This window comes from Lactuca virosa, chromosome 6, assembly GCF_052849685.1.
Source record: "Lactuca virosa cultivar CGN04683 chromosome 6, Lactuca_virosa_CGN04683_v6, whole genome shotgun sequence".
NCBI lineage: Eukaryota > Viridiplantae > Streptophyta > Magnoliopsida > Asterales > Asteraceae > Lactuca > Lactuca virosa.
Window position 1 is genome coordinate 277424194 of NC_136431.1, and position 72089 is coordinate 277496282.

General features: G+C 38.6%; 2 protein-coding genes across 2 annotated transcripts; both read left to right on the forward strand.

The window, feature by feature from the left end:
- Positions 1-6465: 6465 nt before the first annotated feature.
- On the forward strand, positions 6466-9541 carry BSH (transcription regulatory protein SNF5, putative (BSH)). The gene is made up of 11 exons (XM_079058330.1): positions 6466-6601; positions 6840-6950; positions 7041-7129; positions 7234-7328; positions 7884-7955; positions 8094-8141; positions 8253-8336; positions 8810-8848; positions 8944-9026; positions 9097-9159; positions 9240-9541. The coding sequence occupies exons 2-11, from the start codon at positions 6898-6900 to the stop codon at positions 9325-9327; spliced, it is 714 nt and encodes a 237-aa protein (XP_078914456.1). The 5' UTR covers positions 6466-6601; positions 6840-6897; the 3' UTR covers positions 9328-9541.
- A 3933-nt stretch (positions 9542-13474) lies between these two features.
- On the forward strand, positions 13475-23501 carry CHR18 (chromatin remodeling factor18). The gene is made up of 24 exons (XM_079056065.1): positions 13475-13872; positions 15331-15391; positions 15473-15555; positions 15628-15683; positions 15759-15834; positions 15970-16036; positions 17164-17230; positions 17312-17378; positions 17743-17826; positions 17915-17956; positions 18066-18221; positions 18586-18663; positions 18750-18818; positions 18916-18981; positions 19061-19189; positions 19441-19497; positions 19620-19709; positions 21387-21452; positions 21713-21781; positions 21870-21974; positions 22067-22192; positions 22828-22886; positions 22979-23015; positions 23158-23501. Exons 1-24 carry the CDS (start codon positions 13645-13647, stop codon positions 23341-23343), a joined length of 2124 nt encoding a protein of 707 aa, XP_078912191.1. The 5' UTR covers positions 13475-13644; the 3' UTR covers positions 23344-23501.
- The last annotated feature ends 48588 nt before the right edge of the window (positions 23502-72089 follow it).

The window sequence follows — 72089 nt, forward strand, 5'->3', positions numbered from 1 at the left end:
TTCGACTGGAAAGATGATTTTCTCGGGAACTTCGAGGCGTCGAGACTTGCTTCGGGTTTTAGGGATGATATCGGGACTCTAGGGGGGGTTAAAAGTAGCTTGGAAGAGAGTAAAAAGTGAGAGAGAGTGAGAAATTGTAACCTAAAACCGGAGGCATTCGATTCCTATTTATAGGCTGAATTTCGAGATTCACGACGTGAACCATGCTTGTTCACGTCGTGAGGTTTGATCCCGGTCATCCCCTAGGCTTGCCGTGTGTCTTCTAGGCTCGAAACGCGTCGTTCACTGAGTTCACGTCGTGAACACTGTGTTCACGTCGTGAATGCAGTCAAATTCTCGAAGTTTGTGCTCCGAACTTCTTCCGAAGGCTATAACTTACTCGATACAACTCCGATTCCAACCATTCATATATCCATAGAAAGGTATCGAGACGCTCCATACTATTACAAATTCTTGCCTGCCATAAAATATCCCGAACTAAAATCCTGTAACGCTTGTTTCCTGGTATGTACTTAAGTCATTTATTTATTTATTTTGGAAGGGCTACTCGACGAGTTGGTGGCCCTAACTCGTCGAGTAGAAGGCAATATATGCGCGGGTTTTAAGTGAGCTACTCGACGAGTCGAAGACCTAACTCGACGAGTAGGACATGCTGGATGAAACCCTAATCTTTAGGGCTTGCACCCTATTTAAGCATCATATCTGGCCTCCATCCCAGCCTCCATCACCTCCAAACCCTAATCAACCTTGAGTGATCTTGAGCTATTTCTTGCCATTTTTGTGATTTAAAGCTAGAAGAAGGAAGCAAGGACTTGGAGTTGCAAAAGGAAGGCTGGAGATCCAGAGCTAGGGACTCATTTCTGTCTTCATAGAGGTATAAAGCTTATATATTGGATGCTATTCACTTAGATCTCCTTCTTATCTTGTATGTTGTCATTTTTGGGCCATTTCCAAGGTCGTTCCGAGATTTGAACTCTTGGGGATGAAAGGACTTTAGATTTGGGCACTCTTGAGCTTTAGAAGCTCAAAGTTGCCACCTTTATTCAGCCATGGCCCTATTCTATGACTTAGACCTTCATGTTAGCTTGTAATGTGTGTTTTAGCTTCATAACACCATGCATGCACGTAAAGTTAGCAACTTTACGTGTAATGCTAGTCTAAGGAGTCCAAATCTATGGGTTAGAAGCATTGGAATGGATTAGAATCGACTGAATGGATATGTCACATAGAGGACTCAACGAGTTGTTCTTGGGATCGACGAGTCGGGTCGTGAACCCTAACCCCTTTTCTGGTTGTGAGTGAAACCATTGAATTTAGGAGATGACTCAGTGAGTTGGACAAGATTATGACTCGGAAACTGAAGAACTCGACGAGTCCAAGGAGGGACTCGACGAGTTAAAGTCGTTTTGTCCCGATGTTATGACAGGAAGAACTCGACGAGTCTGGGAAGGGACTCGACGAGTTGACTTAGTTGACCACGGGTCTGAGTAGCACATGAACTCGCCGAGTTGGGAGATGACTCGACGAGTTGGGGTTGACTGGGAGTTGACCTTGACTTTGACTTTGACCAGGATGTTGACTTTGACCAGGGGTAAAATGGTCATTTTACCCTGAGAAGGATTATCAGATTTTGACTAAGTATTATTGTGATATTGATAGTCGGGGAGTCGTTGGAGCAGCTATCAGATATTCCTCACCGCGAGTTTTGCAGAAAGCTTTGCGAGGTGAGCTTTCTCCAGTAGGAACAGGTCTAAGGCACCAAGGCCGGCCCGTTTAGATAGCAGTAGTTCCGGACCACGGTCCGATGCGGGGCGGGGCCCGAAGTAGGTTTATATGTTTTCCGGATTCTGATATGATGCCAGGGCGGTCCCGAGGAATGCCTGTATGATTGATGTCTTTGTGATTCTTGCATGTGTTTGTTATGTGTTATGTGTTCCGGGCGTAGGTCCGATGCTGAGGCAAGCCCGATGAATGTCTAGTTAATATGTTATGATAGTATGTTCAGTACTCGGTCCGATGCCTGGGCGGTTCCCGAGGAATGTTAGTATGTTTCCGGATCTAGGTCCGATGTCGGGCGGGGCCCGAGGAATGTTTACATGTTAGGGTTATGTGCTTATGTTATATGATGTTGTTATGTATATGTATGCCGATATCTGCTCGATGCCGGGCTGGGCCCGATGCCGAGTAGGGTTCGATGCTGGGCGGGGCCCGATGCCGGGAAAGCCGATGCCGAGCTTGACTCGATGTAGCAGGGGCGGGGCCCAAGACATGTTATGTGATATGTGTATGGTATGTGGTAGTTGGGGAGACTCACTAAGCTTCGTGCTTACAATTTTCAGTTTTGGTTTCAGGTACTTCCACTAGCAAGGGGAAGGGCTCGGGATGATCACATGGCACACACCACAGTTTCAGCCTGCGATTGTTTAGACTCTGATATTTTTCTCATATGATTTGATACAGTATTTGACATGATGTTTTGAGATACATGATTTATGATTTTCTTTATGATATGGTTTTATTATAAATGATTTTAAAAAGAAATTTTTGGTCTGTATTTTTGGGATGTTTCAAATCCACTTTCCACAAAGGTCCGAGCTGATAAATTACCGAATTACCCTTTGGTCCAAAAACTCCAACTGAATACCCGAGCAACCAATATGCATTATATAACTCCTATTGGGTCACAAACCCAACCCCTCGGTATTCGTAGCTTGATAGCACTTAATCCTCTGATCACCAATTCAAAATGGGAACAATTCGAATCAGGATGCTACAAGACATGCTTTGGAGGTTTCTGATAGATGTATTTTATTAGTTTAGAAGATGGAATTCAAAACAAACCATCAACTATAACCCCCAGCCAGAGTAGAAGTAGGCAAACAGATGTTTCTGGGGGAACTACCATACATCAAAAAGCTATTTGCACAAGTATTGCAGTTTCATCAAAGTTTATTTTTTGGTCAATTTAGCATGCCATGTGTTTGATGAAATGTTTAAGAGAATTACTTCTTGATTAAACTCAGTTGATTATGAGGGATTGACATTAGGTTGTTTTAATGTGATCAGACCAAGATGGGCATGAGTACATGAGTGACGGAACCGAAAGTTACTGCTATGGACACATTCCATATTGTGATGGTAATTGTTTTAGGCATAGCTAGAAGTATATGTGGGTCAACATGATGAATGAGAAAGAAAGGAGAGTAAGAATCGTCGCCTTTAAAATTGTGACAATAATGAGGTCTCGAAAGGTATGTGCTTTTTCCTTATTAGTTTCAACTGATTACTATGTTTCTTATATGACTTACGTTATATATTTATTCATTATTGTGAGTTTTTTCTTCAAATTTTTGACTACAAGTTTTGTGTAGTTCAAGTGTTTGTTATAATGCCCAAAAAAATTTGAATGAGTTTTTTTTAGGTTCTACTTCGCAAAATTAAGCTAATTACTAGTTTCTATATCTTGTGATGTTAGTAACACTTATCAGATTACATGAACAAATAGTTATTAGGATCTATCTTTTAGCTATTTTATCCTCAAAATGTTTCAAGTGTTTTTCGTTTTCATAATATTTTGTAGAAACTAAACTTTTTATAAAAATTGTTTTTTCAGGTTCAACATGAGACAGGACTTACTAAAACAGTCACCAACATTTCTCCCATACAACCACTACGTCATCACGGATGAGCTCATCAAAGACATGGATAAAGAAACAACTATGATGATGGACTCCTTCGAAGCCATGCAAGACAAATTCAACGCAACTATGGAAGCCTATGCCAAAATCGTCAAAGATCTTCCCCACATATAGCCGGCAATGAGCTTATGCTATTATCTAAGAAGATCAGCATCATATCCACTATGTAATCCAATATGTCTTTTCTATGTATTAACATAAAAACTACTATGTTCATGTCAACTATGTAGTACTTCCTATCTTTTCTATATATCATCATAAAACTACTATGTTACAACCTGCATAATTACTCCAATATACTCACATACATGAAAAACAAATGGTACATGTTAAGATACAAATAACAAATGCACCATACAGAAGAGCACTCGATATATGAGGAATAAGTGGTCCATCGTAGGATACAAAGTATGGAAGCCTATGCCAAAATCGAATCCCTACGTTCACTCCGGATTTCCCGAAACAGTTTATTAACAATCGACCAAAAAAAGTTAACATTTCTGGCCCCGCAATGCGGGGTCACTCATCTAGTTATATTTATTATTGTTATATAAACGTCTAAAAATATATATAAACATTTTATACGTATTTATACATATAAAAATGGATGGAGATATACATTTTTTTTTATATTTTCAAATATGTTTTTTATATGTATAAATATGTATAAATATATTTTTTAATATATAAATACTTTATACGTATAACATTTTTATTTGAAAAAAATACATATTCAAATGATAAAATACATATATAATATGGTTTTATACATTATATATATATATATATATATATATATATATATATATATATATATATATATATATATATATAACGCTTTCATAAGTTTTTTATACATTTTTTATAGGTATAAAAACATTTTTATACTTAATGTTACAAATAAATATGCTAAACATGTTTAAACAATTATATATATATATATATATATTATATATATATATATATATATATATATATGCTTAAATATGTTAAAAATGTATTTATATGTATTTATATGTTTAAAATATATTTATGCATTTAAAAGAATATTTTTTACATTTAAAAACGTAGTTTATATATTGAAAAACATATTTATAATTATATGTATAATAATAATAATAATAATAATAATAATAATAATAATAATTGTATTATATATTCTTTCAGTGTTATATGTCATATGGTAAATATCAGGAGCGAAAACATTCAAGACGCTCCAGCCTAGTGGGAAGTTGTTGTTCTATGATTGTTAGGTTGGGTGTTCGGATCTGTACACCTCCGTTTTATCCGCTATGCCTCTGTTTTTTAATTAAGTGAAACAATGTTTCGCCATGTCAGACGTATATGCCCAATTAGCAGCCTACATGGCGCCTCACTTAGACATGTGACTGGCCAAACCTGTTATAAGTCAAAAATGAACAAATTAGACAAAACCTAAAGCATTATTGAACTTAAAACTCATCAAAGGGTAAATCCAAATATTTCTTGAAAACTTAAAGACTTTTATGTCATTTGTCCGGTTTTCAATAACAATAGCCCAAGATAGTTTACAAATACATGTTAGTTCTTTGGTTTATACATGAAAAATACGATTACAAAATACAAAGACGAGGACCAGTTTACCTACATTGCGCCTCACTTAGGTGTTTTTGTTTTTTGTCTGCAGATCTTCTTGGCCTCTTCTGTCTGTGCTGCTCAGACCACGCGCAGACATTAGCCTTCACATACTGTTTGTTTTCTCGAAGACTGCATACCTAAAAATGTCTGCACGTCTTCTTCTTGGCGCATATGTGGACCATAGTCTTCTAACATCTTCAGACATCTTCTAGCCTAAACACACACACACACACACACACAGATACACACACATACACACACACGCACATATATATATATATATATATATATATATATATATATATATATATATATATATATATATATATATATAGTTTTTTTAATTAATATTTATTCCAACTTTATTAATGATAAACAATTTGAGAAAAAAAGGGTTCAACGACACTAACATGATATTTTTGATAAATTTATAAATAAATATTTATTACAATAATGGTCGTTGAAGTTGTTTATATAAACGTGAAAAAAATCATAATATATTCTTATATTTTTTGTGCCAAATTTTATAAAACATTATTTAATACAATATTTTCAATTTCATGAGGAAATATTTATGGTACGTTTTTAATTGATTTAATTGAAAAAATCAAAGTTTATTTCCATCTATTTATGTATCAATATCTCTGATTCATAATTACAATGTTTAGGCATAACTTTGCGACCAAAATTGTTGGTTTTATTATATATATATATATATATATATATATATATATATATATATATATATATATATATTAATCTGTACCATTTTTATTTTCACTTTTTTATACAATAATACATAAAAGTTGATCTAGATTCATTAATTATTTATAACAGGGTCATAAAAATATTAAAATATCATTTTGAAGTTTAAAAATATCAGTTTATTTAGATTTTAGTTTATTTTAGTAGTTTGCAGTTGTTAAAAAAACAAACAATTTTTTTTCATACAGCAGACGTTTGATCCACCTCTTCTACTGCAAAAGTCTACAGATGTGATCCGCAAAAACAAACAACACATGACCCGCAAACCAGTTATAGGTCAAAAATGAAGAAATTAGACAAAACCTAGATTTTATATTATTTGCCCGGTTTTCAATGACAATAACCCCATATTTACAAATACATGTTGGTTCTTTGGTTTATACATGAAAAATACGATTACAAAATACAAAGACGAGGACCAATTTACCAACTTCCGAGTTTCGTTCTGAAGCTGCTACCGAAATCCGTTCGGATACTTGGAACTCGCGCATTATCATCACAACCCGGCGCTTCTACCGTCGGTGAGCTTTCAATTATTCGTTTTCCGTTTTCCAATTCACAATGAAGCCCTGTGTTAGGGTTTTCAATGAGAGTATCAAGACTAGTTGATTTGAATTTGTCGGTGGTATATCGGGAATCAAAATATGATTGAGGAACTACGGTGTTCATTGCTTTCTTATCTTAATCAACTGTGTTTAATGCAATAAAACTTATGTAGTCGTGATTGATACGAACCATGATTTGCACTTTATATCGCAGCTAAAACTCACACTCACTCAATCTCAATCTCAATCGTAATCTTGGGGGACATCAGAATATGAAGCCGCATCCAGCTTGGAGTTCGTCGAAAAACCCAGTTAAGTTCAGAATGTAAGTTCAATCCTGTTGCCTATCAGTCACTTTCTTTTGTGAAATCATATTTTTGATATTTTGTTAACCAGTTGAACATTTGAATTGCAGTCCAACTGCTGAAAATCTTATCCCCATTCGGCTTGATGTTGATATAGATGGTCAGAGGTTCAGGGATACATTTACTTGGAACCCTTCTGGTAATACTAATACAATACTTTTCCCCTGATTTTTACATAGAGTTTGATCAATATCCCCCAAGGCTGAACCTTACATTCATTTATTGTATATTTTTTCCTTACAGATCCAGATTCTGATGTAATTTTGTTTGCAAAACGGACAGTGAAAGACCTCAAGCTTCCTCCAGCATTTGTGACCCAAATTGCTCAATCCATTCAAGTAAACTTTCTTCCTGTGGTGTTAGTGTAGCTAGCTACACATCTTTTTATTTCATTTCTTGTCCTGCCCAATATAATAGATAAAATAATCACCAAGATATATCTGTCTTTGGGCTAAATTGTGATCATTAAGAAACTATGATGAAAACATTGAGTTTTTCAAAAAAATTTAAAGGCTTTATTACTTGATAGTTTCATTTCATATATGTTGCTACATGTTTATTTTTTTGGCACGGTATACCTTAAACGGAAGTTAAAAAAAAGCAAGTGCCAAGTGGGATTAATATATTTTCTGAACTTATATTTACAGTTAACTTTTGAAAGAAATTTGACCAAACTTTGAAGGGTAATTGTGTCACTGGAACTAGTAATTGCATCAGTAATCAAACTTTTACATGATTCATAGTTAATGGGATTTGGGTGTTGTTACTTACATTATTCAAAAATAATTCTAAATTCAACCTACCTTTACATGGTAATCATATCAAAATTTTCTTTCGACACTGGTTCTGAATTTGTGGTAATATATTCTGAATTTCTCTTATTTTATATGCAGTCACAGCTTACTGAATTTCGATCATTTGAAGGGCAAGATATGTACACAGGCGAGAAAATTGTCCCTATTAAGGTATTTATTTTTTCATTTCGATCATTTGAAGGGCTATAATAATAAGAATACTAATACTACTACTACTACTACTACTACTAATAACAATAATAATAATAATAATAATAATAATAATGTGTTTCCTTTGATCTCCGTCAGCTTGATCTTCGAGTGAATCATACATTGATAAAGGACCAATTTTTATGGGTAAGTTTAGTCATAATCTTGCTTTTTCTTTTCTTCATATTTGGTGACAATTTTTGAATTTAGAATAACTACTTTTGGTCGTGATCAACATTTAAGTTGAACCAATTTCAGGACTTGAATAACTTTGATAGTGACCCTGAAGAATTTGCAAGAATTTTCTGTGAAGATTTGGGTATCCAAGACCCTGAAGTTGGAGTAAGTTATTGACTGTTTAAAAACAGTCCATACAATACAGTCAATGGCTAAATGCCATAAATAGCAATGTTCTTTCATTTTTTTGTGTACATCATACTTTCATCTTTCTTTATTACAACATTGTACCTTCAGTTCTTTGCTTCTTAAAGAATGGTACTTTGAATTACATCATTGTACCTTTTTTCTGTTACTCATTTGGACATTTATACTTAAAAAAAAATTATCCGATTATAATAGTGAAAATTGGTTTGTATTCTGATGATATGTTAGATTTTCAAAGTGCAATGCCATAACAGGAAGAAATGAAATTATATTATAATATTATAATAAACTAATAAATGAAAGTATGTGGCTACTCTTTTTTTTTTTTTTTTTTTTTTTCCATTAGCACTACCATCTATGTGCTATAGCCTACAGGCTGAAAATGCAAGACTAATTTAAGTTCTATAATTGACAAAATCTTGTGTTTACAGCCTGCAATTGCGTTTGCAATTAGGGAACAACTTTGTGAGGTTAGTATTTGGTTACTTGTTTAAAGTATATATAAAATATTGAGTTGGTAATGTAATGCTGAGAAAAATTCATGATTTTATTATTTATGTTATAGATTGCAATCCAGAGTGTAGCTTCAGCAAGGGAAACAAGAATAAACAAAAAAGGACGAAGGGGCACTGAACATCTGCCTCTCAGGTTTTTTTTTTTTTTTTTTTTTTTCCAGATAAAATAATTATTTCTCACTATTCTTTTTATTTGACATCAGTAAGCCAGGTGGAACTGCGTTGGACACGATGAAGTTATTTGGTAACAAATCAAGTGTGATCAGGTAGGTAACACTAATTATTTTGCAAGCTTAAGATGTTGTGGAGGAGGTGTTAATTGATTTTTTTTTTTTTTTAAATGTAGGAAAAGAAGGGAGTGGGACTTATATGAACCCATAGTTGATCTTTTGTCCAATGAGGAAGTTGATGCCCTAGAGGCTAGAGAATCATGATTTATTTATATTTTTTGAAATCTTGAAAGAAACATTTTGCTTACTTACACTTAGATAATCTCTTATTCCATGTAGATACTCCTGTATCTTCATTGACTTATTTGGGTGTTTAGGTTGACATTTCTTTAGATCTTCTATCTTTTAGGTTGTGTCGTGTGCTGTTGTTACTGTCCGGACATGATTACACAGTTTTTAAGGCTACTTTCGATGACAAGGATGCGAGGGCATTAATTTCTTTTACTTAGGCGAGACCATGTTGTTCCCCCTTTTTGCAATTTTTTGTCCCATTGACATGAGCTCTAATGTACGTCAAACGCAATACAAGACTTTCTTGTTTTGTTTTGTTCTGGGTTTGGGAAACCCTAAATTCGAGATTTTGCACCCTATTTAAAAAACTTAACTCTAGGGTTTTGGCCTCATTTCCAGCCTCTAAGCCCCAAACCCTAAATCTCGAAACCCTAATGCATTGTGAGAGTGTGTGAGCCATTTTTGAGTGAATTTGTGTGCATTGAAGCTTGTGGAATAAGGAGAAGCTTGGGGATTCAAGAAGAGGCTTTTAGATCCAGAAACGTCTTCACATTCTCAGCATTTTCGGGTAAGCAAGTCTCAAACTTGCTCAATGATTTCTTAGATCTCTTCATTTTACTTTTATGAGATTGTTGGTCCAAGAATGTTAGCGTTTGAGACTTGGACGTCCCAAGTGATTACTCTTTCAGATCTGGGGTCTAGAAGAGGTTTCATGGCATAAAGGTGCAAACTCGATTTTCAAAGGAAAGGAGCCGACATGACTGCAACGCATCACACACTCGATTTTCTGCACATGAGATCTTTGGGATTACACTCTGATATTGTTTTATGATAACATGTTTTGATTATTGACACTTTGGTTTTGACATGGTATGTTATTTTGGATGCTTTCTTATTATGTAGGTATTATAATAACTTAATTAAAAATGAAATTTTTGGTCTTAAATTTTGGGATGTTACACTATCAAGCATATTGGCCGCCTCAACATCAGCAAACATACGCCATGCAACCTACCCCAGAAGGACAATCAATGCATCAACAACAAATTACACAACTCGTTCATAATAGACACAAAAGTGCAGACGGAGACGCAACCGCTAGACGAGTCATACGATCAGATAATTCACCTTTAGTAAGAAGTATAATGGAATACCAACAGAAGTCGGAGCAAATATACCAGAAATCACAAAATATAACGGAACAAGAGATCCAGATGACCACATAGAAAGTTATAGATGGACGATGGACGCCTACTACCTGGATGAAAAGTATTGGTGCATTTTCTTCCCAACTACCTTATCTGGACCAACCCGGTTATCGTATAGAAGTTTACCGACAGAAAGCATACATAATTTCAATAAACTACGAGAGGAATTCGTGGGACATTTCGTACAACATAGGAGATACACAAGTACACAACGGACGCACAAGCCATCCTAGGATATAGGAAACGGGAGGACGAATCTAGAAGTGCTTTCGTACGATGATTCAATAAAACCACGCTTAACACACTTATCTGTGGTTTGGACTTCTGGTCTTAAGCATTAAGTGCTTAAAGTGGGTTTTGGCTTAACGGGTGAGTGTGCTAGGCGTACAAGTTTGTACGTATGACGTACAAGCCATTTATCGTGTACGCTTAGCGTACAGCTGAGTACGACCCGCGTACTCAGTCTGTTGGGTTTTGTGTTTCGGGCTTCGAGGTTGGTCCTTTCTTTTGGGCTTGAGTGCTTGGGTTCTTGTTGGGCCAACTGAGTGCAAGTGTTTTGGACTAAGAGAATGGGTGAGCTTTAGGGTAAGGCCCATGTAAAGGTTTGGGCTCAATTTGGAAAATTATGCCAAGTATGGGCCTTGAACGGTTAGTTGGATTTTGGGCCTTTTGGATTATAGGTTTGGGCCTAAGTCTTGGTCAAAACTAGGTCAGGGGTAAAATGATATTTTTACCCTAATTATGGACTGATAGCTATGGTTTGGAATCCAATTATTAATTGGATGTTATTTGGTATTGATAGCTCGGGGATTCATCGGTTCGCAGCAACAGCGAGTGTAGGATCTTTTATCTGTCGATTGAGGTGAGTTTCCTCACTGGATTTAGCACGTCTAAGGCACCAATGCCGACCCTTATTGTTTATGTTAGGATGCTAGGAGTCTGTGTGACCCTTGCATGTGTTATGTGCTGCTACGTATACCGGACGGGGCTTGATGCCGGGAGGAGTGTTAATCATTTCTTGAGAAACTTTATATAGAGATGAGAAGCCCCAGATTGACTTTCTTATATGAAATGTGAGAATGATGAATGTTTTATCTCAAAGGCGATCATGGATACTCTAATAAGACTGACAAAATTAAAGTTCAAATGATATATTGGAGATGAACTGATACCACCACCTCTTGGTTTGAAATCAAAGAACATAACCACTCATCCAACATCTTCTAATGTTTGAATATAATACGAATTAAATATAATATTTATGAAGACGATAATATCAATTAATGTATTAATAAAAATGATACTATCATCACTAGTATGCTTCATATTTAAATGTTAAAAAATATAATAAACATTATTTGTTCTTGTAAATATCACTATACATATGCTTAAAAATATACAATCATCTTCTGATAAAATAGTCATTTATATTTATAGATTTTTAATTGTCATGAGTTCTTAGTTCTTACAAATATCAATAATATATATATATATATATATATATATATATATATATATATATATATATATATATATATATATATATATAGGGAATGGTTATTTGGAAAACAAAAAACCCTAAAAATACATAAAAAAAATACCAAGACATCACAAAACTTTTTTTTGAATTTTTTTATCAAAAAATCGCAGCATTTTTTATAATTTCGCTAAAAATCAATTTTTTTTTTCAAAAATTTTTTTCAGTGATTTTGACCTAAAAGTTGCGATTTTTTGATAAAAAAATTCAATTTTTTTTTGTGATCTCTAAGTATTTTTTTATGCATTTTAATGATTTTTAGGGTTTTTTGTTTTCCATAAAACCTAAACCTATATATATATATATATATATATATATATATATATATATTCAGTGCGGTTCGGTTTTTTGCGGTTTTTGCAAGACTAGAAACCGCACCGCACCGAACATTTTCGGTTTTTGCAAAACTAAAACCGCACCGTCGGTTTTCATTTCGGTTTCGGTTTTTCGGTTTCGGTTTATGCGGTTTTATCGGTTTTTTCGGCTTGCGGTTCGGTTTTTGCTCACCCCTAAATGCATTGCACACACCACATAGTTATGTTTTTGTGATTTACTCTGATTTGAGATGATGTTTGACACACTTATTTTATTTAGATTGTATTGATGATATTTTTGGAATACTGTTTTTATTAAATTAAAAATGAAATTTTTGGGTCATATTTTTGGGACGTTACACATAAAATAAGTCGATTATAAAAATCTGCAAGTAAGGGGATGAAAGAAGATAATGCTCCACCCAATCGATCAAAGACAACCAATAAATTGAAGCTGGATTAAAGTAAAAAGGGGTAAGAAATTAAAACTATAACCGATTAGTTTACGTCCAAGAAAAGGAGGCAAGGAGAGAAGGAAACAACATCGTTTATGGTGGGGTTCGTTGCTGGACAGAGGACAAAAGGGACACAACCAATGGTGGTGACATCTACGGGTTTAGATTGGGAAAATAGGAAGATAAGGAGTCATCAAAATAAAAATGTATATGCGTTATATCTATTTACAAGCCGAGTATACTGTTGAATGATTCCTGATTTTCAGGAACGAAATTGGAGTGTAAGGACGAAGGAACATGCAAATTTAATTGCACCGAGAGTTTAAAGGAATAGAAGAAGGGGCAACAACGACAATCCACATACATGATTTAGGTTGGAAAATAAGTTGGGATGAGACCGATCAAATGCCACATGACATAAAGTTATTCTAATAATCTTTTTATTAGAGTAGGATTTCATTTTCAGTGTTTCAATTCTATACACTATTTTTTACGGATGATCCGTTTGTACCTAAAATTTAGGGGTGTTTGGGATTGCTTTCTAGTTTGAAAAGTATTTTCAATAAAAGGACTTTTTGAACTAAAAAGTCAAAAGTCTTGGATGGAAGAAAATGAAGATTGGATTTGGTTCAGGATCAAGAAAGATTAGATGGTAAATGAGCATTTGCAAGTCTTTTTGAGTGCTATAACTTTTAAAGTCTAAACCCTCGTTTCAAGTTTCAAAACCCTCCCTGCTCCGAGATATATTGAGAGAGTGAAAAAAGGGGGGAAAAGTGATGGAAACGGACGACTGGGGTTTTAGCTCGGAGGAGCTTGATTCCCTTGAAAAGGATGCTCTCAATCGGATCGCTCAACGGAATGCCACCACCGCAACCGCAACCGCCACCACCGCCGCCAGTACGAGTACCAGGGCTCATGCCCCTTCAACGTTTTATCATGGCTCTCATGCACGCCCGATACCTTCGCCTGTCAAACCAGTCTTTGAGTCTCATCACGCCCACAAGGTCAGTATTCCATTGGAACTCTCTGTATCTCTCTCGTTTGTGTGCTGAGTTTCATATTCCCCTCATGTGTAGAATGTTGTTGCTGATTATTTCAACTTCATATTGTATACATCTGCGAGCGAGTAGTTCGATTTTTCATTATAATGTGTACCCTTTAAGGGCTTAAAATATTTACTTACTAAGATTGGGAACACAGAACACATGTAAGAGCGTAAGTCTTGAACATTCTGAGGATTTCTGAAACTCGTTATTTGCTAAATGCTAGCAAATAGATCAATGACCAGTTATGAATATCCATTGATCCAATTGCAGATGCAGTTTCTACTACATTTATCTGATTAACTGGCACCTAGCTTATCTAGGAGGATGTGGTTTTTACACAAGTGGATGATGCTCTAATTTTTTGTCATTAGGCACATAGTAAGTTGATAAGGGAAGACAGCACATGTAAATGGATGAGAGTTGGTGAAAGATTAAACCTTTCTTTGTTAACTTTGCTGGAATAGAAATCTGATGCGCCATGGATGCAAAACAACCCATATGTCATTCACAACATTATTGATAAAGTCTCTCATCTTTTTTATAGTGATTAAACTCATAAACTTTATTTGTCTTATTCAAAATCATGTAATGTTGCCAGTAGGACAAAATTACCTATTTTTGAAAGACAAAAAATTGTTAGTCTGTCTTACAAAGACTCTGTGAACATGTCAAATTAGATGCATAGCCATCACTCTACAAGCCTAACAACCTGCTAAATAAAACCTTACAACTCACCAAGTGAACTCGTTCATCATCATTTGGTTAAAGATTCTTGATGGTGGATTGGTGGTGCAGAGTTTAACATCTTCCCTTAACTCCTTTTAGTTGTTTAGTCATACCCATGATGCCCTTCAATCTGATAAATATTCATTCGTCAATGACTTGATGAGGATGCTAGAGCTACATGGTTTTTGAACATGCAATTCGCTAACTATGTATCTCTCTTTTCCCAGACTTGTATGTTAGAAATTAAAAGCATGTGTGATGTGGTTGTTTTTTTTGTTTGTTTGTTTGTTTGTTTTTTTTTTTTTTTCATGTCTGATTTCTTTGAGGCAACGTTGATTGCGGAAATGTTGTCTACAAGATCATAATATAACCTTCAGTTAGAATGTCTATTTCCAAACTTTGGTATCATAACCGCATATGCTGCTGTGAAGTTTGAGAGTGTAACAGAATAACAGTGAACGGTTTCTTTGATGACCACATATAGTTGTTCTTAATTTGAAGCAGATCTTCAAAAGTTGTTCATGGTCATTGAGATTTTGCTCTAAATCTAATCACAGCTAGTAATTTGTAATATTAGAAAGAATTTCTGTTTTTAGTCACTGCATTTCTGGCTGGAAGTGGAAGTAGTAGTATGCATTGTTGAAATAGTGTCCATCAGATCACTTAAGTGTGTTTGTATTTGGAAAATAGGTAAATTCTTTGCCAACTGCTTCAGCAAATCCATCAGCAGGCACTACACGAAAGGTATCAGGTGAGCGTGACGTGAGCTATCTCCCACAATTTATTTCTTAATAGACCACCGTGTTCATGTGTCTTTTGTTTGCTTTTCTAGGAGATGATACTTCAAAGACTCGGTCCATTAAGTTTTTCCTACATGCGAGTGGAAACGTTGCTGCAAAATTTGCATATGACCAGGTACTTATGTTGTTTTGTTTCTTGTTAATTTTGTCTTATTCTGGGCTTCTAGAGTTGTCTCATTCTTCTCAGGTACTCGTGGGAGCATTACGTAAGGTCCCAAAAGCAACATGGAACGCAAAAGAAAGGTTCTCTCTTTTGCATTTCACATCATTTTGTAGATTTTTTGTTTAGAGTATAACTAGTGCGTCCTGTCAGTGCAGATTGTGGATCTTTCCTTTATTATCTTTACCATCAGCAGAAAAATTTATTGGTGAATTATCTGGTTCCAACATTGAGGTGCTTTTTATAGTTACACTATTTTGCAAATGATGCTTTCTATAGAATCTTGTATATTTTTGAACTTGTCTAATCAATCAGATCTCTACACATGGTTTTTGTATTGTTTTCTGCTAATTAGTTGTGATTTTACAGGTGGAAACTCTAGATCCATTGTTGCACCGTGCTATTGCTGCTGCCTCTGCTGTTCCAGATCTTCAAGGTAGAAATGTTTGTTTTAATGTTTTATATATCAGATGATATGATTGTTAGTCAAGTAGGGCTTATTGAGGAAAAGGGCAGGAGTTGGAACATATGAAGGTGTTATCATCATTATTATTGTTATCCTTTCAAAAGCAATAGTTTTGAAATCCGCTTTCTTTTTATTATATACATTTTATCTACCTTTTACAAAAAAGATATAACATACCAACCAACAGGTTACCATGATTTAACAACCTCATATCTTGATTTTGATTTGACCCGGTTTCGGTTCCATTTCAACAAAATGTTCCTTATATCTCATTGTTATATTGAATTGAATATATATATATATATATATATATATATATATATATATATTGAACTCTTAGTAGTATACATCTATGCATTGATACGAACCCATCCCATACAAGGCCCATATCAAGCCATAAACCCAAGTGTAGATTGTAGAACTCACCCTTAAAAGGCAGCTTGTAGGAGAGATTTATAAACAAGCTACCAACTTAATTTACTTTCAACCGGCCGATGTGGGATCGTAACATACACCAAGTGGCAAGTGCTATTGCCATTCCTTACCCTGATTAGCTGCTTTTTTTGAAACATTAAATCCACCATAAAGGAAGGTAGGGGATGCCTACAACCTAACCTTAGTCATTAGATATTGCTTAATGCTTCTTGCTTGATATATTGTGTAATTAACATCCTTCATTATGAATGCATTAAATGGTGTTAACATCTAATGGTTTTTGAGTTTCATTTCCGGTTGTTTACTTGATTGCTAGAAGGGTACAACAATACAATGCTATTTTTTACTTGATTAGCTTACTAGCTTAGTTGAGTTTTGCAATTATCCATGATTTTGAGTTTGATGATTCAATTTCAAGCCCAATGCTACTGATTACTTGACTTAGAATGTATGTTTATATAAACCGATATCCTACCACGATAACCGGTATATCAAATCTCGGCCCTTCACCGATATTTCATTTTTGACTGTGATAACTGCTTAGTGCCTGATAGAATTGAATCAAATCTATTGCCATTTTCTTGTTCTTTAACCAGTGTGTTCTATTTTATGTTTTTCATGCTTTTCGTGTTATTAATGTTTTGTTTTATGCTATTCGTCAGATCGCTATGACTCGATGCCTGATAGCATAAAATCAAAGCTATTGCCATTTCAGCGAGACGGTGTCAGGTATGTAATATTATTGACTAATTTGTGTGTTATTTGGTCAGATACTTATCATCTAAAGAATTCATGATCTTTTTATTGCAGGTTTATATTGCAGCATGGAGGGCGTGTTCTCCTGGCTGATGAAATGGGCCTTGGAAAAACTCTTCAGGTAATATGGATAAAAAAAACTCAGAATGGTCTCTGCAAGATCTTTAAGAAATCATGTAGGATAAGGTGCTTACATCTTAAGGCCGTGTTTGGTGCGCATAAGCTAACTTATTTTTTGAGCTTATTGCGATGTAGTTGTAGTGTTTGGTGAGACCACTAAAGTAGCTTATAATATAAGCTAGCTTTTTAAAAAGCTATTGATAAGTTCATGGGGCTTTTTCTACAACTTTTCGAAACGTATATGCTAATTTTAATTATATATCTAAATGTCCTTTTCTGACATTTTACTTTGCCATCTAGCTTATCGGCTAATCTGCCAAAGCCAAACACAGCCAGCCTAATAAGTGGTTCTTAATTTTTGGCAGGCGATTGCTGTAGCCTCTTGTGTTCGTGACTCATGGCCTGTTCTTGTTCTTACTCCATCTTCATTACGGCTTCAATGGGCTTCTGTTAGTTTTCTCTTTTACCCTTTGCTTCCAATCCTATCCTATCCTATAAATGTAAACAACTTACACTTTTTTTTCATGCTTTACACAGATGATTCAACAATGGCTAGACATCGCCTCCTCTGATATACACGTATGATTTTTTTTTTCAAATCTATGTTTATGAGAAATGTGAACATGACATCATGTTTTTTCATTATATAACGATTGTTGTGATTTTTTTTTTTTTTTTTTTTTTGCAGGTGGTTTTGTCTAGTTACAGTGGGTCAAACAAGGGTGGGTTCACAATAACGCGATCAAACACCAAAGGAGATATAAGTCTTGATGGAATGTTCAACATTGTGTCATATGATGTCGTGCCCAAGATTCAAGAGAGTCTCATGAGTTCAGATTTTAAGGTAACCATTTGTACTTCAAAATTCCAATTGCAATCTTTTTCTGTCATGAATTGATATTATTAAATAGTTACTGTTTGACTATCGCATTTATGTATACAAAAGGGATTGTGTACCTCATGACAGTGGTGCCTACTTTGTACATGATAAAACATACAGATAGCAATATGTAGAATGAGACCAGTATTAGGATTATGTTTCTAAGGCTATTCAAACTGACATCTGAAATCTGACTTTGTGATCTTTTTAACAATATAAATACATATTTAAGAAAAAACAAGTAACATGTGCATGCCAATTAGCTTTGCATCCCTTGGGATTTTGTTCATATACAAGTTTTTGTTAATAATGAATTCTTTATATATAGTTTGTGATTGCGGATGAGTCGCACTTCTTGAAGAATGCCCAAGCAAAGCGAACTACGGCATCTCTTCCTTTATTACAGGTCTCTCTCTCTCTCTCTCTCTCTCTCTCTGTTATACACATACACACACACACTTGCTGATGTGTTTATTGTTTTCATATATGCAGAAAGCTCGATACTTAATGTTGCTTAGTGGGACTCCTGCTTTATCTCGACCGATTGAGCTGTTCAAACAGGTCATAAATTCTTTCCAGACTCCATATTTTGATTTTTTTGTAATCAAATTTAATATTATGTCTGTTCTCTGAATTGAACCCTTGCATGTTTTGACAGCTTGAAGCACTGTATCCTACGGTATATAAGAACGTTCATGAATATGGCAACAGATATTGCCTGGGTGTAAGATGGACTTATTTTGCTACCAGTTTCTGTTTTCATCACATCTTTGTGAGAAAATTTAATGTAATATTTTTTCCAGGGTCATTTTGGAATGTATCAAGGTGCAAGTAATCATGAAGAACTGCACAACTTGATGAAAGCAACTGTGATGATTCGAAGACTCAAAAAAGACGTTCTCTCTGAGCTACCTGTCAAGCGCAGGCAACAGGTATCCCATTAAGTTTTGATTCTTATTAATATTATTGATAAGTCAGGAAACATATGTATATGTATATATATACAACTAGGCTACAAAAATAACTTCTCATAATCAAGAACCAACTAATTAAACTAATGTTATATACTCTCTTATATGTGATGTATATAAATATAACTAGTTTTTCTTTTCGTAATCATATGTGTTTATGATTTAGTGGAGTAATGCTCATCCTTTTTTTTTATTGTTTTTCTTGTTCCTAGGTTTTTCTGGACTTGGCAGACAAGGACATGAGGCAAATTAATGCTTTATTCTGTGAGGTATTCTAAACTTTTAGGCGTGTCTTCTATATATTTTTTTTGTTCTTTCTATTCAAATTAGGAAACTGTCATGTTTTCTTGAAATTGTTGTGATTATTATCACTTCTTTTCATTATATACAGTTGGACGTTATAAAAAACAAAATTAAGGCCTGCAAGTCCAAAGAGGAAGGCGAGTCGCTTAAGCTTAATGAGAAGCAAATCATAAATAAGGTGCACATGCAATGCAACAATCTTTAAGCTATTTTCTAGCATCTCTCTTTCTCTGTATATCGTTATCATTTATCCGTGAAGACACCACTCCAGTAAATTCATTTTGAACAGGAATAACAAGTACTTGACTATTTTACCCCTTATAGCAAGGTTGTAGAAATCGCTCGACGTAGGCTAATCGGTGGACTGGGGTCAAGAGATTAATCGGCTAGGCGGGGATTAATCAGGGGATTAATCGGGTACCATTAATTATTAAAAAATTATTAAAAAATTAATAAATATAACATTAATCCTAAGAAACATTAAATATAACATTAATAGATATAACATTATAAATTAAAAAACTTATTAAAATTTTAATAAATATAACATTATAACATAAAATTTCTCTTAAGCATTTACACAAACACTTGGCATGCTTGTTATTATCAACCATATCATTGAAATTTCTCTTAAGCATTGTATGACAAAAATCACTGAAATTGTGATTCCCAGTGATTGAACAACCATTTACACAAACATTGTATCAAGTATCAACTTAAATTTGCCTTCGGTCAAGTTTAATTATGGGCTAGACTAAAATCTGTTTTAATAGCGAATTGAGTTTATGGGTTCGCCTTCAATGCAGTGATCACACAACCATTAAGCAGATTTTACCAATCTGAGTTGAGAGAGAATCGATTTTACCAAGAACAAGAACACTAATCAGATTAATCAAACGATTCAGATTAATCAAACACATCAACAATTTGAGTCGACACCGATTCCATCCATAAACAAGAAAACGAATCAGATCAATCAAATGAATAAGCGATTCGATCCCACCAGAACAATTACAGATCTTGCAACTGCCAAATAGAATCTCGATTTCAAAAAAACAAAGCAAGAATAAACGAGTGATGGTGATAGGGTACACGAAGATGGTTGATGGGGGTGATAATCTGTGATGAGAACGAACGAGTGCTCTACCTCCGATGCTGATCGAAAAGCCTCTTCAGAACGAGTATTTGTTTTCACCTCGAGTATCTGTTTTCAATCCATGGTTCTTGATTGTTTCCACTTGATTATGTCTTCGAGTATTACCTGATCGATTTGTCTTCGAGTATCACCTGATCGGAGTCGAGATTGAAGAAAAGGAAACAAATAAATTAATCTTTGTGTGTTCCTGTGTTTATTTAATTGAGTATCCCACATCGTTGGTGGGATAAAATATCAAAGGGCAAACAATTCTATAAAAAGGGTAGAAGGCTTATTGAAATCCATATCCAACTCTCTTTTAGGCCAACTGTCTCCTTTGAGACGATGGGTCATTTGAGCCCCATTTTGGGTCCGATTTAGTCCGATTAGGACCGAATTGGACCGGTTTTGACCGATTTTGACCAAGGCCGATTATTTTACCCTCTAACCCTTATTCGTAAGCAGTTGGAGGCCGCCAAGCGCCTAGGCGCCGATTAATCGGCCGCCTAGGCCGATTTTTACAACCATGCCTTATAGACTAACTTACAGTTGCATACAATAAAGGTAACTTAACAATATATTCTCAAACAAAGTTGAGTACCCAGTACTTCCCGGATGACCCTTGTAATATATGCATACATGTTTTTCATCCGTATACAATATGTCAAGTGTTTGTAATATTTAATCTGTATGTTAATTTTTTTTTTGCTTGATGGTCAGATCTATACAGAATCCGCGGAAGCCAAAATCCCTGCTGTTCTGGATTACCTGGGAACTGTCATTGAGGTACGTTGCCATTACTGGATGGAATGAAATGACAGAAGGAATGGAATAGGCATTAGGCAAGGGGATAGAATGAGTCATTATCATGCTTGTTGGCCTGTAGAAACACTCCAATCCATTCTATAATAATGGTCCACTCCATTCCATTCCATTCCATTCCTTTCTTGATTCCATCATACAGAACTGAACACAACACTAGCTTATTTTCTACTGTTTATTTTCACTTTGCAAATTATACAATGCTTCATGATTTTACGGTGCAGGTGGGGTGCAAGTTTATAGTGTTTGCTCATCATCAGTCAATGATTGATTCAATACATCAACTTCTTCTTGTAAGACCAGACCAGAGCGCGTTTGGTATTTGTGAATAGGTTTCTAAAAAATTAGATTAGATTCTTATTTGCTTTGCCTAATTTCCAGAAAAAGAAGGTTGGTTGTATTCGGATAGATGGTGGTACTCCAGCAGGATCAAGACAATCCTTGGTCACAGATTTCCAGGAAAAAGATGCCATAAAAGCAGCAGTGGTATATATATAATTAATAATTAATAATTTATATTTATATTATAAAAAATGTGTTTGATTATTTATTTATACTTGCTTTGTTGTGTTGTGTAGCTATCTATCAAAGCTGGTGGTGTTGGGTTAACTTTAACAGCAGCAAGCACAGTAATATTCGCAGAGCTTTCTTGGACACCAGGGGACATGATTCAAGCTGAAGACCGTGCTCACAGAATTGGACAGGTTTGTTTTTCTAAATCTGTCAACTGAAACGCCTTTTAAGAAAATGTTGTTGGGCGTTTAATGCAAGAAATAGCAATGTACTTTCATAATCTTTCATATGTTTATTATATTTATAAATACAAAGCAGTTTCCACTTGGGTAGGGTAGAATAGATTTTTCAAAGTATAATAATGTCCTAATAAGAAACAAAATTGCTATATTGTCCTATCTAATTAGAATCAAATTTGGAGTAGAATGCCATCTATGATGGCCTGGGTAGGTTTTTCTTTCATAGTATAATGTCCCAATAAGAAATAAATTGAAAGTACAATGCTATAATGGGTAGGTTTTTCAAAGTACAATGCCTTGCCTTAATAAGGAAAAAAAGTTAAATTAAATTTAGATGCTATAATACACATAATAAAGGAAAGTAGGTTGCTATTCCTTGAAGCATTTTTTTTAACTTTTCAATTGTATTGTACCATGCCATGATGTCCTTTTTTTTTTGTTAATAAGTGTGTGTGGGTATGGGTATGGTGGAAAATTCATAATTTAGTCGAATAGGAGGACCTGAGCTTTTTCCTATTAATAACACACATATGGCTTCTGATTCTGATTTTGTGGTTTGGTGTGGGGTTATGCTTTTGCACTTGCAGGTATCATCAGTGAATGTATACTACCTCCTGGCAAGTGACACAGTCGATGACATCATATGGTAACAAAACAAGCCCATCTTATAAATCCTAAATCATGCTTTGCTGGCTGATAAGTAATTGAAATCACTTTCTTTGTTTTTTCTCCTTTCAGGGATGTTGTGCAAAGCAAGTTAGAAAATCTGGGACAGGTTTTTTCCTTTTGCTCCTTTTTATTATTTTATTTTATTTTATTTTTTTTGCTTATATATATATATATATATATATATATATATATATATATATATATAAGTGAGTTATGGACGGTGATATACAATAACTAATTTTATGCAGATGCTGGATGGGCATGAGAATACACTGAAAGTTTCAAATAATAATAGTAATAACCAGCAGCAGCCAACAAGGATGATAAGTAGTAGCAGTAGCCCTTCAAAGCAGAAAACACTGGACTCATTTGTGAAGCGTTGTAGTTCACACAATGCGGAGGCAGACTCCAACCACAAACATCCCAGGCATTGAGATTTGAGAGGTAGAGGTAGAGGAGAACACACTATATATACGTATTTTACTTTTGGTAGGAGGAAAGTTTTTACTTTATAAGGTATGTATTACTATTACTATTACATGCAGTGTCAAGTGTGTATAATATAATTGTCTGCATATAGTTTTTTTTGGTAGCTTTTCAACTCAGTCTACTCTACTTTCATGGTTGTAATGTTTTGGGTAAATTACACCGTTCGTCCCTGGTGCGGGTGCCCAAAAGCATGTTCAGTCCCTATTTTCAAAAATTAACTCGGACCGTCCCTCATTTATTGAAAAGTTGCACACTTCATCCCTCTTGACATAAAAAGTCTATTTTGCCCTTAATATTTTCTTTTTTAGTTTTCTTTTATTCTTTAATCATTTTTAAACTTAAAATAAATAAATAAATTTCTCCACCTAACCACCCTCCCCTTCCCTTTCCCCAATGTCCTGTTATCAATAATTAGAAGAAAATTCCCCACCTCCCATCAATACCTGCTGGCGATTCATCGGTGACTTTTCAACCTCCACCCCATTCTCGTTCCGGACTCACCTTAGCACCTCCGCTTCACCGTCGATTCTCTTCCTGAGTTGACTTAAAACCGGTCTAACAAACACCTGTCACACACACCATGTACAACCTCCTGAAACCGTCGGTCGATCTCCAATTACGGTGGGGACACATGACGGAAACAGAGATTACAGGTGGTGGTGGTGTTCAATCTGAGACCCCCAAAGTAAAATTTGTCATGAAACAGGCAGTTGCTCGAAAACTTAGGCGGCAACCATCTTAGATTTGAGGTACGAGGTGGTGCAACCGACAGTGATTCAGGTGATGACAAACCCTAGATTGTTCGACGATGACAACGCATTTCAAATCCATGGCCATATTTCTTCGAATTTTTTTCTCGTTTGGAACTGAAATTGAACCCACCCATTCCTTTCCTGTTTCTTTTAGGTACAGATCGAGAATGGAACACACCTTTATAATTTGGGTATTGTTTTTTTCTAGTGAGGGGAAGAAGACAACGAATCGGAGGTTGGGGTGTATGAAATCGACGAACAGAGGAGTTTTAATTTCTTTTTTAAATTCTGTATGATCACTGATTTGCATAAGGTGCTGGCCTGGTGGGGGTGTGATGATTAAGGTGGTGGTTGGCAGTGGGTTATGTATAGTGTTGATGGTGGTTGTTAGTGGATGGATATAAAGGTGATTATGGTGGTAATGAATTCCAGGTGAGATGGCTTTAGTGATGTCGGTGGTTGTGTAATTTTTTTTGATTGATGAGGCTAATTCGGGTAAAAATAGGTGGTGGCCGATGGTTGTGGGCAGTGGTGATGGTCCGACGGTGAGGATTTTATCAAAGAATTTAGGGGGGGGGGGGGAAGATGGTTTAGAAGGGAAGATAGTATAAGGCGGGTGGGGGTGGGTGGGGTTTTCTATTTTGTTTTGTATATTATAAATAATTTTAAGAAAAATAAAATAAATGAAAAAAAAGAATAAAAATGGTAGAATAGTCATTTCATGTTTTGTAAGGGATTAAACGTGCAAATAAAAACTAACGAGGGATGCCATGTGCAACTTTTAACCAAACCAGGGACTGAGTTAATTTTTGAAAATAGGGACTAAACACGTTTTTTTGCATGTGCACAAGGGACGATTAGTGTAATTTACCCTAATGTTTTTGTTAGAATGTTTGTAGCGCACTTGTATTTATGATCTCAACTAGGGTTAGGGTTGCAAACTACTTGAGGCTTTATCAAGTAAAGAAGTCTATGGAAGGTTTAGTAGAGGTTTCTAAAACACTTGCAAGGAGAATTTCAGACTCTTATTTACAACTAAAACATACACTCTTAAACTACATATTTTTTGTCCCAACAACCGTCGACCTATCTTTCCACTAGCACTTGGTATTGTGATAGAAGCCAACCTCAGGTAACTCAAAACGTGTGTTGTTAAAGAAAAAAAAGAAAACAATATTGATCAAATCGGAATCTATCGGGTGGCTTAAGGCCTTATTTTATAGTTAAACAAACCTAAACCCACTAAAAGGCTTTAAATAATGAAACTCCTAATTGGAAAATAATTCTACTAACTTAATCTTTACTTTGATCCCTATGTCTATTTCTCCTGTAGACTCGACCCCACTTGCACGCCTTTCGATTCATATCAATACCCCTACCTCGAAAACTCACCTTGTCCTCAAGGTGTAACTCAGGATACCTCTGTTGCATCAACAATGAATCCTTCTAGGTTGCTTCGTCCATAGGAATCCCCTTCAACTGGATCAACCACTCTTGCTTTCCTTGATTCTCCTTGTTGCCTAACACCCTTTCAGGACACATTATCTCTTCCACTTGACCTAATAATAAAGCTTCTGGTAGAGTAGCTTCACCCTCTTGATCCCCCGACGCTTTTTTAAGTTGTGATACATGGAATACTAGATGGATAGTAGAAGTTGTTGGTAACTTGAGTTTATAAGCCACCTATCCAATCCGACTGATAACACAAATACGTCCTATCATTCATCTATTAAAACACCTTTCAAGGTTCCAAGCTACGATAGTTAGGCCGTAAAGAAGCAAAACAACACAAATAAGCTTCCAAGCTACGATTGATTACTTCAATTTGACCGTCCGTTTGCGGATGGTAGGTCGAACTATGTTTAAGTGTAGTACCCATATGTCAGAATTTATCCCTATCTGAAACAATAGTCTTGAGTACCCCATGTAACTGAATAATTTCCTTAATAAAAATTCCAGCAACTGACGACGTGGTAAACAGATGTTTTAGTGGTACGAAATGTGCGACTTAGTAAGACGATCCACTACTACTAAGATGACGCTATACCCGACTAATTTTGGTAAGCCCTCGATAAAGTCCATAGTCACATCCTCCCATATTCGCTCGGGAAGTTGTAGGGGCTGTAATAATCCCGCTGACGCTAAATTAGAGTATTTATTTCATTGACATACGCCGCATTTGGCCACCATCTGCGTCACATCCTTCTTCATTCCTACCCAAAAGAGTTCCGTAACCATTCGCTGATACGTTTTCTGAGCGCCTTCATGGCCACCGGTCACTCCCGAGTGAAATTCTTGAAATGCTCGATTAACCCAACTAGAAGAGCCCGGTATAACTATCCACCCTTTATATCGTACACATCCACTCACCACCTCATAACCTTCCAACCCCTCTTCAGCATTTTCCACACGGTTTCGTAATTCTTTGATCACAAAACTTTAGCTTAACTGATTCAACATCTCCTCATGGTCGCTTGGCTTGGATATTACTAATTCATTAATTTTGACCTCCTCTTTTCGTCGTGAAAGTGCATCTGCCACAGCCACCCCATTCTCTTTACATGGTCGGTAACATATGTCAAAATCGTATCCTGCTAGCTTAGCGATCCATCGTTGGTATTCACATACAACCATGCGTTGCTCGAGTAAAAATTTTGAACTCTTTTGGTCGGTAATTACTACAAAATTTCTTCCTATTAAATTAGGACGCCATTTCTAGATTGCCATGACGATTGCCATGAGCTCACATTCATAGAACGATTTTAGTTGGGCTCTTTTTCCTAACACCTGGCTGAAATATGCGATGGTTTTTCTTTCTTGCATCAAAACTGCCCCCACCCCATGTCCGGATGCGTCTGTCTCAACGGTAAATTGTTTGGAGAAATCTGGTAATGCGAGTACAAGAACTTGAGTCATGGTTTCCTTCAAACTTTAGAAGGCTTGTGTAGCATCCTCATTCCAATTAAATTTGTCTTTTTGTAGTAAACCGGTTAAAGCTTTAGCGATTTTGCCGTAACCTTTAACAAATTTTCGATAATAGCCCGTAAGTCCCAAAAATCCTATAACATCCCAAAAATCACAATAAATTTTACCTTTTCAAAAACAACCTATTTCATCCATAAAGTGTTTACAGAACCAATGTTTCAAAAGTATTATTCAAAATCAGAGTATCCCAAGATCCAATGTCATAAAAACAGGAAGATGTGCACAACCACACCTTCACTTTCCCACGATCCTCTGAAGTACCTGAAACAATAAACTGAAACAGTAAGCCTAAGTTTAGTGAGTTCCCTCAAAGTACCATCACATAACATAACAAACAACAACATACAAATATGAGCCTTCAGCTTGACTGGATCGCCTTGCAGGGCCTACAACCTATCTGGACCGCTCTCCGAGCCTTCAACATGACTGGACCGCCTCGCAGGGCCTACAGCCTATCTGGACCGCTCTCCGGGCCTTCGACATGACTGGATCGCCTCGCAGGGCCTACAACCTATCCAGACTTTCCCGAGTATTTTGGCCTTCAGCACAAAGCAGGACCGCCTCAACCCCTCCACAATATGTCGACATATACAACAGATAAACATAAACACATATCCAACAAGTACAGGTAGTCATACATATATACTAATCTATCATATAACTAGCATAACATCATCCTATCTACCAGGATACATAACTTAGTGGGCCGACATTGGTGCTTTCGACCCACGAGTACAGTGATGAAAACTCACATGAACCACTTGACAGAAGCCCGACAACTACCTCAGCATCATAACAGCCAATCTAAACTTCCTAAAACCAAACTGAGACCAATCCTTAGTTAAATACTCAATTCTACCCAAATTTGACCAAAAGTCAATCTGGTCAAAAAGTCAATGGTCAAAGTCAACGTCACGTCGTGAGAATGAAACAACAAAACAATCGTGACTCTGGGCACCGTCACGTCGTGACACATCCTATGTCACATCGTGACTTCTGGTTAGAAGGCCAAAATCTTCGTTAAGTGCTTAATCTCTTCGGAAAAAGGCCCATAATCTCAGATCTATATCCTAAATAGCTTCATAATGGATAAAGTTTCAAACTTTATCCATTAGGATGGTCCAAACAACCAAGATCCATTCTTTATGTCTCAAAGGAACCAAGAATGCATCTTTCTTAGCTAAATCCATTAAGTCCAAGACTCCAACCTTTAGATCTGAATCAACATGATGTTTAGATGGATAAAGTCTCTAACTTTATCCATAATATTGTCTCAAACTTTCAATATCTAAACTTTATTACCCCAAAATTAACCTAACTGACCAAGATAACTTGCATGGCTGAAAGGGAAGGCAAAAGATCAAAAACATTCTAAACTGATCAAAAGGGTGTTGGAGTCCAGATCTGAAACATACAATGCTCTTGGGACCTTGGAGAGTAATAAAGTTGAAAACTTTATCCCCAAATCTCATTAAAATGGACCAAAACACCAAATACACTTAGATCCAAGATGAATATGCATTAAAGCTTGAAACTTTATAACTTACAAGGGTCTAGAAAGTAGATGAAAGTTGAGATCTTCAATTGCCAAGCTTTAAGGATCAATCTTGCATGAAAACATTGCTCCAAAACCACCAAAAACTCTATAAATGGATGAGAGAGGAGAGATGAGGCTCAAATCTTGAAAATTGAGGCTAAGGTTTCTCCCAAGAGGTTCTAGATATGATGGAGGCTAAGAAAATACCCTAAAAACATGAATCCTTACCTTTAAATACCTTGAAAACCCTAAAAATTTCGTGGGCTTTGGGCTGCATAGTTCTCATGTCGTGAGAATATATTCTCACCTCGTGAGCACTCTCACGCCATGAGAACATGTTTTCACCTAATTCCACTCCAACTTCAAATAATTATAACTTCTTCGTTTCAACTCCGTTTTCGGCGATCTTTATATCCACGAAAAGGTATTGACGAGCCCCACACTTCTATCTAGTTAATTTTGGCTTAACACATGTCGAACTAAAAACCATAATTCGTGAAAGAAGTCTGAAACATCATTTTTCCCATTTTACCCTTTCACTCCAAGACATAAACCAAGGCTTTAATCACTTATCCAACATTATCATTATCCAATAAGGTCTAAACTCCATTCCCTTGAAGCCCAAGGCCTTTACTTGATCAATTTACTGTCCACAATCCCGAAATAAGAAACTTCTCGAAACATGATGTTACAAATCCACGATGATCACAAATGGTTTTAGGCATAGGCCAATCAATCATGGCTGGAATTTTAGTTGGATTTGCCATTACGCCATTTCTCGTTACAACGTGCCCCAAGTAGTCCACCCGATCTTGACTGAACTACACTTCTTTTTATTGCAATCTATTTTCTCTTCTCTTTGTTTCTGGAATACGGTGGTGAGATGCTCACGATGTTCTTCGAGATTTCTGTTGTAAACTAAAATATCATCAAATAAAACAAGCACAAATTCTCTAAGATAAGGTCGAAAGACTTTGTTCATAAGGGATTGGAATGTTAACGACACATTAGTCAACCCGAAGGGCATGGCCAGGAATTCATAGTGCCCTTCATGGGTCCTAATGGTTGTTTTAGAAATATCTTCCTGTTTCAATCGAATTTGATGATAACCTGATTTTAGATCCAGCTTGCTAAATATTATGGCCCCATGCAACTCATCAAGGAGTTCAGCAATTATGAGAATTGGGAACTTATCCAAAATAGTTGATTTATTTAACGCCCGATAGTCCATACAGAAACGCCAGCTTCTGTCTTTCTTTTTAACTAGTAAGACAAGACTTGAGTATGGGCTTGAATCTATATGGACGGACACTAATAGGTTCTGTTATGGATTTTAAAGTAATGGTGTGCTCATGTTCACGATGTGGTGGTAACCCGTCTGGCATATTAAAACTATCGGAGAAATTGGTAAGGAGATCATTAAGAGAAGAATATACCGAGGGATCCGGCTGTTTGTATCCGTCCAGACTGTTGATTTCCACCAAATATCCTTCACTAGTGTGTGACATTCCTCACAAAATTGATTGGAGAGATGTTTCAGACCTTTGCAAGTCGGCTTCCCCCTTTTAGAGTGATCTTACGTTCTGCTTCATTGTGTAACGACGTAAATTTTCAAACAAATTTTTCATTTTAAAATCGTATAGTTTTCATAACATATTGTATAGAAATCTCGTTTATTCAAATTACAGAACACAACTCCATTAATAATCCAGGATCCTCAAAACATAACTCTTTCTCTGGTGTGTACAATCAAGCCGGTGCCTCCCCGCGATCCTGAGGAAACCTGAAACACACATCACGTAACACGGTAAGCACAAAGCTTAGTGAGTTCCCCAAAATACCACATACAACACATAAACCACTCGAGGCATTAACTCGGTATGACCCTCCGGTCAATGTGTCTCAGTGGGACCCTCTAGTCCCGTAGCTCGTTGGACCCTCCAGTCCGGTCTAGCTCGTTGGACCCTCCGGTCCGGTCTAAATCGTTGGACCCTCCGGTCCGGTCTACTCAAGCACCCTCTGGCCTCGTAAGTCGTTGGACCCTCCGGTCCGGTCTATATAACATATAGCATACATATATCGCAATGCACATAATCTCAAACATACACATAACACATAAGACCCTCCGGTCTGCACATAGATACCACTCTAGGTAATGTATAGTGAGAAGACTCACCTGACAAGCAACCAGTAAATAACCTCGCACCCGAATCTCGAACTGGCCTCCGCCTAACACAAGGGATGAATATCACTAGTTAATACTCTTTTCACAATTCAACAACCGAAGACTATTCATTCTCTTTCTAATTCTTTGAAGTGGATAAAAGACCATTTTACCCCTCCATGGTCCTTATTACTCATGTTGACCAGAACCCCAGAGTCAACAAAAGTCAACACTCGAGTCAACAGTCCAAGTTTGACCCGACTCGTCGAGTGCACTCTTGTGACTCGTCGAGTCCCCTCGTATCCTCATAAGTCTCAGAAGTCTAGCTCAACTTGTCGAGTTGACACCCAACTCGCCGAGTTATCACTCAATCGTCCCATCGGGACAAACCCTCACCGACTCGTCGAGTCAGCCCATGGACTCGACGAGTCCCTTCGATCAGCTTCCTCATTCAAACGATTTAAGACAGATCCATCACCCCAAACACTAGATCTACCATCCTAAGGGTCGATTGTCACGTAAAGCTGCAAGCTTTACGTTTAAACATGGCATATAAAGCTCATAATGCCAATATAACTCTAACAAGGATGATTAACCACAATAACTCTTCTATGGTTGTATAAAGCTATAATCTTTGGACTCTCTGGACCTCACAAGGTCCAGATCTGAAGTCTAGGCCTCAAGAGAGACCTTATGCATACAAAGTCCCAACAATGGTGGAAGAAACCCTAATCTTCCATATTTACAAGATCTAAGCAAAATAACAAGAAAGGTGCAAGCTTTTACCTCTTACTCAAGCCCTTGCACGAAGTTACACCAGATCCACTGATTCTCTAGCTCCCTTGATGGGTGATCTCCTCTTCTCCTCAAGAGATGCACTAATCTTCTCCAAGTTTTAGCTTCTAAGACTCTCATGGCTCTCTATACACGTTTAGGGTTTGCTATCAAGGAAGGGTAGCCACAAATGAGGCTATAAGTTCCTTTAAATAGGTCCCAAACCCGGGAAATTAGGGTTTCTCTGCCCAACACCTACTCGGCGAGTCCCTTCTTTGACTCGTCGAGTCCATTCATTAAATCCACGCGAGCAACTCGACTCGACTCGGCGAGTTGGACCCTCAACTTGTCGAGCCTCTCCTTTAATCTCAAGATTAGCATACATAATAATATCCTTGACAAACCGGATGTTACACAATGAAGGTCATTATGAGCTCCTTCCAATTTACATATGTATCTCCTAGAGTGCGTAACCATTTTATCCCTAAAATTAAAGTGGTGCTTCCTAGTTCCAATGGGTAGAAGTTGGAAACCAGTTGATAGTTTGGCAGTGTCAAGACCACCCCTTTACACACGCCCAAGCTTTTGTCAAATTTGTCGTTTCCCATCATCACCCTTGTTTCTTTGTTACCTTTGATATCGAGCCCTAATGGACCCACAAGTTGTACAGACACAAAATTATAGGTTGCTCCACAATCGATGAGAACTACCACTTATTTTCCACCAATTTCCCCTTTTAATTTCATTGTGTGAGGTTAGTTAAACCGACCACTGAACTGGCTGAAACTGACACCATGTCCAGTCTGACCTGCTCTTCCTCGTCCTCTTCTTCGTCATCGTGAACCAACAACACTTATTTGGTTCTGTATGGACAAGGATGTTCCGACCCAAATTTCCCTGTACACCTGAAACACAACCCTTTTGCCTTCTTTTCTGCGAACTCAACATCCGTCATTCTCTGATATGGGGTCTTAATCATTCTCGTCTCCTTGGTAGTAGACGTTAGTGTATGAATTCGGTTTGGTCCTGTGGTGCGATAGGTGCTTCCTTGGGACCCTCCTCCCATGTTTGTTCGACTTTCATCACATACCAAAGCCATCTTAATGGCTTGTTTCAACCTTATCGGCTGCATAGTTCGTACTGATGTGCGTAAGTCTGGTTTGAGTCCTTTTCTAAAATTTCCTTCTAAAATTAGCTCTGGAACTCCTCTTAACAGTGTTGCCATTTGTTCAAACTCCTTAACATGTTCTCTGATTGTTCTTTTCTGTTTGAGTAAGAAGAATTGTTCATGTAAGCTACCGTCTAGCGAGGTTTGAAAACGATCTAACAACCCTTCTTTAAGTTCCTACCATGTTTGAAACGAAGTCACATGATCACTCCAGAGAAACCATGATAATAATGGTCCCTCGAGGCATAACACCGCCGCCTTCATTCGTTCCTCGGTGTTCAATATTCCCTGCATACCTGCATACCAAAGAATCTTTTTGATTTGGACACCCAACCATAAATATTCTCTCCTTCACATAGTGGCATTTTTAACTTTCTTAAATGATAATCAGTGCTGGGCGACCAACTCCTGTGGCCTCGTTGGTTTGGTGGTTACGTCCCATGCCGGTCCCATGAGAAACCGGTGGTATGGTTCTGTTGTTCCGGATACTCTTCATTGTCCCATCCTCTCTTGTTGTGTGAGAGTTGTCTTCCATAATTATAGTTAGTCCTTTGTGAAACGGACACTCTATGATCATCGAAATTTGGCGTTGACATGTTAAATAGTTGATGTATTAGGGTAGAGGAGGAAGCATGAAACAGAGGTGTTTGGTTGTGTGTGCCTGTTTGTTGGTACCAAGATGTGTGGGGGTTGCGAGTTGGAAATTATGATCGAAGCGGGGTACCTGTAGGGACTGATGGTTGCGAGGGTGTGACATGCAGAATCGATGAGAGTAACACCACGACGAGTGATTGGGTAGGAGATATTGCTGATTGCATATAAGCTGTCGTCTTCTGTACTTATGGTCCTACCTGTTGCTGCGGAGCGCATTGCAATGAGAACATCGGTAGAGGTGGTGTCATGGCGAAAATAGTGAGTGCACTGGTGGCGGTGGTAGTAGGGCAAGGGCAGGAGCAATGACCAGTATTGTGGTGGTTGGGACGGTGGTGGTCGGTCGTGGTGGGAGTGACGATGGTTGCGACTGGGTTGTGGTCGCCTAAATCGACGGGGTCGCCGACGGCTGTTGGCTAAGGTTGAGGAGCACCGCCATCAGTTGAGAGTGTTGTACCTTAGCATTTTACCTCATGGTTTCTATCTTTTATTTAGAATCTACCATTACTTCTGCCATCTCCTGCTCAGAGTCGGCCCTAATTGCAACTAGTTCTTGTTCCACCTGATCCCATTGGTTCTTGGACTCCTCAAGTGTAAGCTCCTTACTATCCGATCATGTTACTGGCTTGGTGGCGGAAGCGTCGACAATGGGGGACATCTCAAATTGGCTCTGATACCAATTTGATAGAATCCAACCTTAGGTAACTCAAAACGTGCGTTGTTATTAATCTAAAGAAAAACAAGAAAATAATACTTATCAAATATGAATCTATCGAGTGGCTTAAGGCCTTATTTTATAGATAAACACACCTAAACCTACTATATGATGAGGACCTCGTAACATCATCTGTTAAATGCTCAGAAAAAGCTGAAATTTTGAAGTTAGTTCTACAATAAGCTAAATGATAGCCACTGTGTGTTGAATTCGTTGTGGGTGATGATTGATCATGGTTACGATGATCATGATCCATTGAGGAAATTCATGATGATTCTAATTCAGGATCATAAAGATCTTCTAGTTTCTTCATTTTACACCTCTTTTCTTCACAAAATCTTTTGATGTTCAGTCTGGCATAAAAACAAACAGTTGGTGTGCACGATAAGTTTTTGGATACCAAAGAGAAAATCCTTAGGGGATTTTCACCTTTTTGAAAACAAAGAGTAAAATAGAGAGAACGATAATAGAGACAACGATACAAACTAAGTACACAAATGTATAATTTCTAGTAAATTTAGAAAAAAGTCGTTAAATTCTTACTTTTCGCGAAGGAACCCCTGTTCTTGAAACCTTCATAGCCATGTCATTCTCCCCATTTCGTTAAATGTTTCTCTAGTTAAATGTACATAACAAAAGAAACGATAGTTAAGCAAACATAAGAATGAGAGTTGTAGTGGTGTAGCTAGAAAAAAGCATACATTTTGTGGATTTAACAACCACATCTTCAAGAACGATAAGGAGAAGATATGCTGGTGGTGAAACGACGATGGTGGAATACAAGATGTAGAGAGAGAAAAAGAGGAGGTGTGCATCGAAGGTGTTGCTTTGGTGTGCTAGCGGTAGAGACGGAGGTGCGATGAGTGATTTGAGGTTTACAGACGTGAGGTCCGGCGGTTGTGAATGGTCGATGGCTGTGTAGGGTTAGAGAGAATAAGGGAGATTAAGAATGGGTCTTAGTAAATCATTCCCCTAGTCGATTTTGTGAAATAAAAAGGCGGGGCATTCTAAATTTTAGGATTTTCATTTTCCCGCTGGTTCATAAAAAGCGCGTTCCCTAAAAATTATAAAACGACATCTAATTTTAGGGCACGCAAAAATGCGTGCCCTAAATCCTTTAAAATTTTGAAGGGATGACATTTTCTTTACGATACCCACTATTGCGTATCGTAAATCAGTGCGTGTCGTAATTTGCATGTCATTAAAAGCCTGTTTTCTAGTAGTGAATCTAACATAACTTAAAAGAGTTTTTGAATTGATTTGATCACTTACAAAAGCATAAGAAATCATTTAATGTGATGGTTATCACATGTCAAATATTAACACAATACTATTGTGTTCAACTTGTATTCCCCCCTTAAAAGCATTTAAAAACATTTAAAAGATTGATTATAGGGGTATGAACTCACCTTATGTGGGTGATTCAATTGAAGAGTCGAGTAAGGATGAGAAGTTCCACGAATGAAGTCCCGAGACACAAACGAGTCCTAAATGACATATATTGATACATATATGTATATAATTAGTGTCTAGAACAACTAACATGAAGGGAAACAACCTTAGGAACTAGGAAACACTTGATATGAAGTGTTAGAATCACATGTGATTGATCACAAGGAGTTCACGGCCAAGATCTAGGAGTTCACGGCCATGGGAGGGTTTACGGTCCAAGATCCTTTGAAGGGTTTACGACCCCATGAAGGGTTTACAACCGTAAACTCTTGAAGATCTTGCACAAAGTGGTTGTTTCATGGGTGGAAATCAAGAGCTTATAATAGTGGAAATCAAGAGCTTCTTTTGGACAACAAGTAGATGAAAGAGCTACTTACAATTTGGAAGCTTTTAGGGTGTTCACGGCCCAAGAACAAGTGTGTGTTCTTGGTGAATAAGATGGTTATTTGAAGATCTAAACCCAAAAGAGTTGAATTCACGGATGAAATCAAAGGGTTTCACTTGATTAAGAAGGATATCAAGTAAATATGGAAGAATAACTTACACTTTTGAAGATCAAGGAGGATATCCTTGATGATACTTGAGAGAGAATGGGAGTTCTTGGTTGGAAGAAGTGAGAAATGAAGAAATAATGAAGTAAAGCTATCCATATAGAGAAGTGATTGCGGACGAAGAGTTCACGGTCCGAGGTTCACGGCTGAAGCCTCGTTTACGGCCGTGAACCGAGGGTTCACGGTCCGAAGTGGTTTACGGCTCGCAGGCTTACGACTCGGTGTTCACGGCTGTGAGGTTTACGGCTGCGAGGAGTTTGCGGCCATGCGAAGGTTCTTGGTTCTTTAAAGCTTTTCTCTTCCAAACCTTAATACTCTTAGTTAACTAGGCTTCAACACTTATAGCCCAATAACCCATCTAATTTAAGACCATGGAAGGATTAAGTTTGACCAACGTTGACTTAACGAGAATAAATTTTTTTCGGGTTGTCACATCATCCCCCCGTTAAAGGGAATTTCGTCCCGAAATTAGCTTTCTTAGCAGTACTCCTGGGGTTGTGCTTCTCTGAATGGCAGAATACCCACTCGTAGACCTGGGCAACTTTGCCCTGACGCTCATGATAAGATTCATACTTGGTCCATCATCATCACCTCTTGTATACAAGTCGTATATAATTAAGATTAGTAAGACGGTCGGATGTGCGACTCTGCCCCAGGTCCACAACCAAACAAGGAACAGGAGATAGGGCGGAAACACACATACTAGATCTGTATAATCATAATTATATACCAATCTCGCGTATACCCTTAATAGTGATAGGTGGGTTGTATTCGTCCTTAGCCTCTGTGCTTGAACTTGATCTGTTGGACGAGTGGTAGTTCGGGAAGGTCTGCTGAGTATACGGTGGCAAGGTTCCGGAGGGCAAGGTACTCCTCGCATAAGTACTTTGGGGTGTAGAAGACAAGAGACAATACTGAGGTCTAGGTCGGGTTGTCATTACGAATGACGAGGGTTTCATTAATTTGTCGGTTAATGTGATGGAATTTCGAAACACATGAACTTAGTATGGTGAGGACCACGCCAATCCATGACGAATGATGACAACAGACTCTTTACAGAAAAAAAAGTTAGGCCGATTTGAAAGAAACGTTTGTTATACGATGATGTATTCTGAGTGTGCTCGACAATGTATTCTATGTAGAATTTCTAGTGCTTTCAGTTTTCTCCTCGATGAATCCACTGTCACAAATCGTACCGCGATGAGCGAGTACTAATAGTGAAAGTGATTTGATAACTAGTGTCAATACTTTATATTATGATCCTCCTCGGTACCTCTATGATCGCCTGGCATATACAAGTTATGTATAATTAAGATGAATAAGACGGTCGACCGAGTGACTCTGCCCTAAATCCACAACCAAACAAGGAACATAAATTAAGGCGGAATCACTCACTCTAAGTCTGCAAAATCTTAGCTATGCACAACCCTGATGTACATACTAAGCCATCATAGTTCACCTGTACGGATCTTTAGTTCTCTTTTGAATGTTGGGACTTGTTCAGACGAGTGAGTTATTATAATTACTTTTAAATTTTCCCCAACTTTTAATCTTATATTAAATAAAAATAAAATTTCTAAAGTAATTGTTTTATTTCGAAGACGTACCGCTGCTCGCTGGTGATTCCGGGGTAGTTTCTCCTACGGTGATCATCAGAATTTGTTCATCCACGCCTGAGTTCTTCGCTATCGGGCAATCCCTCTTGTAGTGCCCAGTCTTACCACAGCCATAGCATGCCTGGTTCATTTCAACTCCGGGGACTTGGGAGATCGGTTGTACCGGTGCCCTGCAGAAACGAGCAGTGTGCCCCTTCCTGCGACAGTTCATGCACTGCATTTCCCGGCATACTCCAGTGTGGTGGTAGTTACACTTACCACACTTGGGGAGAGTTCCAACATATCCACTGACAGATGCTGGAGTGGCGGGTGTTGTGGCGGCGTACACAGTAACCACTTGTTGCTCCTGCGGGGGTTCTTGTGTCGTTCGCTCCTTCCTCTTATTCCCCGACTTTTGTTTATAGTCCCCTCCCTTTGATGGCTCGGGAACAGGGACCACCATGCCATGGCGGACTCCATGGTCAATGAGTCTCTGGGCCAGGCGTTTGGCGCTATCGAAGGTTGTTGGATTAGAAGACAGTACACCCCCCTGAATCGGGGTAGATAAACCCCATACGTACCTTTCTATCTTCTTACTTTCCGGGGTAACCATCACGAGGCATAGTGCTGCCAGGTCGCTAAACTGTCAATGTAGGTCACTATGTCTGAGCCGACCATGGTGTGATCCCATAGTTCTTGTTCCAGCTTTTGAACTTCGCCCCTTGGGCAGTATTCTTCCAACATCATCTCTTTTAGGTTCTCCCAACCTATCGAGTTAGCCACTGATAGGGTCAGTGACTTAACATGGCTATTCCACCATGTTAGGGCTCTGTCGGAGAAAGTGCAAGCAACAAACTTCACCTTTCTCCCTTCTGGGCACATACAGATTTCGAAGACCGAATCTGTTTTCTCGAACCATCGCATCAAAGCAATGACTTCCTCATTTCCATTAAAGGATTTGGGTTTGCAGTTCATGAAGTCCTTATACGAACACTCATGTGGGTGTCCGTGGGTAACTCCGGGGTTAGTTAGGTAGGTACGGCTACCAGCTCCACTGGTACCACTTGTGCGGAATTGATTCATAGCAGCTGTTACTGCGGCTGATATCGCTGCTTGGAGAGCAGCAGGATCAAATTGTGGTGGTGGATTCTCTGTTGTGCTATTGATTACACGCCTTACAGGTCTACCGCGAGGCATCTTTTGATAAAAAGAATACAAAGATGAGATGGAAATAAGTCTATAGCATAGGTTATAAGCCGAAAGATGAATGGGTTTAGGGTTTAGGGTTTATGGTTTAGGGTTTAGGGTTTAGGGTTTAGGATTTAGGGTTTAGGGTTTAGGGTTTAGGGTTTAGGGTATAAGCCTAAACCCTAAACCCTAATGGGTAGGGTTTAGGGTTTAGGGTTTTTTTTTGGGAAAGAGGCCACAACCTCGGCAAAGATTTTATAACGTAAAAAAATAAAATACAAGAGTTTAAATCACTTTTGGACAAACCCCAAAAATGATACAAAGCCAAACATCAAGAAGGTACCAAAACCAAAGACTAGGTCTAAAACCAATAAAAGCAAAGAAACAACATTTTATTTTCATCCAACTCCACAAGCCGGAGTGGTCTTCATCTTTCCAAAGATTCAAGCAACCCATTTGTCTACTAATCTTCATGCATCTTCCAAGTTTGGTATCCTCTTGCTTCAACCCAATCCAAGTGATCAAAAAATCTCTATTTACCCCAAAAAATATCATCATCTTCAATCTCTTGTGACAAAACTTCAAACCCAAAATTGTATCCGAAATACAACCAACTTCGTACACCTTATACTTTTATTCTTAGTCTTCATATAGCCCAAAAAAAGTAAACCATTGTAATCTTCTATAAAGTCACTTTTCCACTTTCCCAATATCTCAAAAATCCAAACTTTGAAGAGATCAATCCATATATCCCAATATCAACAAGAAAATCTTCAATGTATCCAATCTTCATCCCAAAAAAATCATTATCTTTCAAAATCTTCAAACCAATCCAATCTTCAAGCAACCATCTTTGAATAAGCAACCTCTTCAAATTAGCCATCCAAAAGTCATTATCTTCATTCGCCATCCAAATAATCATCAGGACCAACTCAAACTTTGATTTTTTACAGAAAAAATCATAAAACCAAACTATAAATCCTGGATTTGAACCGGGGAAACACAACTTTTTTTAGGAAAAAAGGGTAAAACCAAACTATAAGTTCCGGATTTGAACCGGACAAAAAGTGACATTTTGTTAAACAAAAAATGCCAAAATTATTGTAGTACAGTCTAAGGACGACGTACTCAAGCCCGTGTATTTCCGGGTGAATATCCTACCACTTACTGATGGAAATAGTAGTGGCACCCACAAAAGTGGAGGATCCTAACTGAATAGGATTGAACCGACTATCTTCGGGAATTGAAACCTTAAACACGTGAAAACCAATTTTTTTAAGGAAAAAAATATAAAACCATCCGTCAATTCTTTTTTTGTACACTTCTAGTTGCCTAGAAGGAAACCAACAATTAATGGGGATTATACCCATTTGCAATTTCATGAAAACCACTTCATAAGAAAAAGATCTTATGAAACTTGGGATAAAGCCGAGATGCAAAACAATTTTATAGGTAAAATCGTTTAAAAACCAAACTATAAGTTCCGGATTTGAACCGGTCAAAAAGTGACATTTTGTTAAACAAAAAACGCCAAAATTATTGTAGTACACTCTAAGGACGACGTACTCAAGCCCGTGTATTGTCGGGTGAATATCCCACCACTTACTGATAGAAACAGGAGTGGCACCCACAAAAGTGAAGGATCCTAAATGAATAGGATTGAATCAACTATCTTTGGGAGTTGAACCCTTGAACACGTGAAAGCCAATTTTTTTAAGGAAAAAAATATAAAACCATCCGTCAATTCCTTTTTTTACACACCTTGTTTTCAAGATGGAGAACCACAAAAAATGGGGATTTTACCCATATGCATATTCTCAAATTCCACTTCAAAAGGCAAAATCCTAATGAAACTCGAGATAAAAACGAGATGCATATCACTTTTAAAGGTAAAAGTGAAAAAAACCCCACATCCGTCAATTCTAGACCTGGCAAACGTGTCGTGTCGTGTCAGGTTCGTGCCGTGTCAAGACATTAAACGGGTTGAGAGTGCTTGACCCTAACCCGACCCGTTTAATTATCGTGTCGTGTCGTGTCAACCCATTTATTTTCGTGTCGGGTTTCGGGTGAAGGTTTAAACCTTATAAATATATTGTTTCATGTCGGTTTGAAACATTTTAAAGGTTAAAAAGTAAGAGTCATGGAGGAAAAAAATGAAAAAGTGAAATGTTGGAGTTGGGAGGTGGAACTGAAAAAAAAATATACTCCCTCCGTCTCATATTTATTGTCCATTTTTTACTTTTGAAGTTTCTACTTTGACCTTAAATAGTTTTATTTGTGTTATAAATTACTTGATAAAATTTATAACAATGAAAAGACATTTAAAACACAATCCATTCATATATTTTGCATTAAGTGTTATATATAAAAAACAAAAATATTTAAGGTTAAATTTGAAGAATAAAGACTTTAACAGTCAAAATTGGACAATAAATATGGGACGAAGGTAGTAGTAAGTTTAGAAAGCAAAATGGAAAGAGTTAAGAGTTAGGAAGCAAATGAGATAGGTAGTGAGGAGGAGTAAAATTAAGTCACTTTGAAAGTTTGAGTTTTACTTTTAATTCTTGAATTTGGGTCGCTACAAATGTATAATATTGAAAATATTTATAAAAATATGAAATATATATATATATATATATATATATATATATATATATATATATATATATATATATATATATATATATATATATATATATAAAATTAAACGGGTCATCTTCGAGTCATCTTCGAGTTAAAAGTCTTGACCCTAACCCTACCCGTTTAATTACCGTGTCGTGTCATGTCAACCCGTGTATGTAAACGGGTCGAAATCTCTGACCTTAACCCGCTAACTTCGTGTCGGGTTGTCGTGTCGTGCCAGATTTTGCCAGGTCTAGTCAATTCCTTCATAAAAATAATGAATAAGAACTCCATTAATAACAATAGAGTTCTTCCATAACCAATAATTCCAATTTTGCCCTTTCACCATAAAAGAGATTAACCTCCAGCCATATATATTTTGTTTGAGCCACACTTCATCTATACCATAGCTCCTTCGCTTCTCAGTGAACTCCAATCTCCAAGACTTAAGCCCGATAGACATAATTATGAAAGGATTCATAGGAACTTGACCGATTTGCCTCAGCCTCCAAGGATTACGATGATAGGAAGACAGAACATCAATTAAAAGATCATATGTCTTATTCATACCGCACCAGCCACCTCTCTGATCGAACCAGGGACAGAAATCACCAAACTCAGAAAAATACCAAATATGCCCCTGTTTATTTGCCCTCCCAAACCAACAAGAAAAACCTTCAAGTCTCCTGCACCCACCCATCCTTACGAACCTGCGACAGCAGGTGTGAATCAACAAAATCCAATTCTCTTTAATAACCAAAAAAATCTCGAACAGATTACCAAAACACCCTTCAGCCAAAAAGACCCCCCTTCGATTACACCTTCTATCTTTTAATCTTCCCCTTCTCTCCCTATATTCCTGTTCCGACTGGTAATTAAGACCCCGCCACCTATCCTTTTTTACGATTAAAAAATTATTATTCCAAAATTGACAAAAATTCCCTTTACATAAAACCACAAAATACCCATCTTGCCCATCCGTCTCCCATAACCAGGGACTTCGACTACTTTTATTATTCCTTCTATAGCAGCGACTCTGCCACAGAAACTTCCAACCCAAATCAATTTTGAATTCTTTCCCCATAATAACAATTAACATGTTTAAATGGGATATTCCACTCCTTGCAAATTTGCTCATTAAGACCCAAGAATCCAGGCTTAAGACCAAACAACTTTAATCTAATATCAACCATGATATTGTGAACTACACTTTCAACAGATTTAATTTCTTTTCCAAACAATCTCTTATTTCTTTCACACCAAATATGATAAACAGTGGCTGCCAAAGCAATCTTCCTGATGAAATTCCCAATATTCTTCATTTTGAGAGAGCATTGAAGGTTATCAATAATCTCGCCCCAAGAACCATGCTTGTGATTAATTTTAGCTTTCTGTTTGACCCTTCTCCACACCTCACAAGGGAATTTACATTCGAAAAAAGATGATCATGAGAATCCATTTGAGATTTACAGAAAGTGTTGGATAAGGTGTCTAAGTCCATAACTATTTCTGATATGTACTTGACCCGGTTAGCATGGTCCATTTGGGTTGCATGGAATTGCAATACTTGGATTGACCAAAATGAGAGAAAGGACACTTAAGGTTTATTAATATATTATAAGTTCTAATATATTAATAATATTATTTAATTAGTATTGATCAAAGAATTAATTTGGAATTAATTAAGTGATCAAAAAGAGACTAATTAAATATATAGGGTTGATTGTGTAAATCATCTATTCTTGTATAGTGGGCTAATGATTCATGGTTTGTATGGATTGAGTTAAAACCCATAGGATGCTCCATGGATAGTCCATGGAGGTTACAAACCCATGGATCATGGAATATGAAAAGCCATGACAATTAGGGTTTACATGGTGTAACCCTACTTGTGTCACAACTATATAAAGACCCCTAGTCTAGCAAAATCGACTACTACTTGTACAAGATAGAGGGCAATCCGATTTTGAGGTTTAGTGAAACTTCTCTCAAGGTTATTCCAAGTGTTGTAGTGTTGTGTGAGACATTTGAGGCATCACACTTGAGGTGCTAGGCTCACAAGGTTCTCAAGGAATCCAAACTACAAAAGGTATGTTCTTCTTCTAGCATTTATGTTTAAAAGTTCCCCATGCTATGCTAGATAGGTTAAGAACCTTGGAAAATCAAATTTGCATGTATCATAGTAAAACATAGATCCAAGGTTTCTAGGGTTGCATGTACACCATAGGAGTGTTAGAATGCTCAAAACCCTACAGTGGTATCAGAGCCTAGGCTTGTTTATTTGATACTTGATGCAAACTTGTTGAAAAAACTCAGTTTCTGCATTCTGCAGCATGAACTCGCGAGTCCATGAGGGGACTCGACGAGTCCATGAGTTAATTCATCCTACTCGTCGAGTAGGTTCGTGCACTCGACGAGTAGGAGGCCCTGGATGCAGATTTTCGAGTTTTGTTGTTGGAAATGGACTAGAAACATTACCCTAAACTGTTTTGGTATTATAAAACTTGTTTTAGATGGTGTAATGGTTATGCTAATCCATTTTCAATAGCTATTATCAAAATTTCAAGTTTTGTATGGTTTATTTATGATTCTTGAAATTGTTGATATGAACATTCATGAACTTATGAGTTTAGAAGATCATAGGAATTATTCGTAACTTGCTTGTTAGTTTAATTCTTGATCATTATGTGTTTTAATGGAATCCATAATTTGTCCTCAAGTTATGGATTACCAAAAGTCACTCTTTTAAAGTCCATTATTAAACATATAGGTTACATAAAATGAAAAGTCTCTCATTTTATTAATCCATTAACTCATAAGTTATGAAAGATGAAAAGTTTTGAAAGTTACAAAACTTGCCCTCAAGTTTTGGAACATGTAAAGTCACTTTAAAAACTTTAGTTCCAACCCCTAGAATTTTAAAAGTTAAAATTCAATCCTTATACTTTATATAATTATAAGTTAATAATATATATATATATATATATATATATATATATATATATATATATGTATAAGAACAAGTCGTTTTACCGTTAGTAGGCCTCATTCACGAAGCCGGTCTATAAGGGGGGTATAAGGTTGTTGCCTATAAAATGGCAGCTTAATGGGTGTCCACTCTCACCCACCGCTTCCTTGATTGGTGGAGGGTCGTTAGCCGAACGGGTAGGACAAGGACTTTAAATCCTCATTAAAAGTATGATGAAAAATAAAGTAACTAAATGTTTTATAAATTCCCAATCTTAGTTACTTTAGGAAAATGTGAATAAGGTGCTAACCCATGAAATTACACTTTGCACTTTGTTTAAGTCGTTAGTGGAACGTGTGTGGTTAACCGGCACACTAATCTGAACTTAACAAGGTAGGCAAAGGGTAACTTAATGTTTATCATAGTATCGATGGAGCGCGTGTGGTTAACCGACACATCGATTGAGGGGTAAATATTAAAGGTACCAAGTAATTTGCATGGTTACTTCACACCTTGTTTTGTGATCCTCGGCATCCTAGTCACAAAACCTGAAGGGCACACTCGAGATTGAAACATGCCATTGAAAAGTTCAATGAATCTCAAAGAATCTAGGAGTTTCAAAACCTAATAATTTATTTCGTTTTCATGGTGGAAATTGGTGAATCGTCATTCACCTACCTTCAAATATTTTATAGCTTGGATTACGGCATCCCTCTTCTAAGTTATAAAATATTGGGTTGGGTCCTAGCCTTAATATTACATTTGGGTGTCTTATTAAGGACTATCTTTATATCTAATCTAAACTTGTCTTTCTTCCTTTCAGATGTCTTCCAACAATGCTGCTTCTGGCTCAAACCCTACCGACTCATTCTCTCTCATGAACCTTTATGGGAGAGTCATCTTCGATGGATCCAACTTTATGGATTGGATCAGGAACATCAGGATGGTCACTCAGTATGAGGACAATGAATATGTCCTCGACAAGGAGCTTAAGAAACTTGTTGAGTCATCTGCTACTCCTGAGGAGATCGCTGAATACCAGACACATGAGAGAGATGCTACCAAAGTGGCATGTATCATGTTGGTCACAATGACAGCCGAGCTCCAAAAGTCCTATGAGGACTTCTACCCTTTTGAAATGCACCAGGACTTGATGGACCGCTACCATCAGAGTGCTCGTCAAGAGCGGTATGAAATCATCTCTTCGATGATAACAACCAGGATGAAGGATGGTGAACCCATCACGGGCCACATGCAGAAAATGCAAAGGTATGTGGACCGTTTGCTGAAACTGAATGTGAACTTCCCAGAGGAGTTGGCAATTGATATCATTTTGCACTCCCTACCTTTCGTGTTATGATCAATTCCGCATGACATACCATATGAACAAGGAGGAAGTTACACTCAGCAAACTTCAAGGACTTTTGAAGACCGTAGAAAGTGGTCTTAAAGGTAAGTCGGTTGTTACTACTCCTACTCCTACCGCAGCCCCTGTCTTGGCAATCGGGCAAGGCAAAGGAAAGAAGAGGAAGAGCCCTTCGAAGGGTACCAAGGGAAAGTCCCTTGATGGCTCCTCTTCAAGTGGAAACAAGAAAGGTTTCGTCACTCCTTCTGCTAACCCTAAAGAGGCTGAATGCTTCTATTGCCATGAAAAGTCGCACTGGAAGCGAAACTGCCCAAAGTACCAGCAAGATGTTAAGGATGGGAAAGTAAAACCCAACCACACAGGTATTTACACTATATTGTCTAATAACTCACCCTATTCTAATTCTTGGGTCCTTGATACAGGTTGTGGTATTCACATATGTTGTGATTTGCAGGGACTAAGAATAAGTGAAAATGTGGAGCATGGGAAGATAAACTTGATCATGGGAAATAGGAAAGTTACACCTGTCACCAAGATTGGAGTTTATTCTTTGTTGCTAAGTAGTGGGTTAACATTAGATTTGAATAAATGTTGTTATTCGCCTGAATTGGCAAGAAATATTATTTCCTTTCATGGTTTGTACAAACAAGGTTTCACCTTTTCATTTGATAATGATAGTGGTGGTATTAATGCTTTATTTATTAATGTTCTTTACTTTAAAGCAGTACCTTGTGATGGTGTGTATGAAACTGTGTCGGTTGTAGATAACCTAGGAAATAATGTGTTGTGTATCGATTCTACCACTAGTTTGGATAAAGCATCATTATGGCATTGTTGTCTTGGAAATGTAAACAAGAAACGCATAGGCCAACTCCAAAAGGATGGAGTCTTGGAGTCATTTGATCTAAAATTAGATGATAGTTGTGAATCTTGTTTGCTTGGGAAAATGACAAAGTCACCCTCACTGGTACTTGTGCTAGAGGTAAGGGTTTGTTGGATCTCATACATACTGATGTGTGTGGACCCTTCAGAACCGCCACAAGAGATGCTAACCGCTTCTATGTGACTTTTACTAATGATTTTAGTAGATATGGTTATGTCTACTTAATCAAGCATAAGTCAGAGACCTTTGAAAGATTCAAAGAGTTCAAACAGGAACTGGAGAATCGGTTGGGCAGGAACATTAAGATGCTTCGATCCGATCGAGGTGGTGAGTATCTTAGTACAGAGTTCCTTGACTATCTTAAGGAATGTGGGATTGTCTCACAATTGACACCTCTCAAGACACCACAGTTGAATGGTGTGGCTAAGGGGTGCAATCAAACCTTGTTGGATATGGTTTGTTCCATGATGAGTCGAGCTTCGCTACCAATCTCATTTTGGGGGTATGCCTTAGAGACTGCCGCCCATATCTTTAATCTAGTCCCTACCAAAAAGGTTGCCAAAACACCTCATGAGATGTGGACTGGAAAAGTTCATAATCTGGACCACATCAAGATTTGGGGTTGCGAGGCTTTCGTGAGGCGCGAGACTCACGATAAGCTCGAACCTCGAAGTGAGAGGTGTATTTTCATCGGCTACCCACAGAGATCCTTTGGTTACCTCTTCTACAGACCCATTGTGTGACAACTCGGACTTTTATCCTGTACAATTGACCTTTACATCCAAATTAAATTCGATTATTATCACCATTTTACGCTATTTAAGGGTCCGTTTAAGTGTTCTAAGCTTGAGTACAGTTGGGAATAAGATTAGGAATGAGTCGACACGTCGTTTAGAAGCAAAACCGGGCCATACACCCTTCTAAGAGGTGTGTACGGCCGCACACATGGGTGTGCGGCCGCACACCCACTTTCCAGCCGCACACACCTTTATATATATATAAGGGGACCCCTTCACTCATTCTTTTCCTTTGGCTGCACTCTACTTTCTCTCACTACTTTCTCTCTCTAAAAACTTCATCCAAGAACACTCAAAAGGCCTCAAAAACGTGAACCACTCCATCATTCAACTTGTTATAGTGGTAAGACACCTGAATCTAAGGATAAAACTCATAGTGTTCTTCGTGTTCTTCATCCTTTGAAGGTGTACGGCCGCACACCTTCATAAGGTGGCTGCACACACACTAAACTCTCCAAAGTGAAGAGTTTTGGCCCCCATCTACTAATAGGACTTGGTATTAGCACAAGAACACCTCGAAAACACCTTAAAATCGATATTTCGGACACCAACGAGGAGTGTACGGCCGCACACTCCTGTGTACGACCGCACACACCCTCTGTACGGCCGCACACTCTTGTGTGCAACCGCACACACAGCCTGGCCGCACACCCTGGCCGTACACCTGGCCGCACACACATAAAAGTCGAGTGTGGTGACCTTACACTCAATTCTAAAACCCTACACTCATTTGGGGACTTCAATAGGTGTTTGTAACACCTAAATCTAAGTGTTTTCACGTCCCTAAGATGTGTACATGTGTCTAATAGTGGCTATATACCCTAAATGTAATAATATATGTGTTACCACATGTTAATAGGATCCACTTGCGTACGAAACATCGGTTGACCACTCAACACTCATAACCAATTGTGCTTTCGGACCCTACGATAAACTGTGAGTTCATACCCCTACACCTTTTACCGAGTTTTTCATGATTTCAGGGGGGGGGGGGGAATACAAGAAAAAGTACAAGGAAACTTGTACTCAAAGCCTATTATTTCGTATGAAATACTTACATGTTCAGCATGCTTTTAACACAGAAAACCGTTTTACCAACCGTTTGAGAAATCAATTCGTAGAAACAGATTTTCAAAACTAGAGCAAGGAAACTTGTGAATCTTATCATAAAATGTTATATTTTACAAAGGATTCATACCACTCATAAACAGGATTTTCTATATTATTACTTGTAAATTCGTTATCTTAAGATTGGAGACACGTCCTTGGTAACACTCCACCGGATACGCGAGTGTAGGACTATCCCTGTAACCAGAATCTCTTGGAGGGAGAGCGTGACTATTGTGTATAGATCTATACGGGATTGACTACCCCGCACCTCGCTGCTAGCTACAGTGGGACCCTCAGGTCTACGGGTGACAATGTTATAAAAGATACTGGCCACCGTTACGTGCCATATCCAGTTTAATGTATGGTTATAGAACTCACAACTTAGAAAATGGAGATTTACTTTTGGTAATAATGAACCTAGTGAACTAACCTCAAAGTAATAACCGATTTGATTACTAGAGGGTATTAGCAGTACCCTTAGGAATTAGTTCACTACTTACTTATTTGTTTTATGTGTGAAATAAAACTAATACATCTCACTGAGAGTAACAGAGTTCTTCAAGGAAACTACACCTAGCGATACAAGTATGGTAGATACTTGTACACATCGTTTCAGAACCGATAACCAATTACCAACTTTTAAGGAAATTATGGGTTTTTCCTGGGATAACTAAACTTTTTGTAAACATGATGTTTAACAAATGGATAATCAAACTTCTTTCATAAGAAAATATGGGATTTTCTTGAGAAACAACTTTTTCATAAGATCAAAGGAACATTTCTTTCACCAGAATAAATCGCTTATGAACTCACCAGCTTTATGCTGATATTTTTAAAACTGCTTGTATTCTCAGGACAACAATAGACAGGTACTCTTGCCGACCTTTGGAGAAGACAGAATAATCTGAAGTCGCGTCTTTTACTTCTGCTATATACTGTTATGTATAAATCATGCTTTTGAACAATGTAAATATTCATATTATAATGTAATGGTTGTGTTTACTTCGCTTACTATGATACAACTGTTGTGATACTACGCATGACGTCCTTCGCCCCGGAGCGTTTCCGCCTTCGGCTTCGGGGTGTGACAGATTGGTATCAGTGCTATTGTTTATAGTGAACTAAGTATACCGAACCTTACATGGTATACAAGTATAAACACTAAGGGGCTGAAGTTCTCTGAACTAAAAGTATATTTTTAAAATATAAGTATTTTTACAAAGAATATACAAGTATACCCGAGTACCCGAATCCGTGTCTTGAGTAGAACAAAACAAAAGTATTTTGGATGTTGAACACTGCGGTTAAACCTGGGCAGTTATGTAATCATGTCTAGGGTCAATATAGCCTGATCAACTATATTCATTCGAGACATGACCAACATGTGTTTGGGAGTGACTTTGGTGTTGCAACAGGCCTAAAACTTACCCGGTATCCATACAACTTAAAATACTATAGAAGTATTTTAGTCAGAGCCGAATACATGGTAGAAATTCATTCTTAGTGTTGCTACCTATTCATTTCTTAGCGATAACTTACTTGCATTAGTAATTTTCCCTTGCTTATCGCTTAGTAGAACACTCCAATGAGATATATATTCTTGCTTCATATCTCTTTATTCGATTCAGATGACTTACCACCCTCTTCTTCTTGATTCTTTTTAGAACAAGATGCCTCCCCGAAGAAGACCTATTAGAAGGAACAACAACACTCCACCACCACCACCGCCCCCTCAGTTCGATCCCGTTATGTTCCAAGCAGCTGTTACTGCTGCTGTGGCTGCCGCGATGACACAAGTGAATCCTGGCGGATCTGGTGGACAGGGAGGTGGTACGCATCCCCAAAATCATGAAGGTTGTCAGGGGCACCAAAGGGAGTGCTCCTATAAGGACTTCATGAACGCAGAACCCACATCTTTCGACGGCAAAGGAGGAGTTATTGCCCTGACTCAATGGATCGAGAAAATTGAGTCCATTTTCGAAATTTGTTCCTGTTCTGAGGCCAACAAAGCAAAATTCGCCGCTTGCACCTTCGCCAACAGGGCACTGACCTGGTGGAATGGTCGGGTCAAATCCCTAACCCTACCAGTGGCAAATGCTATGGGTTGGGAAGGCTTAAAGGAACTCATGATAGCTGAGTACTGCCCTCGGGGTGAAATGCAGAAGCTGGAGCACGAACTCTGGAACCTAAAGATGAAGGGTTCTGACGTTGCCACCTACACATCTAGGTTTGAAGACCTAGCGCTTCTCTGCCCGGGGATGGTCACCCCGGAAAGCAAAAAGGTCGAAAGATACATTTGGGGACTGACCCAGCTGACCAAAGGAAATGTCTTGGCTGCCAGGCCAAACACCTTCGACAACGCTAAGTGTCTGGCGCAGACCCTCATAGATCATGGAGTCGATCTCGATGAAGTGACCGCCACTCCCGAACCGGCTAAAGGGAGTGGTGAGAAAAGAAAATTCTGGAAACAGAAGAAGAGTCAGTCTTCGCAGGAGCCCTCAAAGAAACAGCAAACGGTGGCAGTCCACGCTGCTACTACTCCTACTGCTACTCCTGCCACTCAAACACCTACCAGTAAATATGCTGGTACCCTTCCTCGGTGCGACAAGTGTAACTACCACCATAATCCCGGCCCATGTCGTGAAATGACATGCTCTAACTGTGGCAAAAAGGGGCACACGGTTCGATTTTGCAAAGCACCAGCTCAACCAACCAATCAAACATCTGGATCAGGTGTCGGTCAAGCTTGTTATAATTGTGGAGAAGTCAGGCACTACAAGAGAAACTGCCCCAAGGCAACAACAGCTGGTGGCACAGGGAGAGTACTGACGATGGGACGCGAGGAGGCAGTCGCTGATCCCACAATTGTTTCGGGTACGTTCCTCCTCGACAACTCTTACGCATGCATTCTTTTCGATTCTGGTGCAGAGAAAAGTTTTATTAGCCATGCATTTAAGCATTTTCTTAAACATAAATCCCAACCATTAACCGAAACGTTTACCGTCGAAATGGCTAACGGTGAGAAAGAGAGCTCTAATGACATATTCGTGGGTTGTACCCTTACTCTGAACGATCATTCTTTTCCCATCGACCTTATGCCATTTTCCATAAAAAGCTTTGATGTCATCATCGGCATGGATTGGTTGAGCCCCAATCATGCTGATATCCTTTGTTACGAAAAAGCTATCCGTCTCAATCTTTCCTCGGATGAAACTCTTGTAATCTACGGCGATAAACTCAGTTCAAACCTTCGCATCATCTCGTGCATCAAAGCCCAGAAACTCCTACAGAAGTAGTGTTATGCATTCCTAGCCCACGTCATTAACGAAAAGCAGGAAGTTAAGGACCTCGAGAGCATCCCCTAAGTCTGCAAATTTCCCGATGTTTTTCCCGAAGATCTCCCGGGAATCCCTCCCGAACGCCAAGTTGAGTTTCACATCGACTTAGTCCCCGGAGCTACTCCCGTAGCTAAATCTCCATATCGCCTAGCACCAGCAGAAATGCAGGAGCTATCTAGTCAGCTCAATGAGCTGCTCAGCAAAGGATTCATTAGACCGAATTCCTCACCCTGGGGAGCCCCGATCTTGTTTGTGAAAAAGAAGGATGGATCCTTTCGGATGTGCATCGATTATCGGGAGCTGAATAAGCTCACAGTCAAAAACCATTACCCTCTTCCTCGAATCGATGATCTCTTCGACCAACTTCAAGGAGCCAGCTACTTCTCGAAAATAGACCTGAGATCAGGATACCATCAGCTACGAGTCCATGAGGGTGATGTTCCTAAAATAGCATTTCGGACTCGGTACGGTCACTACGAGTTCGTAGTTATGCCCTTCGGCCTAACCAACGCACCGGCTGTGTTCATGGACCTGATGAACAGGGTGTGTCGTTCTTTCCTGGACAAGTTCGTCATCGTATTCATCGACGATATACTTGTCTACTCAAGAAGCGAGGAAGACCACAAACAGCACTTGAGATCGGTGCTGGAAACTTTAAGGACGGAGAAGCTGTACGCGAAGTTCTCCAAGTGTGAATTCTGGATTCGAAAGGTAACCTTCCTAGGTCACGTGGTAAGCGAAGAAGGCATACACGTGGACCCCTCCAAAATCAAAGCGATAGAGAACTGGTCAGCACCGAAGACGCCCACGGAAATCCATCAATTCTTGGGTCTCGCTGGCTACTATCGTAGATTTATCCAGAATTTCTCCAGAATTGCCAAACCCTTAACCACTCTGACTTAGAAAGGCGTACCCTTTTGTTGGAGTGAGAAGCAAGACACTGCGTTCCAAACGTTGAAGCAGGCCCTATGCAGCGCACCTATCTTGTCTCTACCCGAAGGGACAGAGGACTTCGTTGTCTACTGTGATGCATCCAATCAGGGCCTAGGCTGTGTGCTCATGCAACGGGGAAAAGTCATTGCTTATGCCTCTAGACAGCTGAAGGCACACGAAGTCAACTACACGACGCACGACCTAGAATTGGGAGCAGTGGTCTTCACATTGAAAATATGGAGACATTATCTCTACGGAACCAAGTGCACTATCTTCACTGACCATAAAAGTTTGCAGCATATCTTCGATCAGAAGGAGCTGAACATGAGACAACGACGATGGGTTGAGTTACTCAGCGATTACGAGTGCGAAATCCGCTACCATCCCGGCAAGGCCAATGTGGTGGCAGCTGCCCTCAGCCGGAAGGAGTATTCAGGTCGTGGAGTGAAGGCACTGACCATGACTATCCATTCTCATTTATCCGCGCAAATCAAGGAGGCTCAGCTAGAAGCCTTGAAACCAGAAAACATGTCGGGTGAAACCCTGAGAGGAATGGAAAAGAACCTAGAAATCAAGGGAGACGGAGTCTATTATTTCATGGACCGGATCTGGACCCCAAAGTTCGGTGGTTTCAGAGAAGTTGTCATGAACGAGGCTCACATGACCAGATACTCCGTTCACCCAGGATCGGACAAAATGTATCTCGATCTCAAGAAACTTTATTGGTGATCGAACATGAAATTAGAGATCGCTACCTTCGTGGGCAAGTGCCTGACTTGCGCCAAGGTGAAGGTCGAATATCAGAAACACTCAGGTCTACTCCAACAACCAGAGATATCTGAATGGAAGTGGGAGAGGATTACGATGGATTTCATCACCAAATTACCCAAATCTCCGAGTGGGTACGACACCATCTGGGTAATTGTCGACCGACTAACTAAATCCGCTCACTTCCTTCCGATCAGGGAAAACTTCAAAATGGAGAAACTCACGCGAATCTACATCCAGGAGATAGTTCGACTGCATGGTGCGCCTGTGTCCATTATCTCCGATCGAGATAGCAGGTTCACTTCGAGGTTTTGGCAATCACTACAGAAGGCTCTTGGAACTAAGCTGGATATGAGCACGGCTTACCATCCTCAAACAGATGGACAGAGTGAGAGAACCATCCAAACCTTGGAAGACATGTTGAGAGCCTGCGTCATCGATTTCGGTGCGTCATGGGACACTCATCTTCCTTTGGTTGAATTTTCCTACAACAACAGTTACCACACCAGCATCAAGGTTGCACCCTTCGAAGCCCTCTATGGCCGCAAGTGCAGATCCCCTCTGTGCTGGGCTGAGGTGGGCGACACGCAGCTTGCCAAGGGACAAGTCCCTGACAGCACTCTCACTGGTCCAGAAATCATCCACGAAACCACCGAAAAGATCGTACGAATCCGAGAACGACTTAAGGCCTCTCGAGATAGCCAAAAGAGCTACGCTGATAAACGACGAAAACCTTTGGAGTTCCAGGTTGGAGACCGTGTCCTGTTGAAGGTCTCGCCCTGGAAAGGCATGATACGCTTCGGGAAGCGTGGAAAGCTAAACCCGAGGTACATAGGACCGTTCGAGATCCTCGCCAGGATCGGTCCTGTAGCCTACAAACTCCAATTACCTCAAGAGCTTAGTAACATTCATTCCGTCTTCCACGTCTCGAACCTTAAGAAGTGCTTATCCGACGAGACTCTTACTGTCCCTCTCGATGAGATTGAAATCAACGAGAATCTAAAATTTGTGGAAGAACCAATCGAAATCATGGATAGGGAGATCAAACAAACGAAACAAAGTCGCACTCCGATAGTGAAGGTTCGCTGGAATGCCAAGCGGGGACCTGAATTCACGTGGGAGCGCGAAGATCAGATGAAACAGAAGTATCCACATCTCTTTCCCTAGTTCATGATTTGTATTCCATATTCGAATTTCGGGACGAAATTCCCTCTAACGGGGGGATGATGTGACAACCCGGAACTTTTATCCTGTACAATTGACCTTTACATCCAAATTAAATTCGATTATTATCACCATTTTACGCTATTTAAGGGTCCGTTTAAGTGTTCTAAGCTTGAGTACAGTTGGGAATAAGATTAGGAATGAGTCGACATGTCGTTTAGAAGCAAAACCGGGCCATACACCCTTCTAAGAGGTGTGTACGGCCGCACACATGGGTGTGCGGCCGCACACCCACTTTCCAGCCGCACACACCCTTATATATATATATATAAGGGGACCCCTTCACTCATTCTTTTCCTTTGGCTGCACTCTACTTTCTCTCACTACTTTCTCTCTCTAAAAACTTCATCCAAGAACACTCAAAAGGCCTAAAAAACGTGAACCACTCCATCATTCAGCTTGTTATAGTGGTAAGACACCTGAATCTAAGCATAAAACTCATAGTGTTCTTCGTGTTCTTCATCCTTTGAAGGTGTACGGCCGCACACCTTCATAAGGTGGCGACACACGCACTAAACTCTCCAAAGTGAAGAGTTTTGGCCCCCATCTACTAATAGGACTTGGTATTAGCACAAGAACACCTCGAAAACACCTTAAAATCGACATTTCGGACACCAACGAGGAGTGTACGGCCGCACACACCCTCTATGCGGCCGCACACTCTTGTGTGCAACCGCACACACAGCCTGGCCGCACACCCTGGCCGTACACCTGGCCGCACACACATAAAAGTCGAGTGTGGTGACCTTACACTCAATTCTAAAACCCTACACTCATTTGGGGACTTCAATAGGTGTTTGTAACACCTAAATCTAAGTGTTTTTACGTCCCTAAGATGTGTACATGTGTCTAATAGTGGCTATATACCCTAAATGTAATCATATATGTGTTACCACATGTTAATAGGATCCACTTGCGTACAAAACATCGGTTGACCACTCAACACTCATAACCAATTGTGCTTTCGGACCCTACGATAAACTGTGAGTTCATACCCCTACACCTTTTACCGAGTTTTTCATGATTTCAGGGGGGGGGGGGGAATACAAGCAAAAGTACAAGGAAACTTGTACTCAACGCCTATTATTTCGTATGAAATACTTACATGTTCAGCATGCTTTTAACACAGAAAACCGTTTTACCAACCGTTTGAGAAATCAATTCGTAGAAACAGATTTTTCAAAACTAGAGCAAGGAAACTTGTGAATCTTATCATAAAATGTTATATTTTACAAAGGATTCATACCACTCATAAACAGGATTTTCTATATTATTACTTGTAAATTCGTTATCTTAAGATTGGAGACACGTCCTTGGTAACACTCCACCGGATACGCGAGTGTAGGACTATCCCTGTAACCAGAATCTCTTGGAGGGAGAGCGTGACTATTGTGTATAGATCTATACGGGATTGACTACCCTGCACCTCGCTGCTAGCTACAGTGGGACCCTCAGGTCTACGGGTGTCAATGTCATAAAAGATATTGGCCACCGTTACATGCCATATCCAGTTTAATGTATGGTTATAGAACTCGCAACTTAGAAAATGGAGATTTACTTTTGGTAATAATGAACCTAGTGAACTAACCTCAAAGTAATAACCGATTTGATTACTAGAGGGTATTAGCAGTACCCTTAGGAATTAGTTCACTACTTACTTATTTGTTTTATGTGTGAAATAAAACTAATACATCTCACTGAGAGTAACAGAGTTCTTCAAGGAAACTACACCTAGCGATACAAGTATGGTAGATACTTGTACACATCGTTTCAGAACCGATAACCAATTACCAACTTTTAAGGAAATTATGGGTTTTTCCTGGGATAACTAAACTTTTCATAAACAGGATGTTTAACAAATGGATAATCAAACTTCTTTCATAAAAAAAATATGGGATTTTCTTGAGAAACAACTTTTTCATAAGATCAAAGGAACATTTCTTTCACCAGAATAAATCGCTTATGAACTCACCAACTTTATGCTGATATTTTTAAAACTGCTTGTATTCTCAGGACAACAATAGACAGGTACTCTTGCCGACCTTTGGAGAGGACGGAATAATCTGAAGTCGCGTCTTTTACTTTTGCTATATACTGTTATGTATAAAGCATGCTTTTGAACAATGTAAATATTCATATTATAATGTAATGGTTGTGTTTACTTCGCTTACTATGATACAACTGTTGTGATACTACGCATGACGTCCTCCGCCCCGGAGCGTTTCCGCCTTCGGCTTCGGGGTGTGACACAGTGATAATGTGGTCTTTGTAGCAAGGAGAGGAGTCTTGAGAGAGAGAGAAAGAGAGAGAGAGAGAGAGAGAGAGAGAGAGAGAGAGAGAGAGAGAGAGAGTTCATAAGCCAAAGAAACAGTTAGAGGCAAATTGACCTTAAAGAAATTAAAGAGTCAAGTGATGGAGGAACCTCAAACCCTAGCAATCAACCTGAGGAGGAAACTCATGTTGATCCGACAGAAGAGTTTGTACCTCTGAGGCGTTCCACAAGAGTTAGGAATGCACCTGAGCATTACTATGGTTTCCATATTACTGCGGAAGGTGATACACTTATCAGTGATAACACACTGGTAAGTCTGGATGAACCTAACAACTACACGGAAGCCATGGCAGGCCCTGAGGCTGCTAAATGGAAAGAGGCTATGGACAGTGAGATACAGTCCATGTATGACAATCAAGTTTGGAACTTGGTTGACAATGTACCTGGTCGCAAGACAGTTGCATGCAAATGGATCTTCAAGAAGAAGACCGACATGGATGGTAATGTACACACTTATAAGGCACGATTGGAAAGTTGGCTGAGGATGTTTATATGAGTCAGCCAGAGGGTTTTGTCAGTGCAGAGTACCCTAATAGAGTGTGTAAGCTTGAGAAATCCATATATGGATTGAAAGAAGCACCTGGCAGATGGAATATTTGTTTTGATGAGAAAGTCAAAGAGTTTGGCTTTTCGAGGAGTGAAGATGAGTCATGTGTATATGTCAAGGCTAGTGGGAGTATAGTTAGCTTTTTGGCATTGTATGTGGATGACATACTACTCATAGGAAATGACATCCCAACTCTGCAGGAAGTGAAGTCCTGGCTTGGGAAGTGTTTCGCTATGAAGGACCTTGGTGAAGCTGCCTATATCCTAGGGATAAGGATTTTGAGAGACAGGAGTAAAAGACTAATTGGACTTAGTCAGAGTACCTACTTGGATAAGGTGCTGAATAGGTTCAGCATGCAGAATTCCAAGAAAGGAGAGTTACCGATCCAGAGTAACGCCAGATTGAGTAAGACTCAGAGCCCAGTACAGAGGCTGAGATAGCTGAGATAAGTCGAGTACCTTATGCTTCCACTGTAGGCTCGATCATGTATGCTATGACTTGTACTCGTCCTGATGTGGCCTTTGCATTGAGCATGGTCAGCATATATCAGGGGAATCCTGGCAAGGCTCACTGGACTGCGGTAAAGAACATTCTCAAGTACCTGCGGAGGACTAAGGACTGGGTCCTTACCCTCGGTGGGAGTGATGACTTGAGAGTATTAGGGTATAGTGATGCTAGCTTCCAGACTGATAGGGATAATTTCCGCTCTCAGTCAGGCTGGGTCCTTACCTTAAATGGAGGAGTAATTTCTTGGAAAAGTTCCAAGCAGGAGACAGTGGCTTATTCAACTTGCGAATCAGAGTATATAGCGGCAAGCGAGGCAGCAAAGGAGGCTATATGGCTAAAGAACTTCATTGGAGACCTTGGGCTTGTACCAGCTATAAAGGAGCCTATGGAGATTTTCTGTGATAGTGAAAGTGCAGTTACCTTAGCCAAGGAACCAAGGGATCACGGGAGATCCAGACACATCGATAGAAAATACCATTTCATCAGACATCGAATAGAAGAAGGACTCCTCGTGGCAAAGAGGGTATCATCGGATGAGAACCCAACAGATCCCCTCACGAAGGGACTGGGTAGGGTTAAGCATCTCCAACATGCAAGGCGCATAAGGCTGAAGGATGATATTAGTTTTAGTAGTTAGATAGCTTTGAAATGTGTAAAGTGTAATTGACATTTGATGATGAATAAAATTTGTTGTTTATTTATGAGTAAAGTGTTGCTATCTTTTGTCAATCATTTACTATCGTTTCATTTTGCATGTTTTGACTTCCAGAATAATTATGTTATGGTATATCATATTATTCAAATTCTCCACAATCGGTCATATGTTGGAAGTAGATATGAATCAAGATTGTCATGAAGTTGGTTGTAGATGTCAAAGATGTTGGACATAGAAAAGTGTTGCTACAACACTCATGAGTGCTCATAAGTTCTGAGTATTGGATTCAACCCATGCTCACTTGTATCACTTCATGGAATTTATCTCGAGTGATCGTGAGACGGTAATATCATATAATTCTTCAAACCTAGAGATATGAGTTGTTTCCTATGAGTTGGTTATACATTGATTGTACGAAAACGCATTGGTAACTCGATGTTATAAAACGTGCCTTTGTGTATAATTCAACAAGTAGAAGAACAAGCATATGAGTCGAAGTTTATCTGTTCCTTCTTGGATTAGAAGCGATATCTGGGCCCCTCGATGATTTTGTTGTGACCTATGTACCGGGCTCGGTCAGAACTAAGTTGATGTGTTCAATTAAGTTCTATGTCAAACAAATCATAAATCGGGAAACAAACTTCTGGACAATAAGTAAGACATTGTTCCATGTATTTGTCCGGCTGATATCTAGAACAGAGGATTATATGATCACTTATCTTAAATGGCGTATCAAATCATCTTAGTTCTGCGAGACCTTGAAAGAGCTACGATTGTTGATCGGTTCCTGAAGTCATACTTGTAGTTATAGTTATTAGACTTATCCAAGTGGGAGACTGTTGGATAAGGTGTCTAAGTCCATAACTATTTCTGGTATGTACTTGACCCGGTTAGCATGGTCCATTTGGGTTGCATGGCATTGCAACACTTGGATTGACCAAAATGAGAGAAAGGACACTTAAGGTTTATTAATATATTATAAGTTCTAATATATTAATAATATTATTTAATTAGTATTTGTGACAACCCGAAAATTTTTGCCTTGTAAGTTCAGCCATTCAACTTAACCGAGTGTCAGACTCGTTTCTGCTATCAGTTAGCCTTTCTTAGAGTCTGTTTAAGGTTTCAAAGCTCAGTACATTCAACCGTTGAGTATAGGATTGGGTTGCGTAAGTTCCTAGTCTTTAAATCAAGCCCTACACTCCATTTGAGGGAGTGTACGGCCGTACACATGAGTGTACGGCCGTACACACATGTGTGTGCGGCCGTACACCCATGTTGGCCGTACACCCCCTCCATAAGAGTGATATCCTTCATTTCTAAGCCATTTTCTCAGTTTCCAAGTCAAGAACATCGATTTCTCTCTCAACTATCATCGAGCCTTTCACCCGATCTTCAAGAATGTAAGCTTTCTTCCGTTTTGATTTGTTGTTATTCCCCTTAAAATAGTAACACCCTTTGATTTCATCCATTTGAAATCATCTTTTGACTAGATCTTCAAATCTTCATCCATTTCACCAAGAACACACACTTGTCCTTGGTGATTGTGAACCTTCTTGAGCCTCCATATCGTAAGTACTCGTTCCCTATGCTTAGAACTTGATAAGAACACTAGATTAACACCTTAAAAATGTCAAGAACTCAAGAACATAAGGAGTTTACGGCCGTACACCCAAGTGTAGCCGTACACCCCTCAAAACACCCCTAAAGGGACTTCAAAGTGCATTTCTAGCTTCAACACTTGATGAGCAATTGTCCCACAAGCTTCCCTATCATTAGAAAACACTTTTGTGCACTTATTACCATGAGTGTACGGCCGTACACTCCCTGGCCGTACACCCATGGCCGCACACTCCTCATAGTGACCGTACACTCCCCTTAGATGAATCACATGTGATTCTAACACTTGGTACAAGTGTTTCCTAGTCGCTAAAGGTGTTTCCTTGCATGTGGTTGCTTCTAAACCCTATATTTATGCCAATATATGCCATTATATGTCATTTAGGACTCGTTGTGTCTCGGGACTTCATTCGTGGAACTTCTCATCCTTACTCGCATATTCGTTTGAATCACCCACATAAGGTGAGTTCATACCCCTATAATCAATCTTTTAAACTGTTTTAAATGCTTTTAGGGGGGGGGGGGGAATACAAGTTGAACACAATGATAATTGTGTAAATGTTTGTTATAAACATCTTTCAAAAGATTACTTATGTCTTTTATAAGTGATCAAAACATTTCAAAAACTCTTTTTAAGTTATGTTACTTTATAGTTTATAAAACTCCGTTTTTAAAGTACAATCATAACTTAGTAGATAAATGAGTCTTTTCAATAACAGTTCAAGTAAACATACTAGTAAACTATAGTAGGTATAGTTTAGGGGTTCAGTTCATACTAGATGCTAGAACATACTATAAAGAGAATCAGGGAGGTAGATATAATACACGATAACATAGAGATCATGCTATAAAGAGAAACAGGGAGGAAGATACGATACGCGATAACAGAAAGAACATACAAAGATACTATAACAGAACAAACATACTAAATGTTGTAGCAGAAGAACAATACATGATCTAGTTATACCAATAATCACTAACTCATTGTTCTAAGCAAAAGGTGATAGTAAATTGGGTATACATGATAATATAACTTTAATGTGAGACTATTTCACGGCTCAACAATATGTTTGCTGAAGTCGCGTTTGGTTCCATGAATCTCTTGCAGGGAGAGCGTATAGTATGGGTACTATTCATCACATTATGACCTTAATAAAACAAACATGTTTTAAGGTAATCAGTACGCCAGGATGTCAATTCAAAAGACAACTGTGTACTTACATTTTCCCATTACTTTCATATTATGACAGTTCCACTTGAAAGTTAATGCAAGCTATTTTCGAGTTAAGATAGTTATAAACTAGGGAAAACTTACATCTTTTCAAACTACAAACAGAATAGTCGAGTCTAGTACATTCAGTAGAAAGGGGCCTATAATGCTAACTTTATGATTCCTTAGTTTATACATCAGGAATATATATTAATCGGATCCGACAGGTAATAGGATGTGTGCTTTCCGCTTCATTTCCTGTTCCTTGTTTGGTTGTGGGCTTAGAGCAGATGCACCCAGCCTACTATCTATCCGATCTTAGCTATATATATGTTCCGTATACACCAAATAATCATAAGGGGTACCAGGTATGGTCCAGGTCATAGGACACTAATTAAATGCACCGTTTTCTAGTACAAAATATACTTTTCAAATAGAACTTTTGGTATACAAAACTAGAAACTTTCCAATAAAGGGTTTAATCCTATTTTATTAAACCAGTATAACTTAAAGGACCTTAGGTGGTTAATTCTATAATAACTTAGTTTATACATCAGGGTTATATATAATTAATACCCGATAGGTAGTTGAATGTGTGTTTTCCGCCTCATTTCATGTTCCTTGTTTGATTGTGGTCTTAGGGCAGATTCACACAATTAACTATCTGTTCAATATTAGATTATATATAGCTAGTATAAACTAAGTGATTATAGAAGGAATCACTGTGGTTACCATTTTTACTAAAAGAAATAAGGGTTTTCTTAAAGAATTTTTTCATCAAATATAAAGGAACTATTACAATTAACTCCGTGAGTACCAAGTGAATACGCCAGGTTTATATACAACGATGATCTAACAAACAATGGGATGTGTGCTTTCCACCTCATTTCCTGTTCCTTGTTTGGTTGTGGACTTAGGGCAGATACACACAACCGATTGTTTGTTTACTCTGGGTTTTATATAACTTGTATCCATTTAGTACTAATAGAAAGGATTGTAGAATCAGTTTTACTTATCTTTCATCAAAGCAGGAAATATAGGATTTTCTGGAGGAACAGGTGAACTTTTCTAAACAGAACTTATAAATTACTACAACTTTCTTACAATTTACTTACATCACTGAAATCTTATGAACTCACCAGCTTAAATGTTGATATACTCTTTCAAAATAACTTGTATTCTCAGGAGACCAGTAGACATGTACGTGCACTGGGATTCAGAAGATGGAGCATAGTAGCTTCATGTCTTTTTGTTATTTACTTTGTATTCTATGTTATGTGAACCACATACTTTGTAAACACTTTCTTTCTAATGAAATGGTTGTTTATTACTTTGATTACTATGATGCATGACTTGTGATACTAAACATGACGTCCTCCACCCCAGAACGTTTCCGCCGTTCCGGTTTTGGGGTGTGACAGATTGGTATCAGAGCATTGTTTATAGTGAACTAAGTATATCAACCGATAAAAGATATACAACTATAAATACAATGGGTCCGAAGTGCTCTGGATAATAATATATTTTAAATATATAACGATACCTTATAAAAGTATACATACGTGCTTATACATATACATACTAGAACAAGTATCACAATAAGAGCAAAATAGAAGCATTTAAAGGTTGAACACTGCGGTCAAACCTGGATATTTATGTAATCACAGCTAGGATCAATATAGCCTGATCAACTATATTCATTCGAGATGCGACCGACATGTATTTGGGAGTGATGTGGTGTTGCAACAGTTTTAAAACTTACCTAACTCTACCTAACTCTATTCAAGAGAATTCTAGATCAAATCATAAAGATAAGATACTATGGGAGTATTTTATGATGTTATAACACGATAACAAGTTTAAAACATACCAATTACATTACATTAAAATACTTTAAGAGTATTTTAGGCACTATATAAATAACTTATGTGATAACTTAAAAGACCCTTACGGATAGGTCTATAATCTTGCAATATATACTCCCAAGGTTATATATAATTGAGATTTTATAGACTTAGAATTTGTGATCTACGCTTCACTACCTGTTCCTTGTTTGGTTGTGGTTTTGGGGTAGGATCACTTATTCGAAGGTCTATTTAATCTTAAATTATATACAACTTGTATACATTGTACAATTATAGGACTCTGTAAGGATCACCCCATAATGTTTCACTTAATCTCATAGATTCTTTAGACACTTCCATTCTCGCACGACAAACCCAGATAGATGTAACCACTTCCTCATAGCAGTCAACAGAAGAGTCAAGGAGGAACAAGAGTAAGTTCATGAGAAGTTTTCAAAGAAGGATCAACCGAAGTAACCAAAACGTCTTATGCGTCACACTAATAAATAATAATCTTGTTTAACTTAATGAGTTAGTGGAAAAACTGCTCACATTATGTGTTAGGATTATTTTCTTACATGCAGCTGGTAACAGTTATTTAGGTCACAAATATTCATTCGAGGATAGCCATTTCTAATTCATAAAGTTTATTAGGTATAGACTCTTTTATGAATTGTTTCCAGAACCCTGTGGAAGTTAGGACCCGATACACTCAGAACTAGGATAACCTTGTCTTTTCAGCTTTCGGCTTATATCCACTGCTTTAGACTTATTCCATCTCATCTTTGTAGTCTTTTAGCAAAGATGCCTCCTCGCAGATCAAACAGACGCACTACTCCGATAACTCCAACTCAACCGCCACTACCTCCGCCACAATTCGATCCTGCTGCTCTCCAAGTAGCGATATCCTCCGCAATGGCAACTGCTCTAGCTCACTTCGACGAAAGTGGTACCTTCGAATCTGGTAGCGGTACCCACTTAGCCAACCCCGGAGTTACTCACGAATACCCAAGGGAGTGTTCGTACAAGGATTTCCTGAACTGCAAACCCAAGTCCTTTAATGGAAATGGTGGAGTCATCACTCTGATGCGATGGTTCGAGAAAACAGATTCGGTCTTCGAAATCTGTTCGTGCTCAGAAGGGAGCAAAGTGAAGTTTGCTGCCTGCACCTTCTCCGACAGAGCCCTGACATGGTGGAACAACCATGTTAAGTCACTGACCCTATCAGTGGCTAACTCAATAGGTTGGGAAAACCTAAAAGAGTTAATGCTGGAAGCATACTGCCCGTTGGGCGAAGTTCAAAAGCTGGAACAAGAACTATGGGAGCTCACGATGGTCGGCTCAGACATAGTGGCCTACACTGACAGGTTTAGCGACCTGGCAGCACTATGCCCCAGGATGGTTACCCCGAATATCAAGAAGATAGAAAGATACATCTGGGGTCTAACTGCCCCGATCCAAGGAGATGTGCTGTCTTCTAATCCAGCCACATTCGATAGCGCCAAACGCCTGGCTCAGCGTCTCATCGACCATGGAGTCCGCCATGGCGTGGAAGTCCCCGTTCTCAAGCCATCAAATGGAGAAGACTATAAACGGAAGTCGGGGAACAAGAGGAAGAAGAAGAGAACAACACAGGAACCCCCGCAGGAGCAAGAAACGAGTACTATGTACGCCGCCACAACACCTACTACTCCAGCACCTGCCAGTCGGTATGCTGGAACTCTCCCGAAGTGTGATGGATGTAACTACCACCACACTGGAGTATGCCAGGAAATGCAGTGTCTGAACTGCCACAGAAAGGGATACACAGTCCGTTTCTGCAGGGCACCGGCTCAACCGATCTCCCAAGTCCCCGGAGCTGAAGAGAACGAAGCCTGCTATGGCTGTGGTGAGACAGGACACTACCAGAGGGACTGCCCGATAACAAAGAACTCAGGAGCGGATGGACGGATTCTGATGATCACCACAGGAGAATCAACCCCGGAGTCGCCAGCGAGCAACGGTACATTTTCGAAATAATAATTACTTTGAAAATTAATTTATATTTATATAAGATTAAAACTTAAGGAAAACACTTAAAAGTAATTATAAAAACTCACTTATCGGAACAAGTCACAATATTCAAGGAAACTAAAAGATCCGTTCAGAGAAGCTATGATGGCTTAGTATGTACATCAGGGTTGTGCATAGCTAAGATTTTGCAGACTTAGAGTGAGTGATTCCGCCTTAATTCATGCTCCTTGTTTGGTTGTGGATTTGAGGCAGAGTTACTCAGTCGACCGTCTAATTCATCCAAATTATTCATAACTTGTATATTCCAGGCGATCGTAGTGGTACCAAGGAGGATCGTAGTATAAAGTATCGACACTAGTTATCAAAGCACTTTCACAGTATGTACTCGCTCATCGCGGTACGATACGTAGAAGTGTTAACATCAGGGGGAAAACAGAAAGCACTAGAACATTTACAAAGAGTACATTTTCGAGCACACTAGGGAAGTACATCATCGTATAACAAACGTTTCTTTCAAATTGGCCAAACTTTTGTTTAGTAAAGAGTCCGTTACTATCGTTCGTCATGAGTTGGCGTGGTCCTCACCATACTAAGTTCATATGTTTCTATCGCCTTGACTGTCAAATTCAAGAAACCTTCGTCATTCGTCACGACAGTCCGACCTAGACCTCAGTTTTGTCCTTCGTATTCTAAACCCCGAAGTACTCGTGCGAAGAGTACTTTGCCCTCCGAAGCCTTGCCGCCGTATGTACAGCAGACCTTTCCGAAATACCACTCGTCCAGCAGACCAAGTTCAAGCACAGAGGCTAAGGACGAATACAACCCACCTATCGCTATACAGTGTATACGTGAGGGTGGTATATGATTATGATTACGCAGATCTAGTATGTGTGTTTCCGCCCTATCTCCTGTTCCTTGTTTGGTTGTGGACCTGGGGCAGAGTCGCACATCCGACTGTCTTACTAATCCTAATTATATACGACTTGTATACACGAGGTAATGACAGATGGACCAAGTATGAATCCTGTCATGAACATTAGGGCAAAGTTGCCAGGTCTACGAGTGGGTATTCTGCCAATCAGAGGAGCGCAACCCCAGTAGTACTGCTAAGAAAACTAATTTCGGGACGAAATTCCATCTAACGGGGGGATGATGTGACAACCCGAAATTTTTTGCCTTGTAAGTTCAGCCATTCAATTTAACCGAGTGTCAGACTCGTTTCTAATATCAGTTAGCCTTGGTTAGAGTCTGTTTAAGGGTTCAAAGCTCAGTACATTCAAGCGTTGAGTATAGGATTGGGTCGCGTAAGTTCCTAGTCTTTAAATCAAGCCCTACACTCCATTTGAGGGAGTGTACGGCCGTACACATGAGTGTGCGGCCGTACACCCATGTTGGCCGTACACCCCCTCCATAAGAGTGATATCCTTCATTTCTAAGACATTTTCTCAGTTTCCAAGTCAAGAACATCGATTTCTCTCTCAACTATCATCGAGCCTTTCACCCGATCTTCAAGAATGTAAGCTTTCTTCCGTTTTGATTTGTTGTTATTCCCCTTAAAATAGTAACACCCTTTGATTTCATCCATTTGAAATCATCTTTTGACTAGATCTTCAAATCTTCATCCATTTCACCAAGAACACACACTTGTCCTTGGTGATTGTGAACCTTCTTGAGCCTCCATATCGTAAGTACTCGTTCCCTATGCTTAGAACTTGATAAGAACACTAGATTAACACCTTAAAAATGTCAAGAACTCAAGAACATAAGGAGTTTACGGCCGTACACCCAAGTGTAGCCGTACACCCCTCAAAACACCCCTAAAGGGACTTCAAAGTGCATTTCTAGCTTCAACACTTGATGAGCAATTGTCCCACAAGCTTCCCTATCATTAGAAAACACTTTTGTGCACTTATTACCATGAGTGTACGGCCGTACACTCCCTGGCCGTACACCCATGGCCGCACACTCCTCATAGTGACCGTACACTCCCCTTAGATGAATCACATGTGATTCTAACACTTGGTACAAGTGTTTCCTAGTCGCTAAAGGTGTTTCCTTGCATGTGGTTGCTTCTAAACCCTATATTTATGCCAATATATGCCATTATATGTCATTTAGGACTCGTTGTGTCTCGGGACTTCATTCGTGGAACTTCTCATCCTTACTCGCATATTCGTTTGAATCACCCACATAAGGTGAGTTCATACCCCTATAATCAATCTTTTAAACTGTTTTAAATGCTTTTAGGGGGGGGGGGAATACAAGTTGAACACAATGATAATTGTGTAAATGTTTGTTATAAACATCTTTCAAAAGATTACTTATGTCTTTTATAAGTGATCAAAACATTTCAAAAACTCTTTTTAAGTTATGTTACTTTATAGTTTATAAAACTCCGTTTTTAAAGTACAATCATAACTTAGTAGATAAATGAGTCTTTTCAATAACAGTTCAAGTAAACATACTAGTAAACTATAGTAGGTATAGTTTAGGGGTTCAGTTCATACTAGATGCTAGAACATACTATAAAGAGAATCAGGGAGGTAGATAATTTCATCCACTCTTTGATGGGAGAGAGCATCAAACATGTGACATCCCCAAAATCACGGCCAGAAAAGACCGGTTTCATTTATGCTTTTAAAATAATTTCAGAGTAAATCCATTGATTTAAAAGAGTTGCGGAAATTTGTCCCCAAAACAAAACATGATAAAATAAAGTTTATCAAAGCATTTCTTAAAGAAATGTATTTTCATTATATATCACAACTCGGGATGTCATGTTCCGATACATACCAAAAGCATAAACAATACAAAATAGATCTTACAACAGTTACATATAACTACTGGTCTATAATCCAAAAATATCTTGACAATGCCATCCAACTTATGCTCTCGTGCCACTACCTGTAATACAAAGAAAAACTGAGTGGGTCAGGCTTGGGAGCCTGGTGAGCATATAGGGTTTTCAACCCACAATAAATAATTATATTTAGTTCATCGACCAACAATAACCCGATTACCCATTCCCGTTATCCCCACTTTATGTCCCTAAAACAACAACTATTACAAGGGACTTAATCTAGGATTTTCATCTGGATGGACATTACTGCGAAGGGGTTTCCTCCACAATAAATGTCCTAAAGGCAACCATGAGGGGGATAGAGTACACCAGTGAACACATCGTTCACAACACCTACAGGTTATGAGCCTGCTAGCGTTCCACTGGACTGTCTAGAAAGAGTCTGTGGTCGTCATCCATACTCCGCTAGATGACTAGATCAACAACAACATCGAGGCCTCTCATCATTTTATTTCATCACACACCAATTGTCTACCCATGTTCTACCCAACATATTAGTAGATAAAATATATACATTTATATACAGCTTAAAACCTGTACAAAACATCCATTCAACAACTAGTTCAAATAAACAAATAATATATAAACACATAGCACGTATTTTATAACGAATACTTCATATCTATGTGTTAGAAGAAAACGAAAATACACTCACTTGATAACACGATGATCGGACAGCACCTCGTCTCTTAAAATAATCTTTTCCGATAAAACCAGGATGCTTTTCTTGAAAACCGGGCTTCTCGCGGGCAGAGTTTCAGCTCGGAAACTTTACTTCTCGGGATCTTTGGGGCTTCGGGACTTGCTTCGGGTCTCGGGAATGATACCAGGGCTTCAGGGTATAAGTTGCACGCAAAACGAGGCAATAATGAGAGAGAGAGAGAAGAATTGAGCAACAAAACTCGGCAGCCCTTGAGTTCTATTTATAGGGGCTGAAACCCCGATTTACGCTGGGCGTAAATCCTGATTACACTGGGCGTAATGCCTCTACAAGCAGTACGCTGGGTGTACGAAGATCTACGCGGGGCGTAGTTCGGATAAGCTTTGGTATGCGTGCCTCGAACTTCAAAAATTCATAACTTTCGCATACGAGCTCCGTTTTCGACGTTCTTTATATCCACACGTAGGTGAGACTATGCTCTACAACTTTCATTTAGACTCTATCGGCTAATTTTGACTTTATTTTTATTATATTATTTTTAGTTGGCCGGGACAGGAAAACTCCGTTATAAAATCATAACTTCTTCATCTGACGTTCGTTTTCGTCTGTCTTTTCACCGTTGGACTACTATCGACGACATCTTCGATTCGTTATAACTCGGATTTCGGCATTATTTATATATTCGGAAACTTTGCCACGACCACTACAACTTCCTTCACAGATATCGGGTTTATCTAACATTTTATTTTTAACGCTTAAATTATCCTTAATTCACTTAAGTCACAACAATTAGGCATAAACATATAATACTCAAATAATACATTCTTATTATTTCAAAATGAGTTACAAAGGTTAACCTAGACTATTACAACAACATAAATGCCTAGCCCAGAAACACGGGCGTTACAAAACATGTTAGTGGTAACTTTTTTCTTTGGCTCTACACGGATAACTGGTATATAGACTTTGGCTATAAAGATCTCTCAAGTCTATAAACCAGTTATCCGTGTAGAGCCAAAGAAAAACATTACCACTAACATGTTTGATGCTCTCTCCCATCAAAGAGTGGATGATATTGATGATGATGCTCGTGTCCCTCCTGTTATACATTTGAGTGCTACTCACCCAGCTTCTGACGCGCTGCCGAGCTATTCTCATGGTGGTTGTATTTCCTCTCCAATTGATCAGGGATGACGTTTTTAGGTCTTTATTTTGTTAGTTTCTAGTTGTTTGTTTGGTTTGTCTTTGCTTTGGGGCATGTCCCATAGCTTGGCTTTTCTTTATTTCTTGGGCGTTTGTCCTTTTCTTTTATTTTTCTTCCTATTCTTAATAAAATTTGCTAAGGGGTTTCCCCTTTTTCCCAAAAAAAAACCCTAAACCCTAAACCCCAAACCCCAAACCCCAAACCCTAAACCCTAAACCCTAAACCCTAAACCCAAAAACCCAAAAAAACCCATGGAGTACTTTCTCTCTCTAAAATTTTTCTCTCTAGGAAATTCTCTTGGAGATTAAGTGTTCTAGTTCTTCTCTTGGGTTTTCTATGCTTAATTTCTTATAATCTGTTGGTTATTTGTTGGTAATTTGTTGTAATTATTATGGGAAAGATTCATAGGGTGCGTAGATCTTCAAAAAAATCAAAATATCATGACAAAGAGGTTCAGGGTTTAGGGTTTGGGGTTTAGGTTTTGGGGTTTGGGGTTTGGGGTTTGGGGTTTGGGTTTTGGGGTTTGGGGTTTGGGGTTTAAGGTTTAGGGTTTAGGGTTTAGGGTTTATGGTTTAGGGTTTAGGGTTTAGGGTTTAGGGTTAGGGTTTTGGGTTTAGGATTTTTTTAGGGTTTAGGGTTTAGGGTTTTTTTGGGAAAAAGGGAATCCCTTTGGCAAAATATATTAAGAATAGGAAGAGTTACAAAAGAAGAGGGCAAACGCCCAAGAAAAAGAAAAAAGACTAGCCAAGCTAAGGGACATGCCCCAAAGCAAAGACTAAACAAAGAAACAACTAGAGACTAACTAAAAAATAAAAAAAACTAAAATCGTCATCCCTGATCAATTGGAGAAGAGATACAACCACCATGAGAAGAGCTCGGCAGTGCGTCAAAAGCTGGGTGAGTAGCACTCGATTGTATAACAGGAGGGACACGAGGGAGCAGCTGGCGGGGGCGAGAACGACCGGACGGAGGCGCCAATAGGTCCTCGAGAGTGAACAGCCGGCGATGCATTTTCTGTGGATGAAGAAATTTCACGATTGCTAACAGCTTCTCCTAACTTCTTTCCATCCAAAAGCTTGGCAGAACGAAGATGATGACTGGAGTTGGGAACAAACCCAGCAGCCGATCCAACGATTTCCATCTGTTCATAATATTGCCATCTTAATTCTTCTAGACAAAACCCTTCATCGCTAAGAAAGACTTCGTTGGAGATGGGGCTTGAAAACTCTTCAGACTCATCGATCATAAGTGTTCCACGGGCAAGACCATCTTCAGTTCCTGCATTAATTAGGGCTTCATATTTGAGACTTGATTCTTCATTCACAGCAGGAGATTTTAAGGAAGCCTCTACATCTCCTGATTCATAACCTTCACTGAGAACAACAAAAGAGACTTCAGAGTCATCATCTGATCCAAATTCTGCTCCAACCAAAAGAATAGGACCTGCAACTTCATCTCCTTCAACAGTGACATTTTCATGAACATCAGGAGCTGCATAAGACGAAGCAACTTCTACATTCGGACTCAGTGGGGGATTATACCCTAAACCCAAAAACCCAAAAAAACCCTAAACCCTAAACCCCAAACCCTAAACCATAAACCCTAAACCCTAAACCCAAAAACCCAAAAAAACCCATGGAGTACTTTCTCTCTCTAGAATTTTTCTCTCTAGGAAATTCTCTTGGAGATTAAGTGTT

Coding starts and splice junctions, on each gene's coding strand:
- BSH (XM_079058330.1), top strand. CDS start 6,898: ATGAAGCCGCATCCAGCTTGGAGTTCGTCGAAAAACCCAGTTAAGTTC. Junction 8,142..8,252: donor TAAAGGACCAATTTTTATGG/GTAAGTTTAGTC, acceptor AACCAATTTCAG/GACTTGAATAACTTTGATAG. Junction 8,337..8,809: donor TCCAAGACCCTGAAGTTGGA/GTAAGTTATTGA, acceptor TTGTGTTTACAG/CCTGCAATTGCGTTTGCAAT.
- CHR18 (XM_079056065.1), top strand. CDS start 13,645: ATGGAAACGGACGACTGGGGTTTTAGCTCGGAGGAGCTTGATTCCCTT. Junction 18,222..18,585: donor TCATGAGTTCAGATTTTAAG/GTAACCATTTGT, acceptor CTTTATATATAG/TTTGTGATTGCGGATGAGTC. Junction 18,982..19,060: donor GCAACAGATATTGCCTGGGT/GTAAGATGGACT, acceptor TATTTTTTCCAG/GGTCATTTTGGAATGTATCA.